The sequence below is a fragment of the Melopsittacus undulatus genome, chromosome 7 (assembly GCF_012275295.1).
Source record: "Melopsittacus undulatus isolate bMelUnd1 chromosome 7, bMelUnd1.mat.Z, whole genome shotgun sequence".
Classification (NCBI taxonomy): Eukaryota; Metazoa; Chordata; class Aves; order Psittaciformes; family Psittaculidae; genus Melopsittacus; species Melopsittacus undulatus.
In genome coordinates, this window is record NC_047533.1 from 5,568,275 (window position 1) to 5,636,594 (window position 68,320).

General features: G+C 43.2%; 1 protein-coding gene across 1 annotated transcript; it reads right to left on the reverse strand.

Moving 5' to 3' along the window:
• Positions 1-43,918: 43,918 nt before the first annotated feature.
• Positions 43,919-60,090, reverse strand: SUCLG1 (succinate-CoA ligase GDP/ADP-forming subunit alpha). Its single transcript, XM_034064818.1, has 9 exons — positions 59,960-60,090; positions 51,388-51,491; positions 50,403-50,519; positions 49,281-49,493; positions 49,135-49,192; positions 47,784-47,867; positions 46,986-47,137; positions 45,909-46,097; positions 43,919-44,978 (listed from the first exon to the last, which is right to left on the reverse strand). The coding sequence occupies exons 1-9, from the start codon at positions 60,009-60,011 to the stop codon at positions 44,952-44,954; spliced, it is 996 nt and encodes a 331-aa protein (XP_033920709.1). The 5' UTR covers positions 60,012-60,090; the 3' UTR covers positions 43,919-44,951.
• Positions 60,091-68,320: the final 8,230 nt, after the last annotated feature.

Here is a 68,320-nt window from a genome sequence, read left to right on the forward strand (position 1 = left end):
CACTGGCTAAGAGCAGTCATGGGCTTGTCCTGTGGAGATGTTTCCTCTATGAGGATGGTGCAGTCTGTATAGAGCTTGGTGCAAGAGTTTAATATAAAGTTTACCTTTTTGGCTCCTTTGCTTCTGAACAAGAGCTCCCCTGTTTTCTTTCCTTTCCTCTTTGTAGGGTGAGCTTTGTTTTCATAGAATCATAGAATGGTTTGGGTTGGAAAGGACCTTAAGAATATCCAGGTGCAACCCCTGCTATAAGTAGTTTTTCACAAATACAATTGCTCTGCCTTTTCCTTCCCACTTACCACATCCTTTTGTCAAAGAACTGGTATCCCTCCCATCTCAGGAGGTCATGCCTCCCAGGATTGCTGGCCTGAATAGGCTGCTGCTATGCTAGGAACAGGAAACTTATAATACTGCCCTTTGCTTTGTCTCATGAGGTCATGTGTAACCCATTCCTCTCCTTCCCTTTCTGACCCTTACAATTCATCTCTAACTAGCTCAAAGAAGAGCTGTTCTAATCCAGTTCCAGGGAAGAGTATGCTCTCAAAACTTTTAAATAAATAAATAAATAAATGAAACCAGAAATAGGTTCAAAAGCACCACTGCTATGTTGGGAGAACTGCCAAAATGATGTGAAGGATACATAAAAGATAGCACATCTAACAAAATCCTCTGGTGCTCCAGCAAGCAGTTCAAAGAAAAGGCATCAGTGTCCAGTTACCTGCCCATGGAGTGTAGTGGTTGAGTACTGTACACCAGAGAGCAGGGAAACATCAGCTTTTTGGCCACACAGGTTCTAATTGGGATGGGATCACTGTGGTAAGCAACACATTCATGTGTTTTACCCTGCTCCCCTGTGGTCGCTATGGGACCACTAACAGCACCTATGGGACCAAGTACAGTGGCTGGTCCCCTCAGAGCCATATGCCTAGGGAAGCAGGTAGCAGCTAATTTATCCCATATTTACTCCAGCACCTTCCCAAGTTCAAGACATTTTTTACCTGTTTCTGCTCTGCATCAGAACACTGCTGCCCTTAACTTTGTTGCCTAAAAGATATATTAAACCTCTTCCTTTTTCAAACCAAGTTATAGATTAATAGTACTCTCAATCAGTGCTGTTTGTCTGGGCTATCTCCCTTCTCATTGTTCTCTCCTCATACTCCATTGCTCAAAGCACTTTCATACTGGCTTTTTTCTCATTTGAATCTCTCATCTCTCTTCTACACTGCAATATGGAACCAAGCATGGACAGAGAAGCAGAGCAAAACCTAGCATGAGTTCAAAGGAAGCTTTGCATTTGACAATTTAACTGCTATTTCACATCTAATAGGACTATCCCTGTTGCCAGCTTGCATCCTAAGGCAGACTGCATCTCTTAGGTGAACTACTATTTTTCCCTGTCCTTTCTCTAGCAAAATCTATATTCCAGGATTTAACAAGTTATAAGTTTATAGGCAATGATTGAAACAATGCACTTCTCTGCCTTTCTCTCTTCAGCATCACCATCGCTTCCTGAACACAAGCTGCGTCATAGGGGCCAGCGACCTCAGCTCTGTGCAGACCTGAACCCTCTGCTGACATTTCATAATTGGGTCTTATCGGAAACAGAGATTAAAAAGCATGTGGCCGACTTAAGCAGGTTATTCATTTTATGTACGTCTATGTGACTCATTGACGTGCTTGGAGTCAGATGTGCATAAAGCTTGGTGAACTGGTGCCATTAACCTCCAGGTTTTTCTCTGACTCTCCCAATTTCCCTTGCCACAGATGTGACACGTTTGTCATTCTCACCTTCATTTTATCTCCCATCACCAAACTTCTGTAAAGGAAGGTCAGTGACATTTTGTAGTGCTCCCAAATGTTAACATCTCAGACCTCATCAACCTCGCATGAAGATGCTCTTCTAATGAGAAACAGGTTATCTGCCCCCTGTCTTTGAGTGAATCTAAGAGCCAACATAAACAATTTCTATTGACTGCTATAAAAATGAGCAGAGGCCAAAATCTTTCACATTTCTGCCTTTGTCCTCCCTCGGAATTACTGATTGAATGTCCCCAATTTTGAGTGAAAGCTGAAATATGGATTTGCTTTTCATCATCACCACTTGCAGAGCTGCATCAGTCATTAAGCTGTCCTAAAGATCTGTTACCCAGGAACTAGATGCCGGGTATATATCCCATCCTGAGGTGAGTTGTGGCAAGGCATAAATTGATCATGTGGGTCATGCCTTTGAAATCCAAGTGAAAGAACATCAATTGTCATCAGCACCAGGAATATAAATAGAAAACACTGAATCAATTCTGGCCTAAAAGTGTTGTGGAATGAAAAGATATTAGGGAAAAAAGCCAAAAGAACAAGAAAACCCGCAAGTTAGTTTGATCAGAGACAAATAATAGTATTTTTTAATGCAGGACATAAAATGGACATAAAGTTCTTCAGCCAAACAGTCCTTTCCCCATTCATTTTAGACACTTACATGCTTGAACTACAACCCCAAATGCATTAGGCTCCATAATAACCTATGTTTTTGCTGCTATTTTCTCAATTGAAAAGTCATTCCAGAACTACAACCTTCCACAGGTTAACTTTCTTCAAACATCCAGGTGAAATGTAGCCATGGTCCTCTTAAAGCTATTTGTACTTCTGTCAGCTTTGACATCTTCTGTTAAAGTTCCTTTTGTAGTTATAAAGTCTCTTTTATGTCTATATATTCTCATTCACCTTACATTACAGTTTTCTAAGCTAAATAAGCAAAGCTATTACCTTTCCCTTTTTTAGTAAGGTATATTCTCCATCTTCTATTTCAATTTAAGTTCATCCTTCTTAAATATTTTTATATATGAATAATACATGTTATCATTCTAAATGAGATCCTACAGCACCATATAATTCCCAGTTTCTGCTGGAAACATCTTCTTTGATATACCCTCATATGCCCTTTTCTTTTCACACTCCTATCTTGAGACCTCTCTTAAGACCAACAACTACAACCAAGCCTTCCTCCTTCTCTATCGTTTCCAAGTCTACAGCTGGAAATCATCTTATGCATTCCTGAGTGAATGATATTGCATTCTGTAGCACTGAATTTCATTCAGCTGCTCTTGCTGCACTCTTTGCTGTCACCCAGGTCCTCCCTCATGTTATGTTTTCCTCTTCCTTGCCCAAAGTTATGAGCAAGTTTCACCCCCATTGTCTTAATTTTTATTGCTATGGACAGTATTTGAAAGATAAATATCCTTGATCATAGAATCCTGGAAGGGTTTGCCATGACTGGCAATTCACAGCAAGTCAGATTAGATGATCTAATCACCACTTTTGGCCTCAAACTCTATGAAACCATATGAAAATGATGAAAAAGGAACTTGCCTGTATGATCATGAACAAAAAGAAATGCTTCTCATTGAGTTGCAGGTAATGATTTTCACATGGTCTCTCACTCTTGGCTTTGCAGATGTCAGGAGCTTATAAACATGAGGAAGTTTTGATCTTTGATTCCAGCTTTTATCTGTGGAGGTGGGAGGGAAGGAAGCATTAAGTGCAAGATTGCCAGAAGAGGGTTTCTTGAATCAGCAGCTTTGAGCTCTTGCACTGTGATTGTAATTGGTTTAAAGTCACAGCTTAACAGGGGAAGAACACCACATCGTGACCAAGCTGCCACCAAAACTTGGCATAAAGTTAGGAGAAATGTTGCCTCCAAGTTCTCTAGCATCAATCTCCTCAATGGGGGAAAACCAATATAAGAAACCCCTTGGTTTAATAACAACTGTGCAGCAGAGGAGGTTGTAATATCTGCTACAATTAACAAATGTGCTATCTCAACAGCACATGTAAAAATAAATGAAATGGTAACATAATTGCTCCAGCTTTTTCATTATTTCAATTAATTTTGCTTTCATGTGCACTGATGCTATTGTCATGCTGCAGCATTGTGCTTTGAACGTGTGCCTGCCCTACTCCAGGAGGTCTGCTGGGGTAATGTCTCTGGCATAGTAGTTGAAACTCTCTAAATTAATTGCTCCTTTCATCCTTTAATTAGAACTATGCTAATTTCCTTCAACATCATTATTATATAAAGAGCCATGCCTTCAGCTCCAGATTGCTCAAGTATGTTGTTGTGGGAGATGGAAATCATAAGAGCACCAGTATCAGGAAGGTATCACAGGTAGCAATGACACAGCTAGACTCTATCATTTTCTAGGCCTTTAAGCAATGAGATTTTCTGATATTTCCACAAATTTCTGAAGAATTCTTCCCATTTTCATGGGAGCCTAGACCAGAAGTTAATAAACCTCAGTAGTGAAAAGCTTTCCTCAGTTGACCTATGCCACTGCCTAAAATCAAATCAAAGCCGCATGCAGGACATGACATCGAATCTTCTTTTAAATAGTTCATTTCTGATTCTTCATACTAATAGTTTTAAACTGAATTAAACTGAAAAGTTTAATAGATTTTCAAAACTCAGGCTGATTTCTGCCCAGGGATGTCACTGTTAGGTGGCCATGCAGGTTTTTTGTCAATACATGGTTTATTTCTCTTTGTCTTGCAGTTGAAATGGTTAAGAACAAACACACTTTTACTGTTGGAATGTGGAAGGTCAAACATAGAGGAGGATATTCGCTTCAGGAAGTAAAGCTGCCTATTTAGAAGCTAAAGATCAAACATGCTTTAAGGCAAATTATTTTTTGAGACAAAATACAATCTATTCTTTATTTATTTTTGGTTTTATTTACAGTTGCCATGAGAACATTTTAATAACCTCTGTAGAGTGTAGAATGATGCAGGTAATTGCTTTAAGTTATTTTAGTGCTATTAAAGATAACAAACCTCTTGTGTGAAATACTTTGCCAAGCAATGATCAGCAGAAAAGGGGTGAAGATAGGTTGAGTGCAAATCTGAGTTCCTTTTATAGGAGAGATGAAGTGAGAATATAATTACATTATCTATAAAATAAAAGGTGTGCTGGTATTCAAACATCTACCATCTCAATCCTGCCTTGACTCATACACAAACCACATCAGAACTTCAACTAACCCCTTTTCTACCATTCAGCAGACTACATGTGAGCTCTGAACCCACCTCCAGGTCCCACTGATAGCATTTAAATTGCAGTGCTATTTATCACAGCACATTTATAATATCTGAAACTGAATTCCTTCCAAATTACATGGAAGACACTGAGGAATAAGTAAGTATTCATCTTGCGCACCTTGCTTTTGTTTCTTTCCCTGACCTTCATGATTATGGCTAGAAAATAATTTCCTTCTTTGTGGCTTTACTTCATGAAAAAGGTGTTAGAAAAGTTACTTTTAGAGAAGTTTGGGACTTTGGAAGACAATAAGCCCCACAAAAGTTTGAAGGACCCAAGTGAGTCCTAATACAACTTGATTCTATGATTCTCTAAGACACTTTCTCTTGCTAATGAGTAATGAGAATCCTTACTCCCTGAATAAGCAAAAAGAACTTGCATTTTCTGTCTCTTTCAGGCTTCTTAAGGGGTGCAAAAGACACAGACCCAGAATAAACTTACTAATTTTTAACCAGCTAAAAGCTAGTCATGTTAACCAGGCATGTAATCCAGAGGACAATCTACACCATAATAAAACATATGAAATAGGTTGTTCTACAGAGGTGCTGATCTCCCCCCATCATTGAGAAGGATGCAGCTTGCTCTCAAGAATACATTTCCATCAAGATGTTAAACTGTATGGTAGAAGATGTTATTGCAGACTGATGAACTCCTTCAGGGCTGCAGAGCACTGCCCAAACCCCTTGCTACTTCATGCCTTTATGGCATACACAGATCCTTGTTATCTGTGCCTGAGGCAGGTCAACCCCCAAAAAGTGGCTTTGATTTCCCACCAGCAAACCCTAGGTTTAAACAGACCTAAGATCTGGCTTTGGCTTTAAAACCTGATGGAAATTGGAGGGATCTTCTAGTGCTACCCTGCTCCAAGGAATACATGAAAAAGCTGGGTAATGGGTGCTGAAGTAGCTTGGAAAAGGAAAAGAGAAAGAAAAAGCAGCTTAGGCAGAAAACACATCACATCGCTGTGTCTTAAACCTCTGCTACCATCAGGGCCATGCTTTAGGTGGGTAGTACTGGCCCAGCTAGTCTACAGTACTCTTCTATTGCTAAACTAAAAGGATGGGAAAAGCTTCTTTCACTGTTTTTTTCATTGTGAGCCATTTCTCTGTGGTAAACCAGACCAAAACAGCATTTCAAAGCCTGCTGCCCACATAGGAATTTCCTTCTTCTCTTTGTCTTTTTTCCCCCTATTTATTTTTTCACCCCTCTGGACAATGTTTCAAGATAGGAACAGCTCTCTTCCAAACAGCCTGAAGTCAAAAAACCCACAAACCTCTCTTTTTCCTATTCTCCTCAAATAGAAACATTGATTTTTTTAACCATTAGCTCCTGTGAGCTGACTGTTAATGAGCCTGGATGATACAAGTAATGATGATGAATGCTTTCCAGGTGCACTTCTGGATAGCCAAGCACTATTTCTTTCCATAGGCTGCCTGTAACAGCTCCTACCTACACAGAGCCACCATCTGGCACATATCCATCCATTCCTATGCTATGCTTCCACTGAAGCCCAGTGTATGGGTAACCAGTTTACAGAATTAATGCCTAAACCCATCATCCCTGCCCATAGCAGGGAGTTGGAACTAGATGATTTTAAGGTCCTTTCCAACTCAAACTGTTCTATGGTTCTATGATTTATGAAATTCCCCTTCCTCATTAATTTAATTAATTCATTAAATTTAATTAATTAATTTAATAATTTAAATTAATTATTATTAATTTTAATTCATTTATTAATAACAGGGAGAACTGTATCACTGTAGATTTTCCTCCTGGTTTGCTCTTGTTGAACTTAACCTAAATACCTCTTGGGGGTTTCCTTGGTTACTTCGGTTTTGTTTGGGTTTGTCAGCTAAAAACCTTCATTCCTGAATATTTGCCACATGTGGGTGTTTCCTGTTCCCAACTTAGGCAGCCCCTGGGAATGTCACAGAGACATTTGTGTTGAATAAGGGGAGGGGGAAAAAAGGATAATTCAGTGGATAAAATTGCAAAATTTCATTTCTCCAGCAAAATTCTCATCCCTAAACCAGAGCTGAATAAGGTAAGCGATGACCCAACAATTCCTTACTTTAAATGCCAAAGTAAGCAGTCAGCGAAGAATTACTAAGTGTTCTTCCTGCTCTTGTTCATGTCTAAAACAGTGTTGCTGCAGAACAAGGCACTAGTAGATCAAGCTAAGTATCCTTATAAAGCATTGCTCAGTCTCATTTGAGAATTAATAAGGCTGGGCTGCAAAGCATTACCCTTGACAGCAATAAATGACAAGTAACTTGACCACACTCTGTTGGATGGGTACTTCCATGTGCAGACATGCTTTCCAATAGAACAGCTTCTCTTAGAAGCATTTAGGGCAAGCTGCTCCTGTCACAAGTGTTTTCCAGGGAGAGATCTGAGGAAGCTCTGAGACATAAGACATAAATAGTCTCCAAAAGTAAGGCAAAGGACTTGTTAGAGAAATCTGATCCTGAACAGAGAAGCGACAGTGTCTGTGACAAGGACTAACAGAGATGTGCCTCAACTTTCTGTGTATGCTCTCCCTAAAGAGATCAAAAAGACTTTTCAACCCCAGAAGGCTATGTTTTAATAGAATATAAGCTAGAAATGGTAACTTTTGTAACAGAGAAAGCCTAAAGAGACTAGATTAATCAGTATCAAAACACATAGAATCATAGAATAGTTTGGGTTGGAAAGGACCTTAAGATCGTCCAGTTCCAACCCCTCTGCCATGGGCAGGGACACCTCACACTAAACCATATCACCCAAGGCTTTGTCCAGCCTTGAACACTGCCAGGGATGAAGCATTCACAACCGCCCTGGGCAACCCATTCCAGTGCCTCACCACCCTCACAGTAAAGAATTTCTTCCTTATATCCAATCTAAACTTCCTCTGTTTAAGTTTTAACCCATTCCCCCTTGTCCTATCACTACAGTCCCTAATGAAGAGTCCCTCCCCAGCATCCTTATAGACCCCCTTCAGATACTGGAAGGCTGCTATGAGGTCTCCATACTTTTTCCATGCCTACAATGTTTTTGCCCAGTGAGTCCTTGCTGGAAGTACTGGGGCTACAGGCAGATGACAAAGCTCTTTCTGAGGTCTAGAGAACTTCCAGATTTATGCCATCCATAATGTAGCTTACAAAGGAGCAACTCCAAGGCCATATTGAGATTCCTCCTGCCTCTGTAAGTTTACCTAGGTACTAAAAATGGCAGCAGTAAGACAGAGAATGCATCGAGCCCATCCTACCCAAATAGCTAATGTTTCTAAGTTACAATTTTCCTTTTTTCTGTTATTTTTTCTAATTTTTATTTAGAAAAGAATAACCAAGGTGAGTGCTGCAGCATTATAAACAGTAGATAATAACTCTCAGTTTATAGCCACGTGAAAGCACTGGTAATTGTCCTCTACTTGCTCTGGAAATAAGACATGGAAACAATAAGGTCTGGATGTAAGACTGTAAGTACCAACAATATTTCTTCTCTATCCACTGAGATTTTAGTTTGGACCTTACAGTTATCATTGACTTATGTGCCACTGGAGCAGACATTCTGGTGTCATTTGCAGGGACATGTAGCTGGATAAGCCTTTTATGAGCAATTACACAATGGTGTCATTTACAGCATTAGCCTGGCATGCTTAGCATGTATTAGGATACACACAGCAGTAAGGGACAGCACAGAGAGAAGGAAATCAGAAACCATACATAACTCCCTATAAACTTAGCAGCTGAGAAGCTGGGCATGCAAGCCACATGAGATCCACTCTGACAGCTGTGGAGGGCTATCCTCACCTTAGAAGCTGGTTTTAATGCCCGTAGGCAAATTAACACTGGGCACATTTCCTTTGGAAGGCATTTATGAAACTACATTAAGTTCATTGACACTTAAGTTCTTCAGCTCTATCCATTAAAACCTTGCACCAAAAGCCATAATGATGATGGCTATCATTATTTGTCATCACAGTAGCAGCATTTTCAAGCACCCAGGAGCCCAGTCAATTGTACTGCATGTTTAGTCCTAACTTGTGTCAATCCAAGTCTCAGATCAAAAGCCATTTCTGAGATTTTTAGGTTGTGTGGATCAAGAGCAGAAAAGATCCATGGGCTGCATTAGAGTTTCCCTTGTGCAGGGAAGCTGTGAAGGGCAGTTTTAAACTTACAGCCCATGGATTGACTGGAGACATCTCCCAGAGCTTACTCTGTCCGTCAAGTAAAAGACTCCATTTCTCTTAGCAGACTCCATCTGAAGAGCACCTGAAGCCTACAGGAGTTCTTGCAGTGATTTCTACTGCATATGCCAGCAGTGCCCCAGATCCAGTCTCCAGGATATGAAGAAGAGGAAAGACCCATCCAACTTAGGAACTGACCAGCCCATCTCCTCTGCTGCACCAGGGCTCAGGTGATGTGCTACACCATGAGCACGGAGCTGGGCAGTTTAAACTCCCTCTGCTAGAAAGCATACACTGAGCTGTTGGCATGGTCTGTAAGATAGAAAACAAAGATGGAGCAGACACAGCAATCCATGGCTCTTTCACCATTCCCCTAGATCAGGGCTTAGGCACTAGGGTAGAAAGCCATTTGCCCTGCCGCTATGGTCCATGCACTGGGGTCTTGCCCACTTGGTGATGCAGCAATACTCTTCAATAGCACGGAGCTCCAGGAGCTTGGAAGGCAAAACAATGCAAGTTTAAAACCCCTAAAGCTGAAGAGAAAATTACTACAAACTGATATACTGCTTCTTACATACTTAGGACAAGGGGGAATGGTTTTAACCTGAAAGAGGGTAGATTTCGATTGGCTATTAGGACAAAAAATATTCTTTGCTATGAGGGTGGTGAGACACTGGAACAGGTTTCCCAGGGAAGCTGTGGACACTTCATTCTCCATCTCAAACTGCTGCACAGTCATAGCTTGCTATTTGATATGAGATTTCATCATGCTTCTACTGTACACTTTTTAGTGGGAATGGCTTCAGAAGTGGCTGAAGGGTTGTCTACAGATCCCCCAGTTTTATGCATACAAAGTTTAAAGCCAAACATTTCCTTGCATGTTACTGCATTTCCATGATGCTCTCCACGCATAGATGAGGAAAGTGACTCAGAGCTGTGAAACCATTTGCCCAAGGCTATAATGGAGTATTACAAGAGCTGGGTTTCTAGTCCTGTACTTAGATGGGTAGTTCACAAACAACAGTTGTTGAGCACTGAGTACCTCCCTCCCCACTACCAAAAAGAGAAGTTGAGGTTGACACAAACGCATGCTTATTGTGTGGCTGGAAGTGCAAATGCAACAGCATCTGGTTTAGTTGCTTTGAAAACTATTACAAAAATTATAAGTATTAATGAAATTCCCTTGCCATGCATGAAAACAATAACCTGTGTTCTTTTTGTTACAGACCTGAGAGATCTATAAAATGAAATATTTCATTAAAACGATAAATATCATTCTCTTCAAACATTGTAAGATAAAATAGATGAGAATTTAAAGTAATTCTTTATTAGTTGTGATGAAGACTCTGTCCTTGAGTTGTAAATCCAGGGCATTTCTCTTCTAGAAAGCCATTAGCAACATGCAGGCCCTGCTGGTTGGTTGAGAGATTTATATGATGTCCCGCAGATGGAATACTTCCTTACATACCCCACTGTTACCACATTAATCTCCATGGAGGCCACTTACAGCACAGAACATCTTGGAGGTTCTTCTGGTCTCTCATGCCACTCTACTGCAATCACTGAGAGCTGTGGGTGCAAGTCAGTTTGATTTGTTCTACCTCTTCCCATACTGCCAAGCTCAGGAGCCCATGGATGGCCTTGCATACACAAGGATAAAATCATGTGGCCGGTACCATCAAGAGGGGTGGCACCAGGAAGAGCTGAGTCTAAGTACCCTGTAGCTTGTGTCATACTACCTTTAATTACCTAAAGCCTAGACACCATGGCAAAGATGCTCACCCAAATGTTTCATGGCCGATAAAACAGACTGGCATTTCCACAATGAACTCCCTTTGTTCACATTCCATCAAATACAGGCATCTTTAGAAGATACTTTCTGTTGTTCTTGGGAGATACTGATCTCCCCTTACTAACTAGAAGGAAAGCTGAGACTGAATGCATAGCTATTACATAGCTGAAATCAGATGACCTGTACCCTACTCCAAGATTCAATTTGGTTAGAACAGCATTCCTCTCCGAGCTTAAGGTAGGCATCCATGTATTTCCAGGCAGAGGTAAAGCTGTAGTAAAGCCACTGTACAGAGGAATAAAGTTATGATTACCCTTCTACAAGAGGAAGAGACTGAAATAGGAGAAGTGGCAGAAAATTGTTCTGAGGCTGAGATGTGGATGGAGAATCCTTCCTCCAAGACGAGGCTTGTCCTTCCTGGCAAACAGAGAGCTGAAGGGATCTGATTCCTCTTGGTTTGTACTGAGACACAGAGAAAAGTACTCTGAAGCTGAAGGAAAACACTGACAAAAAGGGAAAAAAATGTAAAATTGGCCATTAATATATTTAAACTGGAAATTAGAAACAAGTTCCATTAAACCAAGTCCCAGCTGGAGCTTGAAGAAGAGAGAAAAACCAAGTCTTTCAGATAGACCTTCACACTGAGAGGAGGGCACGAGGTGTTTTTTATTACAGACAACTTGACCCACATGACCCCTTTCTAACCTTATGCTGCTGTGTTCTCCAATACTATCCTTGCTTTCATACCATTACAAGTGGAAATCGAGGGCACTCAGCACTGACAGGTCCCAGATCTCAGTGCAGCAGAGAGCTCCAAGGCTCAGACTTGCTTTTCTCTATTGCTCAAAGCACTGGCTCAACAGAACGAGAGAAGAGCCAGCTGGGCACAGCATCCCCTGGCCCTGTTCATTTCTTCAGACATCATTTCTCAGAAAACATGTTTCCATTCCTCCCAGGAAAGTCTTGGATTATCCATTTTATCTTTTCACCTGCTCGTGCAAACACATTTTAGCTGATAATGACTCAGGCTGCAGTGGCTCCCATTGGAAGGATTACAATGACAGCAAAAGAGGCTGATGAAAACTGTGACAATTCCCTCTTCCCCCGGCTGATTTGGAGCACTGAACGTTAGCATTAAAACGTACAAATGGCTCCGCATGCAATTTTAATATGATTATCATAGGAGAAAAAGAAAGACCATCTGTGGAAGCTGGAAGATCTTAATGGGAGATTTAATTGACTTCATTTATCTAAGGGGAGATACACGTGTCTCAGGACCTCCAAACCGGTTAGGTAGAAGCCTTTGCTGTGCTAGAATTAATGGTTTGCTCAATGGAGGGTGCAGCATACCTGAGAGATTGTAGCTGTCATACCCCACTGTGAACAGGGAAAAGCAAAGTTATAAATCACCTTTATCACCAAGATGATGATTAAGGACAGAAAGTAACATTTTAGCACAAGAAATGGATGAATGACTGATGCAAGACCCAAAGGCCTCAGACCATAAAACAAATAACTGTGATTACGCAGATCAAAAGTCTTTAACTTATCCAGGGCCATAAGGACCAAATTAAACCCCCAAAACCATTTAGGAAATGGCTTTCATAACATTTCTTGTTATGAGCATCTTGGCGGGTGTTCAGGAAGTTCATTAGGAGATGGGAGCAACAAATCCAATTTATTGAGTCAAAAAGATCAAGTTGCTTTGAGTTTAGTATAGCAGAGGGAAAGTCAGCAGCAGAGAGGACCATGGTTTTAACTAAGGACAATCTATCCAGGCACAGCTGGTTGCCCAGAAAGGATTCCAGTCCTTGTATGCCCTGTCCTACATGGCATATTCCACTTTGAAATAGTATTTTCTTCAGAAACCTATGTTCCTTCTGGTTACCAAAGACTAAGGAAATAAGAGAATGATTACAGCATAAGATTATATATAAGAAATATAAGATGTTCCCATATTTACAGTGTGGCTACGGAGCAGATAGACTCCCTTTTTACAAGGAATCACATGCAAACATGAGGGGTAATGGGCACAAGTTACACCTAGGGAAATTTCAATTGGACACAAGGAAAATGTTTTACAATGACAACAACCAGCCTTTGGAATAATCTCCCCAGGGAAGTTGTGGACTCCCCAGTGTTGGACGCTCTCAAGCTTCAGCTGGACACGGTGCGTGGCCTAGGTCATGCTTTGCCTAGAAAGGTTGGACCAGATGAGCCTTGAGGTCCCTTCCAACCTGGGATTCCATGATTCTCTATGACTTTCTTTTTTCCCCAGAGAGATAAAACCCAAATCATTTTAACTGATAAAGATCTTGGTCTCCTTCCATCTCGCACATTTATCTCACAGCTCCCCACCAGGATACACACCAGTAGCTCTTGTCAGCAATAAGGTAACTCAGGGCACCCAAGCAATGTCAACATGAACTGGTACAAAGCACAGCCCTAGTCTTTATCCACTGCTTCCAGTTGCCTTCTAAGATGCTTCTTTCCACTGACACAGCTCCATAGGAAATGCACCCACTTGTAGAGTAGGTGGAAATAGCAAAAGGCCTTTCTTCAGTCCAAGAGAAGTCCAGAGTCTCCTTCAGACACCAGAAAAGGGCTGCAAAAGCCACTTTTGGTACAAGAGACATAAACTTCACCCTTTTAGCTGTAGTTGAAATCACTGTAGAGCAAACATTGAAAAGCACGGCTGCTTCTCTACCCATACATGGGGTTTTAGCTGCCCATAGATGGAGTTTGCTTGCTTTCTGCAGAAATACATGATTCTGATAATTGGAAGTGCAATTACCTACAAGCAACTTCAGTAGGAGACTGGTGAGGGGTCAGCACAAGGTGAAAGCGAAGTGGGGTCAAAACCAGCTTGTTCATTGACCTCATTCGTGCAAAAGGAGATGCAGGGAAGGCATTCTAACTAAAAGATAGTTTAAAGGGCCATGTTGCAGTGCAATGTTTAGTATGATACATTATCAAAGGGAGCAAGCAGGTGATGAAGGGTCTCCCCAGCATCCTTAAGAAGTCCTCTGTGCTCTTGCCTGTATGATTACAATTCATTTAGTGTTTGTTATACAAGGACTTCCTTGCAAGAAAGCAAAAGTCGAATTCTCACCTTTAAGACTATCTGTAAATATTAATGTGCAAATATACATGCATTATCTCAAACAGCACAGCTGTTCTCTAACAGCTTCCCTCAGCACCAGTTACCAACCTTCACTGAGTTATAGGAAAGGCAGAGACATTTTCTAATCACTGATGAGCTGCTTAGAGTTCTCCTTTCCAAAGCCATTGAGATGACAAGGTGAGATGGTCTCTGCTGGGACTGCTACTATTTATCCTGAGCCATGAAAGGTATAGAGGTGAAACAGCAGCACAAAGGAGGCTTATACACCTCTAATTCTTCAACCACTCTTGAGAAAAAGCAGCTTGGGAAGGTACAGATTTGCCCTGTAGTGCCAGAGGAAGCAATATCAGCATATACATAAAGAGGGAAGAGGAGGGTGCATTGATAGACCCTGGAAAACCTTCATCTGATAGAAAATCCTTTGCCTGGACGTGAAATTTCAAGCACAGCATCGCACCTTAGTGCAGCACAGAAGTTGTGAGCATTTAATCACAGGCAAACGTTCTTCTGCACCCAGATATAGCTATTAAATCATCTTTAAACAATGCAGCAGCTACTGCTTGCACACAGCGAGCCCTGACACACGGGCTGCAGCAAGGAGGGGCTAAGCCTGCTTGCAATTTAAATGCTTGCTATCAATCTGGTTTTCCCGAAAACACGCGGAAATAGCTCCTGTTACACCGATGGAAGCGTTTTCTGTGTAATACACTACCCTCTGCTGCTCATTCGTGCTAATTACAATGCAGTGTCTACTCCCGTGCTTCTGAGCTCTATAGGAGTGATCCGGTGTTTGGTGCTAATAGAATATTAGAATAGTTTGGGTTGGAAAGGACCTTAAGATCATCCAGTTCCAACCCCCTGCCATGGGCAGGGATGGCTCACACTGAACCATGACACCCAAGGCTCCGTTCAGCCTGGCCTTGAACACTGCCAGCGATGGAGCATTCACAACCTCCCTGGGCAACCCATTCCAGTACCTCACTACCCTCACAGTAAAGAACTTCTTTATATCCAATCTAAACTTCCCCTGTTTAAGTTTTAACCCGTTACCCCTTGTCCTGTCACTACAGTCCCTAATAAAGAGTCCCTCCTCAGCATCCCTGTAGGCCCCCTTCAGATACTGGAAGGCTGCTCTGAGGTCAAATCCTGGCTTTAAACTCAACGGGTGTGATTTATTAATTACTGCAAACTAAAGGAATGGCAGCTTATCTGTTTGTAATAACTGGATTTATTTAAAAAGCACATTTGGATCCTATCTGAACTTTCAGGGGTTTATTTTTTCCCTACATCTACATTGAACCAGAATTTGTTCTGCACAGAAATTCAGGCCAAAGACTTTCTGCAGCAGAGGTTTACTGATGGAGCCACAAACAGCAACACTTGCAAAATTGTGTTTTCAAAGTGGTTGTTCAGTCAGTCCACCACTTTTGCTGCAGAACAGCAACTGAAGCTCATTGTATCGACTACTATAAAGCCCCCAGCATCTTTATTCCACTAAATAGCAAGGCGATGACAGTTTCAAGACCACTAGAAATTGGCAGATCACACCCTCATAGATTTACTTGATTTGTCCAAGAGGCAGCATACGGATTCACTTATCCCAGGTCTCTTCCTACATCCTTTCTGTGCCCTGAAGAGTTTGGGCAGGATGGAAGCGCTGCTGCCTGTACCCCTGTACCAGGGTGAGGGCAAAGAAAAGGGAGAAGTAGGATCATTGCTCATCTCCTCTCTGTTAGGGCCTGCAGAGCAGCCCACATTGGCCTCTTCTCACCTAAAAATGATCCAATCAGAGCAGCTAGTAAGCAAATGGATACTTCTGTGGAAATTAATTACTGGAATTGGTTTTCCATCTTCCTTAATGCTGCCACAAAACCAAATGGCACCGAATCCTCCTGCCTCTCAGGAACCATCCACAAGATTTTGGCAGGGAGGGGAAGGAATAAAAGTAAACCCTAAAGCTGAGTCTAGCCCCCCAGCCTACCTGCAAGGCTCAGACTGATAATACAGAGGATGAAATCAGTGTAACAACATCTTTTGGTTGCTAAGTTCCTCCATAGTCCTTGCTCCAAGCTACACCAGTATGGATCATACAAAGAGGCTAAGGGAACTTGGTCAGTTCTGTATATTGAACAGTCCTTTAGTGAGTGTTTTTGGAGCTTTAGACCCATAAAACCTTAATGAACTTCTTTCTTACTACTTTACTTCCCACCACAGACCCAGAAACAATCCCCAGCAAGGCATTTTACTGGCATCTCTACTGGAAGAAGGAAGATAGCTCTTGTCAGACTGAACAGCTATACCAAAAGGTGACATATACTTGTGCTCCTCTAACAATCCTCTGACCCAGGAGAAGGAATTGAAGGAGGGGGGATTTCAGCTCAGTATGTTCAGAGTTACCATCTCTCCAATTTCAATCCCTCTTGGCTATTGCAGCCACCTTTAGTTAGATCTGTTCTTGCAAACCTTCAGTGACATGTGATTATGCTTAGAGCAACATCCCCTTGAAAGCAAATGTGCTTTAAATGCAGCAGAAACTCATTCTGTTTGCAAAGCCAGGTACATTCATAAGTATTTGTTGATTCAGGATCATGCCTACAAGAATGAAAGCAACTGAGCAACTACTCTGTGTGACCCTGCTCAGAACTAGTAAGGTATTCCCTTCTAAATTTCTTGTGTTGGCTGCAATCAAACTCCATTCCATAGAACTGTTTCATCCCAGTTTCTGCATAGCAGCCCAACACCTTGTTTATAAGGAGAATAGAAGCTGCAAAGTCCCTGGTGAACTGAGTTTCTGGTATGTATTACTTGTAGGAATTGATTTCTTTTTAGTGTAATATTGATGGGTTTATGAAGATGTTTTTGTTGCAAGAGGTAGGAAAGATTGCAAGTTGGCATCTCATTGGTTATAGCGTCATTCTTTTACATGACTGTCTCCTATAAGACAAAATTGCTTAGCACATGTAATGTAGCGGGCAAAAATACATTCAATTATTCAGTAGGTGTCAAATATAATACACTGATAAGAAATTATGAGCTACTGAAGCAGGAGGAGTTATCAAATGCATCTTCACTCTCAACCTTCACCGGAGGTACCCAAACTCCTATGAGGAACAACATCATTTAGAGGAAACACAAGCTGAGGAAGCCTACAGAAAAGCACTGGAAAGGACCTCCCCAGGGCACCTAACCCATCCCCTCGGGATAATCTGGATCACACAATTTCTTCCTAACATGCTCCCAAAAGTTTTTAGGCCCCAGACATAGTAGAGACTCCCTGAAGGGGGCCTACAAGGATGCTGGAGAGGGACTCTTCATCAGGGACTGTAGTGATAGCACAAGGGGTGATGGGTTCAAACTGAAACAGGGAAGTTCAGGTTAGATCTAAGGCAGAAGTTCTTTACTGTGAGGGTGGTGAGGCACTGGAATGGGTTGCCCAGGGAAGCTGTGAATGCTCCATCCCTGGCAGTGTTCAAGGCCAGGTTGGACAGAGCCTTGGGTGATATGGTTTAGTGTGAGGTGTCCCTGCCCATGGCAGGGGGGTTGGAACTGGATGATCTTAAGGTCCTTTCCAATCCTAAACATCCTATGACTCTATGAGACCATGGCTTATGTGCAATGAACATGAAGTGAAAGCTGATCCAGCCCTCACAAAGGAGGCCTACAATATTTGTCATGGCAAGGACCACCAGCATTTAGCCCACATCCGAAATGGCTTCTGAAAAGGCTTAAGATACAGCAAGATAAGGTGGAGGCTCTCTGGTGCATTGGAACACTTGGGCAGTATGCACCTATGTGGATTTGCCCAGGGATATTCAAAAAGTCCTCTCACTGCTGCTTTTCTTCCCTTTTGGACACTGGAAATAAGTTCTCATCTCTAACCAGATGCTTCTTATGCCTCCTTGGGTACCACTCCTAATTAATTTCTAATCTGAAATTTCATGCCAAGACACATGCACACACCTACAGCAAACATTGTTTCCTTAAGAAATTGGGATAAATATTCCATTAACAAACCCAAAGCATCAAACTCTACCTTGAAACTTCAGTTATTTATTAGCTTCATCTTTGCAGGTGCTAAAGATAATAAATTCTTAACATTGAAGCCTTTGTCAGACATTGAAAAGCAGCCAAGCTCCTAAGTCTGAGATAAAGGAAATAATCTGCTTCCCTGCCAAAACCTGGATAAAGTTACCAAGCAATCTAAGTTTCAAGGCAAGCCATTTTCATGTGTGGTGTTCATTTATTTGCCTTTGTTAGATACGGTTTTTTCCCCCTTCCTTTTGGTCCTTAACTTTTAACAGTACAAGGCTGCCATGGAGGAGAACGATGTGTTGTGAGAAGGAATTGGAAGGAGGCTCAGACAATATAAAAGCACTTGTTTTAGAGGCAGAGGTGTTGAATTAGGTCAACTCTGCTAGACCAAAACAGGTGCATGACCAAATCCATAGATCAAATGCATGAGCAGGACTGAGATGACTCCACAGAGCAAGCCATCAACCCACCCAACCCAGGGACAAGCCACAGCATTCTTCAGGCTGCTCAGGTTCACTAGTGATGTGCTACTGATTGCATCTTGTGGTTGCAGTGCCTGGAATAAATTCAGATTTAGTTGTACCAGCTCTGCCACATGGAGCCACCCAAGCCACATTAGAAAAGCCATCCATAAAGGGAAAAAAAAAGCTCAAGCTCTCAGCAGACTGCCCTGCAAAGGGCCAGTGAATAAGTCTACTATAGCAATGGTAGTCCCTCTAATAACCTCCTGTTTAAGGAAAAATTCTTGCAACCATTTACCCTTGTCAAAGTCCTGGAAGGCTGACGACCCTTCCCCAGCCTTCCTACTCCCCATGAAGCTCTTTAACTCAGACCCAGAGTGCAATTACTCAAGTCCCTTCTTAAGTCCCTGCCATCAGGCTGTGAGCCATTACTGAATGATTCTGCTATTCAGCCATCCAAACAGACTGCAGAGGAGAAGCCACTTGTGTCTTCTTGGTGCTAAATCCACCACAACAAAGTTCTTTGGAGCAAAGCACATTTTGGAAGGATCAAAAGGTAAATAATTGGCCACTTGCACTTCAGCTCCCAGGATTTTGTTCTGACTCATGACTGGATTCCAATTACAGGATTAATTCCAGGAGCATATGCCCATGTATTCCTCTCTTCCTTCCACCACAGCTCATGAGTCCTCCTGGATCTCAAAACTTGGATGATTATTTCCTTCCCATCACAACAGAGCATGTCTCAGGACTGCGGGATGAGAGCTATGCAAAGAGCAGGGCTAAAAGGAACAAGGATGGAAACACTAAGGGGAGAGCCAGGCACTTCAAGGCCACCAAGACTTACCACAGAGGATGAAGACTTACAAGACTGACAGGAAAAACCCTTTGAAGATGTATGGCCAGGAATATGAGGGATAGACCAGAAGGAAAAGACAAGTTCAGTTCTGTATGAGGGTAGTTCTTTTGGCCACAACAGCAATAGATCACTTGCGGTTTATTGGACACTGATTCATCATCAAGTACTGTGATTTCCTACAAACTCCCATTCCTACTCAAGCCCACATCCTTGTCTTATCTTCAGCTGTCTCCTCTTGTTCTTTCTTCCTTCAGTTCCCACTCACAATCCCATAAACCACATGCTGACAGGCTGCAGCTTGGCCAGGCACTGGGCAAAACACAGCTGCTAGAGCAACCCAGGAGCTAAGCCCACTTCATCCTTTGAAAGAACAACTGGGAAAGGAGCAAAGGCACCAGCACTGCCAAGGTCATGCACAGAGAAGAAAACCTAATGTGTCCCAGACACATGATGAGCTAAAGGAACAAAGGGCTGCTGAACCCTGTTGCAGGGCAGGGGAGGACTCCAAACAGAGCTCAGATGCTCCATCTGTTCTGGTTTCAGATGTTATCACTCCATAGCTCTTTATTTCTCACTTGGAGCACTGTGTGCAGTTCTGGTGTCCTCAACATAAAAAGGACATGGAACTGCTGGAACAAGTCCAGAGGAGGCCACAAGGATGATCAGGGGACTGGAGCACCTCCTGTATGAAGACAGGCTGAGAAAGTTGGGGCTGTTCAGCCTGGAGAAGAGAAGGCTGCGTGGAGACCTCATAGCAGCCTCCCAGTATCTGAAGGGGGCCTACAGAGATGCTGGTGAGGGGACTGTAGTGATAGGACAAGGGGTAACGGGTTCAAATTTAAACAGGGGAAGTTCAGATTGGATATAAGGAAGAAATTCTTTACTGTTAGGGTGCTGAGGCACTGGAATGGGTTGCCCTGGGAGGTTGCAAATGCTCCATCCCTGGCAGTGTTCAAGACCAGGTTGGACAAAGCCTTGGGTGACATGGTTTAGTGTGAGGTGTCCCTGCCCATGGCAGAGGGGATGGAACTGGATGCTCTTAAGGTGCTTTCCAACCCTAAATATTCTATGATTCCTCTGCCAAAAGGATGGGGTAGACAGAGGCAATAACACTTTGGGTCATGTGCTTTAAGACACAGGTCCCTTTCTGAACCCTTGCAGTTCAGTTCTGTGCCTAACCCACCCAATCCATCATCAGACCAACTGACTATTGGAATGTCTGACCCATTTTGTAGATCAGCTGCTATCCATAGACATTTGTCACCTTGAGCTTCTCTTTTCCCAGAGAATTCATTCTAGCTGGGGTGGGATTTCCCAGAAACTCGGTATTCTTCCAGCTGTGCAGCCTGTGATCATGTCATTGTGCTGCAGTATTAGCATATGTTGATGTAACAGTTCTAATTAATATTAAATGTTTGGGTGTCATGCATTTACAGAGCTCAGGATCACGATGACAGACTCATTTAACCACAGAACTATCAGGTAGTAAGTATATTCTTCATAATTAAAAGCCTTTTCTCAATCTAAACACCTGTTTCTAATCCTTTGTGTCTACATCCCAAACAGTCCTATGAAAAATCAGCAGTACAGCACTAGGCAACTACTTCTATTGGTCCTATAAAAGGAGCTCCCTGTTTCAAAGGCTACCTTGGATAAATAAGCCGGAACACGTCATGTAAGGCAAACACATGTCAAGCAGCTGGTCTGCAAGATCTGGTGTCACAGAAAAGACACTGCAATGAGAGTTTAAGTCACTCCTTAGAGTGGTTATTCACTCTTCAATATCCCTTTAGAGCATGAAGCCATGGGTACACCACTGACCAGCATCATGAAGCTTTCTAAGGTTCCATTGACATCTAGCTCACAGATCTTGATTCAGGTTCTGCTGCTCTGCACATTTACATAGTTGTGTACATCTGCAGCCAAACTATATTTGGCTGCAAAAAATAACTTCCTGTTGTTGTTAAAGGACTAACTGCAACATCTTTATCCACACTGATTAACCTTTCCCTGTTCTTCCATCCTTTACTGCATTGCTCCAATGGCAGCTTCAGGAGATGACTTAAACTTCAAGGGACTGCCATAATCTTGCTTACAGGGATCAGAGTTGATGCCTCAAATATTTGCTCCAGCAGTAGCTACAAGTCCCAATGACTGGATGTCATGGTTTGAGCATGTTTTGAGGGTGTTTTCTGTTCAAGGTTTTTTCCAGCCAGGTGGAGGAGGGGAGTCCGGGAGAAAGGAGAGACAGGACACCTGACCCAGGCTAGCCAAAGAGGTATTCCATACCATAGCACGTGATGCCCAGGATGCATACTGGGAAAGAGAAGGCTGGAGGGGTAGAGCTCTGGGAAAAATGGAGGAGGGAGCACGCGGTGCTCAGCCGGGCAGGGTGGAGTTATGGGTTGGTGGCTGGTGGGGTGTTGTATTCTTTTCACTTGCTGTTTGCTGTATCATTATTATTTGTAGTAGTAAATGGCAGTAGGGGTTTTGTGTTATGCCTTAGCAATTAAACCGTTCTTATCTCAATCCGTGGGGGCTACATTCTTTGGATTCTCCTTCCTAACTCTCCGGGAGTTGGGGGACTTGGTTTAAACCACGACACTGGAAAAAGGGAAATATAATCCCCATTTTCAAGAAGGAGAAAATGGATGACCCAGGGAATTACAGACCAGTCAGTCTCACCTCTGTGCCTGGCAAAATCTGGCAGCAGATTCTCTTGGAAGGCATGCTAGGGCACATGAAAAAAAACAAGGTGCTTGGTGACAGCCAGCATGGCTTCACTAAGGGGAAATCCTGCCTGACCAATTTGGTGGCCTTCTATGACACTGCTACAGAACTGATGGACAGGGGTAGAGCAGTTGATGTCATCTACCTGGACTTGTGCAAAGCGTTTGACACTGTCCTACATGACATCCTTGTCTCTAAATTGGAGAGACATCAGTTTGATAGGTGGATCACTCGGTGGATAAAGAACTGGCTGGATGGCTACAGGCAAAGAGTTGTGGTCAACGGCTCAATGTCCAGCTGGAAACCAGTGACAAGTTGTCTTCAACAGGGAAATTGCCAATCTCCTTCTAGCCAAAGCCTTGGACAAGTCTGCAAGAGCTGTCTGTAGTCCAGAGTATTCCACATAGACCACAGAGTTGAAGCTTTCTGCTTTCATACAACAGTGTTTGCCAGGACTTTCCACTTGTGGTCAGCAGCTACCACAGAAGCCCTAGTTCACATTCTATAATACACATTGCTAGGATGAAATGTATGGATACCATACATATTTCTGTTGCCACATTAGTAGGCAACATACACGTATACTGCCCATAGGTTATTCAACACTCAAAGTAAAAGAAAGGCTTGGTGTGGGATAGAGATATTGAGAAAGGTCTTCCTGAATCCCACCAAACTCCAGGAAGTTACGTGAAGTGACTACAAAGCCTGCAGATTACTAAAGCCCCTGCTCCTGCCCAGCACTGCTGCAGAGATGGATCTTCTTGCTCTCTCTGCAGCTATCACCACTGCACTAAATACAGATTAGGTCATTAAGCCTGTCTCAAGGCCAATGAAAGATTCTCCCTAATGTACATTTCCCAGCCCTTTGTCCAGGCTGTTTTTAATAACTTCTTCCCTATTAAACCTGGCTGCATGCCCCACAAGATGACAGGGTAACATGTTTCTGCCAAGGGAAGCTGCTGTTTGCAAATTAGGGGCTTTTTTTCCCCTATTTCAACTTTTATAACATTTTCCAGGGTCTGGAGACACTGAAGTGCAGTGAGCAGCCAAAGCAAAGGAAGGGGGAAAAAACAGAGCCATTCTTCTAACCATATATCAGTCCCCCACATCTGTCTAGGGAGTGCAATTACCAATAGTTGATCATCAGGCAACAACCCAACACTGCACACAGTCTCCCCTACCCTAAAAGACTATCAGGACAGATGAAGCCCAACAACATGGATCAAATGAACTCAGCAAACATTATAGGGATGGTCCATGGACTAAGAAATGATATCCATCTTTTGTTTAAATACATACATATATATATGAAAAAAGCTCTCTAACTCTGATTTAGGCACCATTAAGATCAGATTCCACAGCAGGAGACACTGTGTGTAGCATGGGATTTGTTGCCTGCTTATGACACCGCTGAAATCATCTGGTTTCAAAGTTCATTCTTTGTTGGGATGACGAGCAAAGGGAAGTCAGGATCAGTCAATGGTGACCTGAGAACATTTCTGGGAGACTCCCACTGCTGGTTTTGCCATGACTTTATTCTCTGCTGATGATCATAGAATCATAGAATAGTTTGGGTTGGACCTTAAGATCATCCAGTTCCAACCCCCCTGCCATGGACAGGGACATCTCACACTAAACCATAACACCCAAGGCTTCATCCAACCACCATATATATCCTTTTCAAAGCCCAGCGTGACAGAGACAGGCATTTAGCAGCTATAGAAGTGTTCTATAGCAGACAACAGAAAATAAATTGAGTTCATCTGCCATTTTTACCCAAAATTAAATCCCCTGAGCAACCAGGGGATGATGTGCTCACCTGGAAGGACTGTTGGGGTTTAAGCCCAGCTGATAACTCAGAACCATGCAGCCACTGCCTCACTTCCTGCTTTCCCTACCCACTCTGGGCAGGATGGGAAGGAGAATCATAGAATATTTAGGATTGGAAAAGACCTTAAGATCATCCAGTTCCAACCCCCCTGCCATGGGCAAGGACACCTCACACTAAACCATGTCACCCAAGGCTTCATCCAACCTGGCCTTGAACACTGCCAGGGATGGAGCATTCACAACCTCCCTGGGCAACTCATTCCAGTGCCTCACCACCCTAACAGGAAAGAATTTCTTCCTTAGATCCAATCTAAACCTCTGCTGTTTAAGTTTGAACCCATTACCCTTTGTCCCATCACTACAGTCCCTAATGAAGAGTCCCTCACCAGCATCCCTGTAGGCCCCCTTCAGAATCAAAAGACTTAAATCCCACACGTTGATACAAGCACAACTGAAATATAAAACTACTAATAATAGTATTAACAACTACAACAAGGGAAATAAGGGGAGAGAATATAAAACTGAAAAAAGACAAAAAAAAAGCCCATTTACCCCATGTAGCATCGGTTACATGATGTGTAGAGGAGACCTTGCCTTTAAACATCCAGCCCAGCAAGGGCAATTGGGGTGCCAGGAGGAGCTGTGCTTCAGTGCCAATCACTTCTGAAGCAGCTCAGACCCTTCATAAGCTGCCAGTATCTCTTATTCATTTGGAGTATAGCCCTGGATCTTCTGTATCCTTGACTCCAAAAGGCAAGGAGTCAACCTCAGTTCTCCCCTGGTCCTTTCTTCTAGAGACTCCAGGTATGACCATTCTCCCTGGCTGTGGTGCACCAGCTACTAAGGAGAAAAATAACTGTCACAGCTAAACCCAGCACAGACAACTCTTAGTTGGCTCATAAGACAACCTTATGTGACTTGATATTGTTAGAAACCAACATGCAAGATTAAGTGACATTATAACTTAATGGTTTTGTGCCATTAATTGACTAGTTATGCTAAATCAACAGAATATGGCAGCCTAAATTTACTGCAGAGGGACAGCAATAAATGGTTAATGCACACATACTGTTTTACCTGGTTTAGAGGTAAAAGGGTTAAGAACAATGCTCTGGAGCTGTACCCCAAGGCTGCATTACAATGGCTATCTATCATCTTCCACCCAGGCTGCCAGGCTTTTGAATATATTGAGAAAGACTTAGATTTTAGCAATAAAAATAGGTAGCTCACATGGTGCCTGTTTTGTTGCTGTGCAAGCACAACTCCCCTAAAACAATGTCATCTGTTTCACTTTAAGGGATGAGCCTTTCAAAACTATCAGCTCAGCAAACATGGGATTAACTTCATGGAAAAAATGGAACCTACTTGCTTCTGAAAAAGCAGCTTCATGCATTTGATAGCTTATTCCTATTTATACAAAATTCATTCATATTAAAGTAATTAGCACTAATAGGCAGGCAATGTTTCACAAGCAGCATGTGTTATATTTGCAGCTACCTTCCCTCTTAGTTCTTGGTAAAAACACCTCCCACAGGTCCCTGTGTCTTCAGAAACAGTCTTCCATGTATGTTACAGTATTAAGAAAGAGAAGAGGTAGCAAAGTCAGATACCACATTATCTCACCAACATCATGTGCCTTGAAAGGGTTAATGATATCAAATCTAGCTTAAAGGAAGATCATAGTGATTTGTTTTGATTTATTTAAAAATCAGATAAATTACACAGGAAAAGAGAAAAATATCTTTTCACAACTACATCTCTCTGCCTTTTGAGAGATTTTCCAGCTCCTCTTTGTGTAGATCCATGGGCTTTTTATGCACCTGGATGTCAGAAAATGACATGGTTTTGTGCTTGCCCAATAGTTGCAATGGAAACCTTGCTTTGGGGTTGTGAGGGTCTTACTGTGTTAATTCTTCTGCAATAGCAGAGAGAAATTCATCTTTGAAATCAGCTTTATAGGGAAGATTCTGCAGCTTCACTGCAGCGTTTGGAGTGCTACTAAGTAACACACCAGTTTTGGCTGGAAAACAGGGGGTTTTGTCAAGCATAATTTCTATTCTACAATGAAATCTCATTTTTGGAGTAAGATTTAAATCTTTTTTCAGCAGGAAATTTCCAAATAAAGCAAATATTTGAACCTATTTTGCTTTTCAAAGAACAAAATGTAGAGTGAAAGCAGGAGTGGAGCAGAAACAAAGCAGGTTTTTACTTTAAAGTAAAAACTGCATTGTGTTTGTATTTTCCTCAGAGGGTTAAAAAGTAAATACCTATATAATAAAATTAATTAAAGCATCAGTAGGATTCCTGACATGTTTCTTAAAAAGAAAAATTAAATATAGTTGTGCATCTTGAGCTGCATTTATAGATTTTTTCTTGTTACAGTCATTTATTTTGAGAGAGAGGAGGGTTATTTGTATGGTTATGGCTTCTTACCAGGATTATGGTTTCTCATAAGATGGTATTGCTCCATCATACAGGGCTCTGAGTTACTTCAAGAGATTTTGATATAACTTTGAATTTCATAGCAGGGGCAGGAGAGATGCGAATAGAAAGCTTCAGCAGGCTCATTCTTCCCCTTTCAGCCCTCAGCTCCTGTTCTCACATGTTTATAGCTGCTTCCAAGGATGATAACTTCTTTGAAAGGGATGCAGTTTGAGCATTTTTATATACCCCAGGTGTATTGCATCTATATAACTCTTATTACCATATAACTCTTCCTAACTATAAACTCCTTTAGGGAACATAATATTGTTTGTATTAACTCAGGAGCTAGGAGCCGGTAGGCAGGATCTGGGCACCTTGTGCAGGGCATTGCACATATCCTGGAATAAAGGATGTGGACAAAACAGGCCCAAGAGCCCTTTTATTTCTCTTAATGGCCAAATAGATTATAAAATCATTTCTCCATAGGAAAAGCTCTGGAGATAAGAAGTGTTTTTCAGGATTCAGCAGGAGTGAACTTAATTTCAGTAAGCATTATCCAACTTTGCTATTGTGCACCTAATGCCTTCTCACTCTTGGATTTGAAGGAAATCACGTAACATCATTACCGACAATGGAAAACCAACTGAGAGACTGAAACCTTGTTACACAGATGAATATTTATAGCTGCATTGTGAGCATCTATTTTCTTGGATTACACTAGAAGATACAATAACAACGTTGATGGAAATTACTTTTAATTTAATACCTGCATATTTTCTGTAGTGATTTCATTCATCTGGACTTGCTGGCATTTTATGTGGATGGTAAACTCTGTTCTGCCATTATTCTTACTACAGTTAATAATCATCATTGTTATTGTAATTACTTGCCAATCTCCTCCTAACAAAAAAATCTCTTCTAAAAGCAATCAGAAGATACCAGAACAATAGAAAGATATACAGGGCATTTAGGAAGCATTTAAGTGGTCACACTGCCAAGTCTTGAGATAATGACTTATTACAGCCAAAATAAGTCTTTGACATACTTAATGGCATTCTACTCAGCACTGAAGTGATGAGATTACATTCAGGTTAGAAACTTGTGTCTCTTTCAAAGACACATGGAGAGGGCCTGTCTCAATTGCCTTGAATACCTCTTCAGATTGCCATAGATGGGAAGAGAGGACTTGGGTGCAATGAGACAGAAGCTGATTTCATGGGCACCCAACAGATTTTGGTTGGTCCATCCAGCTCTCAGTCTGTTTAATACAAAGCAGCTTCTGTACCCCAGAGGTACAGAAGATGAAGCGGCATACACAGATCATTGTCCAGATCATTAACAAAGACATTAAACAACCAGCCCCAATACAGAGCTCTGGGGAACACCACTTGCGACTGGCCACCAACTGGATTTAACTCCATTCACCACCACTCTTTGAGTTTGGCCATCACCTAGCAAACAGTACACCTGCCCAAAACATAAGCAGCCATCTTATGCAGGAGAACAATGTGGGAAGCATTATCAGAGACTTCACTGAAGTCTAAGCAAACAACACCCACAGTCTAACCTTCATCAACTAAGCAGGTCACCTTGCCATAGAAGTTGATCAGATTGGTTAAGCAGAACCTGGCTTTCATAAGCCCGTGCTGACTGGGTCTGGTCACTTGGCTGTCACAGCCATAGGCCCTACTTGAGCTCCTGTTGGTAACCTAATGTCTGGACCATCATACACCATCCTGACCCATCTTGCCCTCAGCTGTGCAGGGCTACCCATGCTCTCTCCTACACCAAAGCTGCAAGTATTTAAAGGACATTAAGTTAGTAAATTTGCTCCTTTTCAGCAACACCTTCCTCACAGCCTGCCTTATTTTCCCCTATAAGCTGTAATTCAGCCTTCAGTGTTAGTGCATGTTGATACCAAAGCCTGTTGACTAATTAGTTTCTAGAGATTTTGACCTAACTCTTTAGTTGGACAAGGTCAGTTTCTTTAATCCCTGTGCTCAGCACAAGTAAATAACATGGCACCAAATGTTAACAGGGGTCAAGCCATCTCCTGTATTTGTCCCTGTTCTTAATCACTACACAAACACAACTGATATCAGCTAGAAATAATCTCTTTAAAAACATTATGGCAAGAGGTGGCTTTGAAGAGGTCTGGGGTCCACAGACAGTCCCAAAATTAGGTAAAGCCAATAGGGTGTCCAAATACTCTCCTCTTAACAAAAGGAGCAATTAAAACCTTTCTTTCCCTAATGGCCTTATGGAAATGGGGTTGTTTTAACCTTATCCATCTCACTTATCCATCAAGGAACTGCAGCAGCACTGGGGATCACACACTTGGCGCAGATGGTCTCACTGTCAAGAAAACCAGGGCTTGAAAGTAGGCAACATGGGTCACAAGGAAGTGATTTTGAGCTTAATACACGAAGAAGCAGAAGGTATCGTATTTGATCAGCTTCCAGGACATCAGGCTGGGCAACCAAATTAGGATAGCAGAGGTTAGGGGCAGGACCTGGGTCCCCAAAAGGCTGCAGCAAGTTCATAATGGAACAGCCATGTTTCAATGTGTTTTCACATACAAGAATACCACTGGTCACCACTTCAGCATATAAGAGAGATGTCACTATACCAGTGTCTCTCTTCTGCTGTTTCAGACAACAACCAGACCCACCATCCTCACCATCTTGCTTGGCTCTGAGATCACTGTGGAAATGCCCCCTTGTTTCTCCCTGTCTCACCACCTATGACATTCCTCACTTGCTTTTCTCTCCCCTCACCTGGCATGTGCTTTAGAACCATATCTTAGACATGTTCGTGGGGAGACTGAATTACCCCTGCCTTCACAAGAGCACACAGACACACTGCAGTATTTACAGCCCCATAGCTCAAGGCACCATACCAATGGGTTGGAAGTGACAGTCCCTTTCCTGAGCTGGGTATAGATGGAGCAGACAAAGGCAGACCCAGGTTATTTATTATAGTTACTCAGCTGCAGAACAAAAGGAAAGGAAAGAAGTGCCAGTCCCAAGCTTGGTGCTCTGCCCAGACGATTTTGCCATCCTGTCTTTTAATGCATTCAACTTTCCCTTTAGATAGCATTTTGTTGAAAGGAACTTTATGGTCCATAACATCAATGGTACTAAAATACAGCCATTAGTAACAGTCAGCAGCCAAGTTTCCACCGAGTTCAAGCATTTAAGTCACAATTAGCAGACACAACATTTCAGGATCTCAGTTTAGTCAAAACATCAAAAAGCTGAACCAAGTTTGATCTATGGCATTGGCAGAGATGCAACCAGCCCATTATTGTCCAGCTGTATTCATCATAATCTATCTAGTCTTCATCAAACACTTCTATGTTTGCCAGGCTATGAAAGAAAGGGCTATCAGCAACCCTTGAATGTGAAGTGATGATAGCTCAAACCTAGTTGGCCTAACAACTTTTATTGTCCCGTTTCTCACATGGATAGCCAGTAAAGTTCCTGAGAATAAGTGCTTTAAGGCCCAAAAGATCAAGTTCTGCAGTATCAGGCTCCAATAGTGCCAGACCGGCTGCACACTCAGCACCCAAACACACTGCCAAAGCCATAGCAACCAGCTCCACAGCAAAGGAGGTCTCATGCACAGCTTACAAGCAAAACAGCACTCAGCTGCTTACACCAACAGAGCAAACAGCCACCAAACACAAAAAGAAAGAGGAAAAAATACCTTTAATTGTCAGGGACCTTGTTCTCTTCACCTCTGTCCTTGCAAGACCAGCACAGCACTTCACAAAGGAGCTGTAGAAATGGTATGGGTGACATAAAACAGGAGCTGAGTGCTCAGACTCTTAAATCTGACCACCAGCAAATCAAAGCTCTTTCCAGATCAGCTTCAGGTGCAGCTGGAAGACTAGCACAGGTGAAGCAGATGAGGCTAAAATTGCCTATTGAGATGCATGTTCCTGCAACTGTGCCTGTCTCCATTAACACACGTAAGGGGGTCCTCACTTCTGAGCTACCTGCTCCTCCTGAGTCCTCCTAATTGCACCTTGCAGCTGGCTAAGGCATGAAACTCCCCTCCCAATCACCTCTATGAAACTCCCCTCCCATTCACCTCTCTGGCTTTATTCAGCATCACCACCAACTCCATATGCATTTTAAGTCATCAAATAGGATTAAAAGCAATCCAGCACATATTAGATTCATAGAATCAGCTGGATTGCAGAAAACCGTTAAGGTCGTCAAGTCCAACCATTACCCCAGCACTACCAACTCCACCACTAACCCATGTCACTGAGGGCATCACCTACACAGTGTGTGAACACTTCCAGGGGTGGTGATTCCACCTGAAGGGTGCCTGAAGGGTACTGCTGGAATTACTGATGTTGTACACTTGGTATGGCACCCACAGAACAAGAACTATAAATGGACTATTATCACAAGAAAGCATCTAATCACAAGAAGCCCTTCCTATTCTACCTTGACAAAAAGAAAAACTAAATGGGTGAAAGGAGAGAAACAGAAATGTAAATCAAAGAAAAAAACATCAGAAAAACCCCAAACCAAATACTAGGACTGGTTTGTTGCTTGGCTGTCACTGATAAACAATAGGGTAGAAGCAGAAGAGGAAAAATTAACCCCAAAGCATTCAGGAGGATGTGCCCAGTGAGACTCAAGTTTTGCTTGTGAATAAGCTACATGTAAAGGCACACAGCTGCAAGGTACAGAGCAGATCCTGTGAAGCAAATTTATTCCCTTCATCTTCCCACCATCATGGGTCTCCACAAGCCTACTGAGCCTGTCCATGAGGGCTAAGCAAGGTCATGGCCAAGAGGCAAAGCCAAGACTGTTGGGTCTCTTTTCCCCTTAGTCCACTGGGATTAAGCCCAAAGAGGCAGCACATCACTGCTCTGTGCTTGGTTGCCCCTTTGGGGCTGGCTAGATAACCACCATTGTCATCCTCCATCTTCCTACACCCACCCCCTGAAATGGAAAAGAGATCATAGAATGATAGAATCACAGAATGGTTTGGGTTGGAAAGGACCTTAAGATCACCCAGTTCCAACCCCCTGCCACTGGCAGGGATGCCTCATACTAGACCATGGAACCCATCCAGTTTGGCCTTGAACACTGCCAAGGATAGACCCAGGGATGGAGATATTGAAGCCAAGCCATTTATCCTGGTGTATGGCACAGTGCTCCAGACTTTTCCTTCTCATATGAGCCTGCACTGACCCTCTTCCATGCTGGGCAAGAAGATGTCTTCAGCCTGAACCCACACTGCTTAATATCCATCAACACCCTCTGCCTCTGAGCTGTGCCATTCCCTGCTGGGCATGAACCATCTGGACTGTGACATCTTCACGGTGTTGATATGCATGTCTCTGAGCTCCCAAAGCAATGGATGCCCCATCCAAGTCTCTACATGTGACCATACTGACCTCCTTTCCCTACTTGTCTATGTTTAAAAGTCTTATAAACAGATTGCACATAGACTGTTTCTGGCTTGGCAAATGCATGCTCTTCTCCACAGTGGACTTCTTTAACTGATGGTGCTTAAGATGATTTATAGGTTTCCAAGAGCCAAAGTCAAATCACATCACTGGGTTATTTTTGTATTATTATTCATGAAGCCCATTCAAAGCTCCATTCAACTGGCATCTGAAAGCAGTTGGTGAAAAGCTGGAACCCCTACTGTAATAAATGAGTCATTTCTCAGTGGAGAACAAAAAACTTACCATGTCAGCAAGAAGACTGCACATGGTGCAGATGAGAGAAAGATAAACGGGATTAAGGAAATGGAAACACAAGGAAATCTTAAGGGAAACAGAGAGAGCAAAATACATAGGTGGAAAGAGCCTCAGATGAAGATGTTCTTCAAGGACAGAACAAGGATCCAGGTAGGAACAATGCAAGGTTAAGGAAAAAAGAGTCAGAAATATCTTTATTTTCCCCCTCTACTGTCCATAACAAGCTTTTGATCTTTAAGGACAAAAATTACTCTTGCATTGGGCAATGTCAGCCTTTCCTAAGCCACCTAGCACTCCTGCCTGGTGCTTGGTTAGGAAAGTAGAAAGTGGCCTTACCTTTGTGTGAGCTAAATCTGAGCTAAGCTACATCAGTGTCTAAGCAGTCATGGGAGTAAATGTTCTACAGGGGTTACCAAATCAGAGCCAGGCAATCATCTGTCTAATACACAACCCTAACAGTATCAAGGATGAAGGCAGACAGCCTTCATAGCTGCAGTAATATGCAGTTGCTCACAGAAGGAATGATTGCTTTCCAGGACAGACCAAAGCTTGCTCACTTAGAAGCTGGAGCACAAAGGTTCATCTGCTTCTCAGTCTAATTTAGAATAACAAGGTGTTATAATCACCACCGGCTCCTCTTTATATTCTTGGGCTCACTAAAACCTTCCTTGTCTCAAAGAGGTCTCCATTGTGTCCAGCTTCACTGCTGGCTCCTATCCCTCTAGTTGTCCCCAGCCCATCCCTCCTGCTGTCCCCATCCCATGTGATGACTCTATCTTTGGAAACATGCTCTCTACTTATATTTTGAGGACAGAGGAACCACTGATATCTTCTTGTTCTTAGAAGTATCAGTTCTTTTAAGTCATTGTGCATTTCTCAAGGCAATCTCCTGGCTCCACTTTTCCCAGGTACTTCTGTATCTGTCCAGAGGTGCTTGCTTTCATCACTTTAACATGTATTTCATTAGGAGGGTCCTTGCTTCAGACCAGGAAAGCCTGAGGGACAGACACACCTTTTACAGCATCAACTTGTATTCATTTCTTTCAACAGAGGCTTTTTCATAGGGTTGATTATTCTCTGAGCTCTTCTTATTGCTACCTTTTGCTTTCTCCAACAAGGTGCTCAGAGTTACACTGGCCTCAGCTATGGGTCTCAATGACACAAATGACACAATGCCATCATATTTGCAAATCTGTTCTTAATACAGTAATGGGGCCTGGAGCAACCTGGTTTAGTGTGAGGTGTCCCTGCCCATGGCAGGGGCTTGGAACTGGATGAACTTTAAGGTCCCTTCCAACCCAAACTATTCTATGATTCCATGATAATCTATCATCTTCTTTGTTTCAGGACACTTTGCTGACTGCCAAGCAGGACTCCTTTATACAGAGCTGCCAAAAATGATGATGGAGGGTTTTTCCTTGCATGGTGGCTGCTGCTGTGAAGCCCATCACCCCATACAGGTAGCAGGAATAGCTCTCTCTGGATAGTGAGCCCAGCAAACCAGCACCCAACTCTGCAAACACAGCATTTTTGGATGTAACACCTCAGCTCTTTTCCAATGATCATGGCTATAATCCTTCACAATCACCCCAGAGTGCCACTTCTCCCATTGAAATGATTAATGTTGTGTAGGGACTGCCAGGATCATGTCAAAGGAGGGGGTAAAAAGGAGGGATAAAAGAAAAAGAGAAGTAACTGAAAGGAAACAGATTACTATGGAACTTCTGCACTGTCTCCTTTTTCTCCCTTTATCCCTTACTTTTCCTCTCTGGATCATAAATGTGGCCCCAAACATGCAGGCTGTTTACAGAAAATGATGAAATTGTTTGTAACATCAGAAGTGACGAATGGGCATGAATGTGGAGCATAGGAGTGAGGAAACCTTCAAGGCCACCAAGCTACGGGTCATGTTACATTCCACACCACTCTGGCTTGGCTTCTTGCCTCTCCTTTCTCATTTCTCACTGCAGAGTGAGCCAGAACATGAATGATTTCTTCATATTTCTAGTTTAGTATACCCATGTTCAGCCTCTAGCACTTGTCCCTGTGTCACTACCATCACTTCAGAGCTCTTTTCCTTCCTTTTCCAACCTTGGCAATGATAGAATCATAGAGTAGTTTGGGTTGGAAAGGACCTTAAGATCATCCAGTTCCAACTCCCTGCCATGGGCAGAGACACCTCACAATAAAACCATGTCACCAAAGGCTCTGTCCAACCTGGCCTTGAACACTGCCAGGGATGAAGCATTCACCAATTCTTTAGTCAGCCTGTTCCAGTACCTCACCACCCTCACAGTAAAGAATTTCCTCCTTATATCCAATCTAAACTTCGCCTGTTTAAGTTTCAACCCATCACTTCTTGTCCTATCACTACAGTCCCTAAGGAAGAATCCCTCCCCAGCATCCCTATAGCCCCCTTCAGATACTGGAAGCTGCTATGAGGTCTCCATGCAGCCTTCTCTTCTCCAGGCTGAACAGCCCCAACTTTCTCAGCCTGTCTTCATATGGGAGGTGCTCCAGTCCCTGATCATCCTCGTGGCCTCCTCTGGACTTGTTCCAACAGTTCCATGTCCTTTTTATGTTGAGGACACCAGAACTGCACACAATGCTCCAAGTGAGGTCTCACGAGAGCAGAGCAGAGGGGCAGGATCACCTTCTTTGACCTGCTGGTCACACTCCTTTTGATGCAGCCCCAGATAATCAAACATGGCCTCCAAACAAACTGCACCAATGCTCCATAGTCAAGATCAAGGCTCTTCCCACCTCCTTCCTTGTACCTGGAGCAGAATACACTGTGGATGTTGCTGTGTCAATGGTTCTGCATGTTCTGTGCTCTGCACCACCAGGCTGGCCATGCTTTGTGGACCAGCATCTTGAAAGCTTCTCCTTAGATGACAGCAATCAAACATCACATCCTCTCTAAAAAGCTTGGCTTTTAATACCTTATTTATATATTCCTGAGGTGTGAAGTTAACCAAATGAAGGAAAAGTCAAGAAATTCACTGACATATTTTTGCAAGTGCCATCCTCAGAGAGGATGCATCCAGGGAGAATAGGTCATTATGAGGCAGAAACATGACTTTCCTATTAACTGTGATGGGCAAGAGCTATAGGATTATTTTCTTTAACACAGCTTGAAGATGAGTGACTCTGCTTCTAGATGAGGCAATGAGCACTGAAAAGCGACCAGGCTCTATCAAAAGACCCAATTCAAGATTCCATATAGACAAAGAGTTTAAAATACCTGAACTCTACTGGGGGTGCTGCAGAATCAGGCTGCAAAGAGGAAACTGGGGGGCAGGATAATCATGGGGGTATAGAGCAGAGAAGAACAGCTAGGCTTCCAAATAGCAGCTTCCTGAAACAAACCCAGCCTGGGTTTGCTGCAGTGACCCCATATCTGACCCTGCTTTGAGCAGGACTCTGAGACAGACACTTCCTGACATCCCTTCCCAACCTGTATTATGCTCTGATCCCCCAGCCACTGGGGGATCACAGTGTTAGTAGACTTTGGTTAAAGCCCTCCAAGAACAGTTATCCATGGTACAAATCCAGACAACACAAAGCACACATTAGGGGTGAGCCCTGGGATGTTATATTGAAGTCTGCAGAACAGAAATGATTTAAGAGGTGTGGGGGTGTTGAAAGGCAGAAAAGAACCATCGTGGCCATGGAGAGTGACCTCCTGAACACATGGGCCAAAGCATTTAACCAATGATCTGTAGCAAACACTTCCTTACAATGATTGCTTTGTTCATAGATGCAGAAGCATTGCAAACACCTTCGGAAGTTGACATACCTTAAGATCTTAACCCCTTACAAGGATGCCAGTGTAGCAAAGAGGCACTGTAATCCATCTGCACACCTGGTGCTCGCTTATTAACCACAAAAGGATAAAGGAAGCCCCAATTACAAGTTAGGACCTCAGAGAAAAGCCTTTTCTTCTCCAGCTATCCCTGTTCTCTCCATAGGGTTCACAACCTGTGATTAAGGTTGGGTCTGGAGTTCACATCAAGCTGAAAGAGGCTATAAGAGTGACCCAGACTCCAATAACTTTTATATCTCTTTGTAAGGAAACATACACTTTATGTCACAGGCTCTGGAGGAACTTGAAAACACGTCTACCAATTCAATAGATATGCTAGCAAATATTCATATCACAAGATCACACTGGTCTAGTAGCACCAGCAACTCCTCAACAGTGGTAGGGCACAGAGATGCAGATGCTGGTCACTTTGGTCACATAGCTTGATAGACTCACTAGAGAAGGAAGTTGGTTAATGAATGTAGCCTGCTTTATGTCAAAATTCACATATACACATTTATTTTTCATTCAATAACAGTTAAAATGGAATTCAGCTCCGGAGACACCCACATTTTGGCATCCAGATACAGAAGTTAGCTGGTTGTCTAAGCGGAGGCTCCACGGAGATCTAAGGTTCAAGCTAGCAAGTGGCTAATGTCAGTTTAGATGTCCCAGGCTGCCATCCCTGTCTTCCATCTGCTCTCCTCTAGCCCATGAGTCTTCCATAGATGCTGTATCGTATTCACAAGCCCCATCTGGAAGTTTTGGCTAGTTGGCCATGTGGAAAGTTGAATCCCATTCCTACATTTGGCAAAAGCTGGATTTAGGACCTGAGCAAAACTGTTCTCTTCCCTTTCTGTGCTGTTTACAACTTCAGATTGCATCCCTGCCCATGGCAGGGGGGTTGGAACTGGATGATCTTAAGGTCCTTCCCAACCCAAACTATTCTATGATTCTATGTCTCTTCCCCTCCTGCACCACCTTACTGTCTCCTAAAACCCCACCTAAGGAATCACCTGCTACTTTATGCTTCCAAAGAGCTTTCAGGCTCTTTAGTAGGTGGGGGGAAAAATCAATCACTAGATAAGTCATTAATAACCAGGATACCAACATCCTTATTCCTGACGAGCAGGATTTAACCTGTCCCATCTGTTAAGTAGTGGTTCAAATCTAGGTCTGCTTCTGTAATATTTTGCATATGAGGCTTCACCAGGCCAAAGGAAAGAGAGCAGGAATGGTCTGATGCAAACAGTAGCTAAACCAGAGGTCATCAATGGCTCAAATGAGTTATCAGACTTAGCAACCCTTGAGGGATCTGCTGCTGGGTAGGATAATTAGCATTTATTAGCTGTTCTTTAGAGCTGCATCTATGGAGAGCATCGTTTTCTAATCCTGAGGCTGGATTTATTTCTCTACTCAGAAAATGATACACATAAAGCAAACAAGTGAACAGGATAAAAACATTCACAAATGGAATGCCAACAAGCTGCTAATCTCACCCTCTCTTTGATCACCTGGTTCACTTAGCTAAGTCAAACAATGCTGTCTTTGGAAAGAGTCCAGTCTTTGCTGTGTCTCCACAACCCCCAGCTCCCAGGGTACATGGTGTTGGGTATTTCTGCATCCATATAGGAAGAGGGTGTTTTATAGGCCTGAAAAGAGACAGAGAATTGGGTGTGCTTATGGGCAGATGGCCACTCATCATCTTTTCCATCCTTGGATAGATTGATGTTGGGGAATTAATGGATGAGGAGAAAACCTTTTACACTTGCAATGCTTTGCACAGAAGGATGTGTGCAGGATATTGCTTTCCCCTGTTACAGCATGGGCACAGAAGCAGGTTAGAAAGTGCAGCTCTCCATGTCCTCCTCTGGACCATGCTGAACTCCTCCCATCACATAACCCCACAGACCTGAGATAGCTTTGCATTGACAGAAGAGGTTTGGTCAGGAAAGTAACTTTTCTCTTTCTCCTATGTTCAGATCCTCTCTGGGAATTCTATCCAGGTTGTTTAATGGCTTCAGAGACTGGAAACTGCTGCAAGGGGCAGAAGGATCCTCACATCCTCAGCTCTTTAACCCTCCAAAAATTGTTTCCTTCCTTATGCCCTTGCAGAAAGGAACTCTCCAACAGAATGTTAAGGCTCTGTCTATCTCCAGAGCACTCAGCGTAGTCTCCCTGATTACAGTTTATAGAATCCTAGAATCACAGAATGGTTTGAGTTGGAAAGGACCTTAAGAACATCCAGTTCCAACCCCCTGCCATGGGCAGGGACACCTCACACTAAACCATATCACCCAAGGCTCTGTCCAACCTGGCCTTGAACACTGCCAGGGATGGAGCATTCACAACCTCCCTGGGCAACCCATTCCAGTGCCTCACCACCCTCACAGTAAAGAATTTCTTCCTTATATCAAATCTAAACCTCCCCCTGTTTAAGTTTTAACCCATTACCCCTTGTCCTATTGCTACGGTCCCTAATGAAGAGAATTAGCTGACAAGGCATGCTGCAAGAACTTGAGAGATGGCAGCATCACTTCTGGTTTAAACTTAAGGCTGACTTCCTCTATTCCAAACCATTGTCCAGCTTCTGCATGACTGATTTCAGGTGATCCTGTATGGACCCAAGAGAAATGAACCAAATCCCAGTTCATCACAGCCATCCTCTGAAAAAAATATATATAGTTTCAAGCTGTAGATACCAGCACACAGACTCTAACAGCATAAAACCAATCTATCCAGAAGATGCTCTCCCCCTCCTGACAACATTATTCACACATTAAATCAGACCTGACAACGCAATCTTTTCAGCTGAGCTGTTCTCATTCTTCTGTTTTTTCATCACGATGAAATAATTCCCCTTTTTAACAACCTCCAAATGTTTGTTCTGATGCATTATTGACACGACACTGCAGGTTTCCAAGGGGACGATAGGTTTGGCTTCTTAAAAAGCACCAAATAGGGAGGATGTTAATAAATCGGCAAAGTATTAAGGATTTGTTTTGCAAAAGGAAATGTTTTTAACTATACAAACTCTTACCACAACCAATGATCCTATTCCCACCACAACAAGGCAGGTGGGGGCTGATTTACAACAGCAACCCCCCCTAACTATCTGACCAGATTTAATACCCTTGGCATCCCATGGCACAATGATGTATATTTGTATGGCAATCTAGAACACAATTTGCAAGGAGTAACAGCTCCTTCTTCAGCCATCAGCCATGAAGCTGTCAGGATAGGGTCTTCAGCTCTGCCCATGGGACAGTGATGTAGTGAGGAGGATTGCACATCCCCATGGGCTGGGGACAGAATGGGAGCATCCCAAATATATGGATATATGGCACAGCTACAGGTTGGGCAGAGAAGAGATTCAGAGCAGCCCTGCAGAGAAGGACTTGGGGGTGTTGGTCAATGAGAAAATGAACATGAGCCGGCGTCAGTGTGTGGTCACAGCCCAGAAAGCAAATGTATCCTGGGCTGCATCAAAAGGAGCGTGACCAACAGGTCGAAGGAGGTGATCCTGCCCCTCTACTCTGCTCTCCTGAGACCTCATTTGGAGCATTGTGTGCAGTTCTGGTGTCCTCAACATCAAAAGGACATGGAACTGTTGGAACAAGTCCAGAGGAGGCCACGAGGATGATCAGGGACTGGAGCACCTCCCATATGAAGACAGGCTGAGAAAGTTGGGGCTGTTCAGCCTGGAGAAGAGAAGGCAGCATGGAGACCTCAGAGCAGCCTTCCAGTATCTGAAGGGGGCCTATAGGGATGCTGGAAAGGGACTATTCATTAGGGACTGTAGTGATAGGACAAGGGGCAACGGGTTGAAACTTAAACAGCAGAGGTTTAGATTGGATATAAGGAAGAAATTCTTTCCTGTTAGGGTGGTGAGGCACTGGAATGGGTTGCCCAGGAAGGTTGTGAATGCTCCATCCCTGGCAGTGTTCAAGGCTGGGTTGGACAAAGCCTTGGGTGCCATGGTTTAGAGTGAGGTGTCCCTGCCCATGGCAGGGGGGTTGGAACTGGATGATCTTAAGGTCCTTTCCAACCCTAATTATTCTATGATTCTATGATATGAGCATTAGGGTCATAGTCCCTAATGAAGAGTCCCTTTCCTGCATCCCTGTAGGCCCCCTTCAGATACTGGAAGGCTGCTCTGAGGTCTCCACGCAGCCTTCTCTTCTCCAGGCTGAACAGCTCCAACTTTCTCAGCCTGTTTTCATACAGGAGATGCTCCAGTCCCCTGATCATCCTCGTGGCCTCCTCTGGACTTGTTCCAACAGTTCCATGTCCTTTTTATGCTGAGGATACCAGAACTGCACACAATGCTCCAGGTGAGGTCTCACAAGAGCAGAGTAGAGGGGCAGGATCACCTCCTTCGACCTGATGGTCACACTCCTTTTGATGCAGCCCAGGATATGGTTGCTTTCTGGTCTGCGAGCAAATCAAGAGAAGTCAGAATTGCTAAGTCATTGAAGAAACAGCCATTTCTTGTCCATTTCTAAATGAAGACAGGCATTGCTTTAAGGCAGGTCCCATTTGACTGCCAAAGCCATATAGTTCAGACATTACTCATGCTAGCTTGGAAAACAAGACATTTCAACATCAAGGACACACTGAGAACACAGGGAGGAAAATCAGGCACGTTCTTCACCACCTCTCTCCAAGTCGCATAAAAGCGTATGATCATAAACCAGTATCACATCCAGAAAGAGTAAAGTAACAGTGGTTTGTTTCCATCTTCTATTTCTCCAGCACATTTTCAGCCTTATGGGTTCAGAGCAGGAACCAAACCCGTGTTTTAGTGTCAAAACCTGCCACCTAGAGAGCAAAACCGCGCATAGAATGAACGAGGTTCGCAGGCTGCTGGGTTTGTTGGGGTATTTTTAACGTTACCTCGTCAAGTTACAGATGTGCTGAGAACCATAAATCCGGTGCGCTGTCTTTTACAGCCACAAAACAGGTTTTAAGGGACCCTTAATTACATATCTGCACAGTGCAGACATCGTTACAGGCTATTGCACCTACTCCCAGCACAAACACACTGCCGTGTGTGGGTTAGTGATTACAGGACAGGAAAACATCCCTTCTCCCAGGTCTATCAATTTATGTGGTTGGTGTAAACAGAGAGCGAGCTCTTCCTTCTCTTTTGAGATCACACAGCTGCTGCATAAGGTAAGTCTGGTTTTAATGAGGAGGTTTGGGTGCTTCGAGCGGCAGTGAACTATCTGGGTCTGAGGCTGCAGAAGTACAGTTTAACCCCTCACTAACTAATGGTTTAGTGTGAGGCATCCCTGCCCATGGCAGGGGGTTGGAACTGGAGTTTTAAGGTCCCTGCCAACCGAAACCATTCTGTGATGATATACAAAGCCAGAGGCTGCTTCAGCACTCCCAGCCCTGTAGAGAGGCTCCAGGAGGGGCAGTCCCCTAAATCCACAGCAGCACAACTGCTCTTGTTGCTGCCTTCAGAAGTTACCAGCAGGCTCTGTATCATCAGATCTGCACGCTGCTGCTCTAGGAAAAGTTTTATTCTAACCCTGACCAGGGTCACACAGCCAGGACGGAAGGGAAAAGGTGATGGTAAACTGAGTAAATGATTAATGAAGGTGATGCTGAATTCCACAGTCTCTACACTATTAAGAGCTTACAAAAAGTAGCACATCCAAAAAATGGAACCAGTGGAAGAACTGTGATGGACTTCAGAAACTATGACAATGATTGAAGACTCCACCATTAATCATCTCCATAATCCTGTACAAGAACATCTTGACACTGGAATGAAGAGATGAGCATCATTCAGCAGCTTCTCCTTCCCTCTTCGCCTCCAGCGCAACAGGGAGACCTTGTCTGATCAGATGAGTTGGCACCCATATTTTCTGTTGTTTCCACTGTTGGAAACTAGATGATCTTGGGGTCCTTTCCAAACCAACCCTAACTATTCTATGATTCTAAGTTCACAATGGACATGAGATCCCTACTCAGATCTCATGTCAGAGCATAGAATCGTAGAATGGTTTGGGTTGGAAAGGACCTTAAAATCACCCATTTTCAGCCCCCCTACAAAGGGCAGGGATTCACCATTTTAAGTACAAAGGTACGTAGAATAACTTACCACTGTCTTCCCCTAATATATTCCATGACAAAACATTCATCCTGCAAAACAGCATCAACACGGAAGAAAAAAAAAGGTATGAATACATTCTAATTACACAAAAGGCGCAGTATTCATGAGGTGTGACAGGCCTTCCTAGTCAGACTCAAAGGAGTTACTAGTATCACCAAACTCAAGGAGCACCCACTAGTAACAGTAGTAGGTATGGTTTGAAGACAAATATTGCTCAGGAACAGGAAAAGAACATGAAGTGGACTTACAGCCTCTTCTTTTTGTCCAATAGCATCAGTGTATCAATGAATTCTCCCCAGCCAAAATGAACATCTAGAATGTATCCCTCAGAAGTGCACTGATGCACAGACACCATTGATTGCCAAGTCTAGATCAAGATAAAAAGGACTGTTCCATAAAACTCAATTCCTTTTCTAGTGTGAGATGCCCCTGCCCATGGTAGGGGATTGGAACTGGATGATCTTAAGGTCCTTTCCAACCCAAACCATTCTATGATTCTATGAGAACTCAAACAGTAACACTGGCAATGTTTCTCCTGCACATAAAAAAGACTTAGGAGGTGAAGCAGCAGCAGGTTGAACGCTCAACACAAACTTAACTTTTGCTTTCAAAACCATAAAGGAATGAACAATTTTCCAGATTGGATTACTCAAAATATTTATTCACAAGTACATATGGTATTAAACAGCTGTGAATGTTTTCCAACAGACACTGTCAGTAGCAACACAAGAGGCTCGGATGAGAGCTGCCAAGTGCACAGTTCTAGGCAGCAAAGAGGAAACTGTGAAAACTAAGCCTTTCTATCAGAGGTGGTCAGGTTTCTTCTCCATCCTTAGGGAATGCTCAGTTCCAGGTTAGTACAGATTGCTTCCCCAGGCACAAATGGAACCAAGCAGCAGCCATAGTGCAGCATCAGATGGCCACTGCAAGCACTAGAATCAAAGTCACATTTGCAAACCCACCGCCAGATTTGAAAGGCAATGGTCATTAGGGTTTATGGCTGTCATGTAAGATAGCTGGTGCTTCTGCAAGAGGTTCTGTGGAGCAATCCCTAAGCAGGAAACTTCCTACACCCCACTTGTTCTGGAAACTCATCTGTTACAACACTGGTGGCGATGCTAACATTCATTCAGGCAGTTCAACAAGAAGCAACACCCGCCTCAAAAGAAGTGCTTTAAAGATGCCCAGCACTATACAGAATCACAGAGTGGTTCAGGCTGTAAGGGATCTTAAAGCTCATTTAGTTCCATGGGAAGGGACACCTTCCACTAGGTCAGGTTGATCCAAGCCCCATCCAACCTGGCCTACAATGAGTCATAGAATAGTTAGGGTTGGAAAGGACCTTAAGATCATCAAGTTCCAACCCCCTGCCATGGGCAGGGACACCCCACACTAAACCATGGCACCCAAGGCTTTGTCCAACCTCGCCTTGAACACTGCCAGGGATGAAGCATTCACAGCTTCCCTGGGCAACCCATTCCAGTGCCTCACCACCCTCACAGTAAAGAACTTCCTCCTTAAATCTGATCCAATACAGCATCTGGTCTCTGTGTCCTAAGGCCTGTATCATCTGCCTGATACCTGGCTGTAGATGAAGTGCAATAGATATGTCCTTCTATGCATTTTGTCAGGGCTTAGCTCTAGGAATGGTAAATGACAGTATTAATGTACCTGCCTACTGCTTGCATTAGGAAGAGAAATTCCACAGGCATTAGAGTAAGAAAACTAAGACCAGTTTTAAACAAACAATGACACAGGTTTTCATAACAGCACCTTTATGGAACACAAGGTTAGCTTTAGACAAGTGCCAGGTTACATGAACTTTCAGTCCTCTATATAAAGAAAGCAATCCCAGCTTTAGTCCATCTTGATAAAACGTGGAACACTCATTTATAGACACAGTGCTTGGGTTATTTCCACAGTAAAAAAAAGGGCTTTCCATTACAGTGCTGGGAGTGGTTAACAAGAAAGTTACCTTATCACATTTGCTTCCAGAGAATAGTAATTCTCTTCCATAATGTCCCAATGTTATTAGGATTTCAGAACACACAAGCAATGCAATCCTAGTTAAAGAGGAACTGTAAGTAATGTAATCTAAAGACCAAATCCTTTTCATCATTACAGACAACTGTAAATATATATTTGCAAGGGAAATGAGATTCATTTTGGGGAATAAAAATTCCATCTCTCCACACAATAAACAGAATTCCTTGCCAGTAGAGGACTACACTGTGCATGGCTTATCAGCCTTGAAAGTCTGGACTACAGGCATATCCAGCTACATGGATCAACAAGCAACCCCTTCAGATCCAGCAGCTTTGGTTTAATGGACGGAAACTTTGGCCTAGTGTTCAAACAAACACAATTACCTACCAGCAACAAACAGGTAAGACTGGATTTCGTAAAAATAAAGCCAAGTGTGATACTTGCATAAAGTCAGTGCCTTGATCCTTAAAAGCATTGCTAGAGGTGACTTTACCTTAAAAACGGGCAGTGCTTAGGTTACAAAAGAGTATTTATGCTGATGGAAGAACTGGCTCTGCTTCAGGAATTCAACAGATGAATCAGATTTAGTAGTAGATTTATTAATTTGCTGGGATTTACAACGAGGTGATAATGTCTGAAACCAAGGAGACACCAAAATAGGTTTAGCCAGGAGGTTTATGGCTTCCAAGTCAAATTCATAGACCAGTGTCAGTCCTTTGGGCAACTGAAGATTAGCAGACAAAAGGTAAGCGGAAGCCAGGTGCTGCACTGATGTCTTGGAGACGGTATTCCAAAGTGTCTTCTCTTACAGCAATTTCCTTTTCTCAAACTCCTGCAAACAGCACACAGACATAACCAGTGGTGGGGGGGAAGAAAACACTTCTATCACTATTCATTTTAAACTACTTTGTATTTATCTTAGCAAATCTGATTTTAAGCATTAAACACTAAAATATAAAATGCATACTGGGGAAAAGAGTAAGCATTCTCCCACTTCACATTAACAAACTAGCTACGAAAAACCAGTAGTGTTAGTCTACAGTTAGTGACTGCACTGCTGCCAAAGAACCATTTGTTCCCAGGCATAGCACAACAGGCTTGAGAAACACTAATTCTGTGTAAGAACTGCAATAGCATCCTAACAGTAAAGGACTCAAGCCAGGGACGCATCTAACTCAGGATTTTCATTGTAGTAAAGGAAAAACAACAGAAGTGAAGAATCCCACTGCAGCCTGTGAGGATGATGTGCTATACAGTTGGCACAGGGGAAAAGAAGTACCTAGCACAGCTGAATTATACATCTCTAGGTGTGAAGCAATGCCTTTTTCTTATATGCATGAAGATAAAAGCAAGTAATCCTATTTCACACATAACTTTTTCAGCTCTATGTATTCAGCCATAGTTCTGACTTAGTACCTAAAATAGAGACCTCCATGCTAAGGCTCTCTGACCTCAAATACCCTGCTTTCAAAGAGTGTTTTCATATGTTAAATTAATTCAGGTTATTTACACTCAGAAAACAGAATTCAACAAGTTGCAACACTTTAAAGCAAAATGGAATCTCTATTTTGCTGCTGACTTGTCTATAAAGGCAACACTAAGTGGGTATATTATCTAAGTAATAACTGCAGCTTGTTCAGTCAATAAAGTCCTTATGTTTAAGTTCAGAGCTGCAGAATATCTAGGTAAGAGATGCACTCCCAACTTGTATTCCCCCAAAAGCAGCTGGATGAGCATATATACCAATTCCCAAGCAACGAACCTTGTAGATGGTGCTACCTAGCTGAGCAGGAGACATGCTGACAACAACACCAGCACTCTGAAGAGCTGCTATCTTCTCTTTAGCTCCACCCTTTCCTCCAGCAATGATTGCTCCAGCATGACCCATCCGTCTGCCTGGAGGAGCAGTCAGACCAGCTATGAATGACACTACAGGCTTGGCATTTGGACCCTGTGAATAAAGCAAAGATCCTGTTACATGGGGGAGCAATTCCAGATGGCAGGTTTATGTATGTATTTTCAATATAAACTAGGCAGGCAAAGGTATGAAACAGGCAGAAACCTCAGACAACACAGAACCAAGAGTCCAAGGAGTATGAAATGCTTTCTCTCCTTATCATAAACCAGAAGTAAGCCACAAGGATGATCAGGAGTCTGGAGCACCTCCTGTATGAAGACAGGTTGAGAAAGTTGGGGCTGTTCAGCCTGCAGAAGAGAAGCTGCATGGAGACCTCAGAGAAGCTTTCCAGTATCTGAAGGGGAGTTATAGGGATGCTGGGGAGGGACTCTTCATTAGGGACTGTAGTGATAGGATAAGGGGTGATGGGTTCAAATTTAAACAGGGGAAGTTTAGGTTAGATATAAGAAAGAAGTTCTTTACTGTAAGGGTGGTGAGGTGATGGAATGGGTTGCCCAGGGAAGCTGTGAATGCTCCATCCCTGGCAGTGTTCAAGGGCAGGTTGGACAGAACCTTAGGTAGCATGGTTTAGTGTGAGGTGTCCCTGCCCATAGCAGGGAGGTTGGAACTGGATGATCTTAAGGTGCTTTCCAACCCCAAGTATTCTGTTCTATGATTCTCTTTCTTATAGAGCCATGTATATTATAAGAAACAGAATGTTCCTACTAATGTCATTACAGGACTGAAAATCTAAAGATGACATTGCTCTCCAGATAGATTTCATCTGGATAAAGCTCCTATTTCCAACCCTTTTTCTTTAATAGAAGTATGACTTTGATTTCTTTGCAAGTAGAAAGGAGAGACTGAAGTGAGTTTTCTCTGACACGGCAAAGACACTGGCTAACTATCAAGGTCTCTGGAAGTAAGTTGTTTAAGACTTACAGAGTTATTTTCTCTCAAAAATGCTGCTGCATCTTCTTCAGCATTTCCTCCAATTTCTCCAATCAATATGATCCCCTCAGTATGAGGATCCTTCAGGAAGACATCAAGGCAGTCAATAAAATTAGTTCCATTGAAGGGATCACCTCCAATCCCTGAAAAAGAATTAAAACCATTAAAAAAAAAAAGATGACTGACTGAAGATAATGATGCTGCATTTACAATAAAAGCTTCAAAGTAAGTTTCAGTATGAACAGTATTCCCAAAGGCACATAAAAGGGGCAGCTCTGAGGGCTTTTCCCAAGTCAGAATATGCCAAATTCCTGCTCCAAATATCTACCCATACAATTTTCAAAAAGCTTTGGTATCTGAGTAATCACCTTTCAAACCATATGCAAAATATGATGCCTTATACAGAAGTTCTGTATAAGACACAGCAGGACCAACAGCCCAGCTCTAGAATCTTGCTGTAAGAAAAGTGAATTTACTTAACATATCCAATTAAATGCCTCAGAATGACCTACCCCTTTATAATACCAAACCTCCTTGAAAACCTGTTTCCAAACTGACATCGTGTTTGTTGGCAGTTCTTTGTTCAAATCTCTTGTTTTAGGCTTCTATTAATCTGATGCAGAAATGGTAACAGAGAAGGGTTATACTCTTCACAGCACACAGGCACCTCAGTTCTCAAGATAAGCGCCATTCAGCAATTTCTATGCTTGCAAAAAAGACATTACTTTGGATTTCTTCTTGTAAAGAAGAAGCAGATCAGTGTAGGTGCAAGAGGCTGAGGAAACCTACCAACACAAAAGGACTGCCCCAATCCAACTTGCGTTGTCTGATGAACAGCTTCGTATGTCAGGGTTCCAGATCTTGACACAATACCTTGAGGAAAGAAAAGGTGATAAACTTAACACTAACATAGTTAAGTGCATGATTAGAGGTCTTATATTAATGAAAATCACTTTAATAAACTGAACATGAGATGCCAGGTTTTCCAGAACATGAAAAATCTATATCAGATTCTGTCTATATTATTACTTGGTTGGCATTTTGGACAGTTAATTGTCAACAGACTAAACCTGCAAAGTAGAAGAATATACATCTGTATGCAAGTAGCTGATGCACTGAACTTGAAACAGCTCAACAGTTAACAAAAGAATCCTATATTAATCCCATCTCCAGTATGGCCAGGCACATGAGATCCTTCAGAACAGAAATACACTGCACAATGAAAGTCACCACTATTAAGGTGCATGTTGCTGCAGCTCACTGCTCTACAGTACACATTCAGCATCTCCATTACAGTATTACAAGAGACCACAACCCCAGATTTAAATTCAGGATGGAAGGTAGTACACAGCCTAGACCAGGGGCAAAAATATCTGCATGGGGTTTTGGTCCTTTTTCCAAGTAAAGATTTCTGTTAATACTACAAAAGGGAAAATAAAAAAGGTCATCATCTTCCATCTACTTTAAGCCATCTAAGAAGGAATATAATAAGTATATTGCATAAACAGAAGAAAAAGTATACCACTAGACTAGTAACTCTGGTTTTATCAAAGGCTTATACTGCTGGACAGCTCAGATGTCTATTAGCAAAGGGTTTTTAACTTGCTACGTTTGCAAAGAGCTTCCTGTTTACTATCAAGATCAGATTGCCTCAGAGAAGCTACAGATAAAGGTCCAAAGACTATATTTATAGCTTGCATCCCAAAATTAACAAATGATTCCTGGACACCTCCAGTAATAGAAAGCTGGGGAGCACATCACCAAAGGTCATAGGCTGGGAGGATGGGAAAGTTACATATTTATTCCCTAACCCTCGGATCACCATGAAAACATTTCCAGCATTGGTGGGAGCACCTGGATTTAGGATTTCATGTTTAGGATTTCACTTGATGTGCTTCACATTCAGACTGTAGTATCCTGTGACTACAAAGCATTTCTTAAGAGCTTGCTATGGCTGACTGACTGATATTTAGGCTTTCAGGATTGATAATGGCAACGTTCACTCACAAACTGAAGGGCAGACAAGCTGTTACACAGTGTGTTAACTATTTTCAGGGCTGGATGTAACTAGCCTCATGAGTAAGAACACCAGAGCACCATATTTTAGCTTTAGATGATGCATAAATATTCAAAAACTCACCAATTCTTCCCTTCTTGTGAATGTGACCAGGCATGATACCAATTTTACATTCTCCAGGCTAAGGAAAGAGTGGGAGAAGTCAGATGGAACACTCAAACCATCACTAAGAATGGTTCAGCCTTGGAGCAAATCCAGAAGTCACTTACATTGATGACTCCAGGGCAGTTGGGACCCACTAGTCGAGTCTTACCCTGCCGAAGCAGTCTGTGTTTAACCCGAACCATATCCTGCTGGGGAATACCTTCAGTAATGCAAACAACTAAGGGCATTTCTGCATCGATTGCTTCATTGATCGCAGCAGCAGCAAACGGAGGAGGTACATATATAACAGTGGCAGAAGCACCGGTTTGTTCTTTGGCCTACAATGGACATAATAAAAAAGGTATTGAGTATTTAGTGGGGCCGAAGAGAACATGTGGTAACTAGTTATTTAAAATACATCTATTTACAGGCATAAATTAAGTAAATTGTTCTGGGTTAACTTACTATAATCCAGGCAAGTGTTAAATCCAGTGAAAATGGGATATACACTGTGCAACTAAGGAACTGAGAACCACTGGCTGGATAGGATCTGCCCCTTGAACGCCATCATAGAATCACAGACTCATAGAATGGTTTGGGATGGAAGGGACCTTAAAGCTCACCCAGTTCCAACCCCTGCCATGGGCAGGGACACCTTCCACTGGAGCAGCTTGCTCCAAGCCCCTGTGTCCAACCTGGCCTTGAGCACTGCCAGGGATGGGGCAGCCACAGCTTCTCTGAGCACCCTGTGCCAGAGCTTCACCACCCTCCCAGGGAAGAACTTCTGCCTAACACCTAATCTAAACCTAGCCTCTTTCAGTATAAAGCCATTTCTCCTTGTGCTACCCCCACATGTTGTAAAAAGTCACTCTTCAGATTTCTTGTTGGCTCCTTTAGGTACTGGAAGCTGCTCCAAAGTCTCCCTGGAGCCTTTAGTAATAGAGGCTGAAGAAGCCCAGCTCTCTTAGCCTGTCTTCAGAGCCTTAGGTAACAGTTAGCTAAAAATTCATCATACACACCAAAATCAATGACGAACTAGTCGCATGCATCAAGTAAGTGTATCAGCCTCACAGTGGAAGCCAAACTCATGGCTGACCACACTGAATGCTCCAGCTCTTACAAGGCTTCTACTTCACTCCATGCACAGTGACATCCATGGCCTAAATGTCTCTTCAGTGTAAGCAATGACATAAGGAGCCCCTCAGCAGCATTAAACTGTTTTCCCTCCAGTCACTGCTGCAAATTACCTCCTTGACAGAGTTAAACACAGGCAGACCCAGATGAGTTTTCCCCCCTTTCCCTGGAGAAATTCCTCCAACTAGATTGGTGCCATAGTCCAATGCCTGCTGGCTGTGAAAGGTGCCCTGTGAGAGAGAAAATAAGTAAAGTTAAAAGGCATGTAATAGCACACAAAATGAACCAAAAGCAGTTGATATTACTTTTAATTCTGAAGGCAATTTATGGCACTTAAATTTACAACAAGAAGGGAAGCTTTCACTCCATATACACCAACACCTGTTTTAAAGAGCGCATCATGTTTTAGATTCAATCAGAATATGCTATGCTTTTCCTTTTAAATCAGAGCACTGTGGTTTCACACTAAAGTATATTTTGTTGTGTGTTCCTAATACACCTGCAGACTTAACAGCCACATTTTATTTCCCTTATCAAGCCTGGCAGATGACAAACACCATAATGAAACAGAAGAAATTTGCACTCTCATCCATGACTAGCTGATAGTTGTAGTAAAAGCAGCCTTCTCCCCTTGCAAAGGTGTAAAAAAAAGGGATGTGAGAAAACTATTAAAAATATTGAAGTAAAAACAGAAACAACTCATAGGCATTGACATTCAACAGCATTTGTGAAAGAGGCACTTCTAAAATGATAAGTTTTTGTAGGTTCCTTCAAAACTCCTTTTACAAAGAAACCCTTTCAGGTGGATACAATAAAAAGGCTGAAGAGAAAAACAAGAAGCAAGAGTAATAGAGGTGACTCAAAACCAAGTTTTAAGCTTGGACACAAGTGAAGAATGCCTAGTATGATTGAACATGAGGGTCTATTTGGACCAGAGAAAGGAAACCACACTGCTGAAGGAACCTTTCTGATCATGATGTTCAGCTTCCCATCAACATAGTCAAAGCCAGCATAAAATCCATTTTATGTTATTAGATTTTTTAGCCAACTAACTTTCTGAACTCAAAGGGTAACAGAAAAAATCCTTTATATACATACCTGTTTGCCTGTAAAACCCTGACAGATAACCTTTGTATTTTTGTTAACATACAGGTTTTTCCTTGATGCTGTGTAGGAGCAGTGTCGCACGCCATTCTGTTGCACTAGAGAGAAAAAAAAAGAGAGTGCAAACCATTAATCTACTGCTTTGCTAGTCAAAATCATCCTACAAAGTAAGTGAATATACATTAATGCTTATATCAAAAGATTAATTGATCCAGAAGCTCATATTCTGTAAAGCACCTCTTAAAGCTGCATTCAGTGCTTGTCATTAAACACCTGCAGTTCACCCTATCAGTGTGATATAACAGTTTGCTAGGAATCATAGAATGGTTCCAGTTGCAAGGGACCTTTAAAGCTCATCCAGCTCCAACCCCTGCCACAGGCAGGGACCCCTTCCACTAGAGCAGCTTGCTCCAAGCCCCTGTGTCCAACCTGGCCTTGAGCACTGCCAGGGATGGGGCAGCCACAGCTTCTCTGGGCACCCTGTGCCAGCACCTCAGCACCCTCATGGTGATGAATTTCTTTCCTAATCAGGCTAGGTATTTCTCATATTGAGTACTTTGTATCAGAATTCTTCACAACAAACAACAGACAGAAACTTCTTAACCATTATTTTCATTTGCAAATGACCATTCTCTGTCCTCTAAGAAATTCTGCACAAAGTGACAACGCAGAACTAAAATCCCTATATCCCAGAGGCTGTTACAACATCAGTACTGTGTTATACCTCCCACGAGTGTGGCACAGTCTATACTAGACAGTGAGAGGATACTGAAGAGGCTGAAGATCTCTCAGCCCAGGTGAAACCTAATGCCAAGCAAGACATACAGCAAGGAGACTGTTTTCCAATGGATGTCTAGCCACAGGAGCCTGGGCATCACTTGGGCTTGTGAGGAAAGAGCTCACCAGAATGCGTCTATAGAATGATTTTCAATGTAATTCTTACAACTCTGATACTGAAATACAAAACATAACAACACAAGTACAGAAAAAAGAGCATAACGCATGCTGGTATCAGAGAGACAAGGAGAATGACTGCATCTCTGCTGAAGGGAAAGATGTGTTGACATCAAGTGATTAAAAAAGTAATGCAGAGAATGTCACCAAAGCTTGAGATGAGGAGGAAAAAGAGGTCTTCTGGTATAAAAAGGATGCACACATTGCCTGTATTCATGGCCATATGCTTTTTCAAATACCAGAGTTTTGAGGGGATCAGAACTGATTTACTCCCTGCAAGTGTTTTAGATAAAAACTGTTTTGTGCTTAGAGTGAATATAGGAGGGTCCAATCCTAACACAGAAACTGATACCACAGCACTACTTTATACCTCTTCAGCTCCTTTAGAACATTACCCCTTCACATTTAAGGAAGTAAAAAGTGAAGTTGAAACAAAAATATTCTGAATCCTGCTCCCTGGACTGTTCCGCATACTTAAAAGGATGGATTTTTTCTATTTATAAGCTTTTTGTAATAACATAATTTCAATGGGGTATTAAAAAAGTGCAGAACATTTAAGATCCATGTATACATGTTTCTACCACAGAGCTACACAGCACTCTCCTGCAAGTACTCTTGCAAGTAAATTTTAGTTATATGCTGCTTTTATGCTTTAATTCTATTCCAAAAGAGTGAGAAGGAAAATAAAACCATGCCAGAAGAAGCCTACAGACATCAGTGCTATTGCTGAACCTGAAGTCCTTCCTCTGTTCTTAGAGAACACTGACAGCACAGAGCTTCAACTCCAACCATGTCCTGCTGTTCTTTGAGGAGCTGTAGCAGCACCTCATCTTCAGGCCATCATAAAAGGAAACTCAGCTAGATTTGAAAGAGAAATGTATGGACAAGAATGCAGAAAACTTGTAACACAAGCAGTGAAAGGGTATGCAGTGTTTTAACCCAAATCACATCTTCATCCAAGAAGAAAACATAGAATCATAGAATAGTTAGGGTTGGAAAGAACCTTAAGATCACCCAGTTCCAACCCCCCTGCCATGGGCAGGGACACCTCACACTAAACCATGTCACCCAAGGCTCTGTCCAACCTGGCCTTGAACACTGCCAGGGATAGAGCATTCACAACCTCCCTGGGCAACCCATTCCAGTGCCTCACCACCCTAACAGGAAAGAATTTCTTCCTTATATCCAATCTAAACCTCCACTGTTTAAGTTTCAACCCATTACCCCTTGTCCTGTCACTACAGTCCCTAATGAAGAGCCCCTCACCAGCATCCCTGTAGGCACCCTTCAGATACTGGAAAAAAGCACTAATGGATGAATCATGCCTGAAGGTAAAATAATGAATAGGGTGATGAGGCTGGCTGTGCAATGGTAGAGAAAACTCTTGCTACAGCTACACAAGACAGCACAGCATGGTCTTTGTACTTGGCCAACACCTCAGCCTTCCTAGGCAGGGCTGCAGTACCCTGTGTTGCAACACCAAGCCATTCAAATGCACAACTGGCAAACAGCAGCCTGCCTCTAGCAAAGACACAAAAGAAGCAGAGAAACATCTGGGCTGCTGGTTAGGAGAGCAGGGCACCAGTCTACCTGATCCCAGCCATCCAGGCAATCTCTCCTGGGCATTGGATGTGACCAAGTGAAACCCAACCCTAAGGAAAGCAGATGATGATCCCCTTTGTAGAGATGGAGATGGGACGTGAAATCCGACCCTAAGGAAAGCAGAGGACTATCACCTTGAGCAGCTGCTACAGCAATGACCTACCAACAGCAATGTTCTGCAGGACACCCAATGGGCTTGTGCATGTGCATGTTTTGAAAGCCCTCTGATGTGCCTGCAAAGGTAAAGAATAAACAGGCAACACTAATTCAGATCTGTATTTTACATGTAGTGTCTGTGCTACACCTTTCTCTTTACCATAAAAGCAATTCTACAGGCCCAATTCAGCTGTCCATTCCACATCTATTTTCAGATATTTGTAACCTTGCACAAATATGTTTCTGAAAGCTCAAGTTTGTCAATTCTCAGTTTTGAAAAGACTACAGAAATACATTTTTCAAGGATAAGAAGCTCTTGAGCATTTTCCATGCTATCAAAGTACCAAAAAGAAGGGGGGGAAAAAGGCACTGATAACTGAAAGACAGATTAAATTCTACAGAGCTTTGTATGGATTTACTCTTGAAAATTTTATGTACCTCTTACATTACTGAAGAGTCCTGGTTCAGAGAAAATAGAGCTGGTTCAAAAAAGATATGCTATAGGCTTGAACTTTTTACCTGCTTGAGAGAGGCAGTTTAGCATGGACACGCATCTAGGAAGCAATACATTTAAGATACATACGTATGCATATCACCTTGCATTTTCTGGGCTGGATGACTGAATTTTGGGGTTTTCTTAAACTGACATGACACAGCTCTCTGTTTCTGCTCATAGCTCTGTCTGAAGCAGAAAGGTTTGCCCAGTTATCAGCACAGCATGGGCATCGGTCAAGAAGTTCTGCTCTCCGTGGCACAAATGGCAAGTCCTGGGTATAAACAGCTGGCTATTTAAATATTAAGAGGGATACAAGATGAGAAACAAACAGGTGGGAAATGGCATGCCTAAGTTCACAGCAGATAAGAGTCAGAAATAGAACCCAAGTTTCAGTTTCCAGCCAGGACCTTCATTCACCATCTCATCCCGCTTTACAACGTCCAACACCCATTCACACAATTGCTTTTACTAGGCTAAATCTGGGTGCCCAAGTTTAAAAGCATGCTGCTACAACAAGACAGGAGGGGAAAAAGGAAAAACACAAAAAAAGAAGGAAAAAAGTTGTGTTCTGCAGCCATGAACCAGTAAAAGCCAAACTCACTGCTGATGCTATTTTAATGCACACGTCTAAATTACAGGCCACGTTACGAAGGTGCAGGCTCCAGATGAAGTCCTAGAGCATAAAGACAAGTCTTACTAACCCCAAATCAGAGTGAAAATGCTTTATTTTGTCAAATCAGAGTTCTGATATAACATTGCTGTGTCCAACAAAGGCCTGTTACAGACTTTTAGTAGAGTATTAAATACGAAACTGGATAATCTTTCCCAGGCAATCCTTTCACTTCTGCCCCATTCCTGTTCTGTTTTGCATGCTTTTTGGTTTTAAAGTTCTACAAAGAATAAGATGCATTTATCTTGGCTTTCTAGTACTTTAGCTTCTACACAGCTACAAGGAAATGCACTGTGGCACAAACCTATTTTCATCTATGGTACAGGACAACCAAGTAGATATGAAAAGTGCTCAAATACCAAAACCCTGTTGTCCCAAGATAGACTTGAAAAGGAAGAGCTAAATTTAGCAAAGGGGTATGAGACTGTATATCAAACATAAGTTGTTTTACAGCAAAGAAACCTTGGAAGAAACTAAGGGACAGAGAGGCTGATGGTAGTTGCTCTGGCATTTCCAGGGAACAAGGCCCCAGCACAGCCCAGAGCTCACTACAATACAGGAGGAAAATGCAGCTACGTTTGCTTCTAAGAGAACCCCCACAATCTGTAGCTTTGAGAAGGGCTTTAACTTGTGCATTACAATTAAGAAGCCTGAAAAACACCCTATTATTTATAATGAAGTCCAAACATGCATTTACATGTTACTAAGAAATCTGACCCATCTACAAGCCATTATAAAGCACTCATTGAATGCAAATACTGTTTACACGGAGCTTTCCGGCAACCCTTGAGCAGCAGCACTTCCCAAGCACAAATCTCATTTAAAACATACAACCCAAGCTATATTTTACAGAATAGTTCAGGTTGAAAAGGACCTTTAAAGGTCATCTAGTCCAACCCCCAGCTTATTTGGGTTGTGCAAGCCACATGACAGTATAGATATTCAACGCTATACTTCTTCCTCACTGAAACTACCTGTCATTTTCAGGACTTCTTCCATGATTTCCTAGAGCTATGGACAGGAACCCAACAAAGTGCCTCACTGTTACCCACATTTACATCAGCTCACCCCAAAAAACGAGTAGAGGTTGGAAGCTGAGCTAGCATTTGAGGGTGCTCAATATAAAAGCCAGGGGAAACAGCAAAGATTCCTTTCTAAGAGGACCTGAGTGAATACCTATGTTGCTACTTTTCAAAGTAACAAGTGAAATCCTTCCTCTATTACTCCCTGAAATAACCAGGGAACTTGCAGATCAAAGGAAATATTTCTCATTTCTGTTACCTATGTCAGGAAAGAGGAAAGCCTTAGAAATCATATAGGCTCCAATACAAATGGGGAAACTGGAGGCTCTGGGGAAACCCAGGGAAGGATAGAGGTCTAAAAACCTCTACTTAAAATGCCAAGAAGTCTTTTTTCCACACATAGATTTCCCCCTTCCCTTATTTTCCATCAGTTACAGACCTTCTGTTTATTTCTGAGAAATCTTGTCAATATTTTGTACATACTCAATTTGCATTATTCTGACCATCTCCTTTCTTATTCCTCTGCCTACGAAATCACAGCCTGAAGAGGAGAGAACAGAAACAGTTCTGGACAGCTTCTGACATTACAGAAGAGTAGAGACACTTAAAAGTTTGGCAAAGACCAAAGTGCTGCAGGAAATGTCAGAGTTTAATGACAAGAAGCGTGATATTAACAAGAACATTCCACCAGGAGTTTCCCATCCTAGCTCTTTATTAGGTTTTAGTTGTCATTATCAGGCCGTATGTTCACACACACAGTTATGTCTGAATAATTCTTTCCCCTCCCCAAACCATGATACAGAATTCAGCCTTAAACATACCACTTACTTTAGGAGAAGCTGATCCTTATTCACAAAGAAGTTTTCTTGCTATTGAGTGATTGCGCAGAATATTTTACTCCTTGGATTAAGAGGATTATGTGCTCAGAGGATTTCCAGGTATCACTCATCTTTCTCTTGCCAAATTCCTGTTAATCATGGAAACCCCTATCTATGAACATGTTAGGAATTGAGGAATTTAATTAATCAAGCTGGAAAGGACAGATGCAATGGCTATGCTACACCCACCACATTGAAACAAAACTGGGAATAATAGGAGATGACATTCAGAGAAAAACAGCCCTATCAACACTCCTCTCTTTCCTAATCAAAAATCCCCACTCCTTGCACCTTTGCTCTGGAGACAGGATGAGAGCTGGTCTTGTTCAGCCAGAAGAGAAGGTTCTGAGGATAGAACTCACTACAGTCTTCCAGTGCCTAAAAGGGATATACAAGAAAGCTGGGGAGTGGCTTTTTACAAGGGTGTTTAGTGGCAGAACAAGGAAGGGGGAATGGCTTTAAACTGACAGAGGGAAGAGTCAGATTAGATATTAGGAAGCAATCTTTTACCATGTGAGGGTGCTGAGGCGCTGGCACAGGGTGCCCAGAGAAGCTGTGGCTGCCCCATCCCTGGCAGTGTTCAAGGCCAGGTTGGACACAGGGGCTTGGAGCACCCTGCTCTAGTGAAAGGTGTCTCTGTCTGTTGCAGGGGGGTTGGAACTGGATTAGCTTTAAGGTTCATTCTGCCTCAAACCATCCTATGATTCTATTGCAATGGTCATCACCGGCTACAGGGTCCACAGAAGACACAATGGCATGTTAAAGAACAGCTTTCTTCCAGATCTCTGAAGCTGAAACGAAGTGAAGCACCTCAGTGAAACTGTAGGTCCTTGAGGAAATAAATATGGTCTTTACAGCACAAATCAGCTATTTCTTGTAACCAGCAGACTGCTTTTCCCCATACCTACCCCACTAAGAACACGTGCAGCTAAAGGGCTGTGAGCTTCCCTCTTTCTACACTGCTGACACAGAAACAACCAATGAATCCTTCAGGTTGGATTGTTATTTCTGCAGCAATTCTTTGCCAGGGTTATTCACATTATTTACTGTAATCTTTTAATCTGCAAGCTCTTCGAAGCTTTCTAACATGCTCAGAACATAACATCCCTAATCCTGACTCTTCCAATCACAGCTAAGGTGCCCATAAACACTCTTCAAAGTGTGGTATAGACCAGCACAGGTCTTACTTGACTCCATCCATATACAATCAGTGCTCTGAACTGACCTTTGAGCAAGCACTGACATACTTCATCCTATGTTTTCACAATTTCCTGAACTGAACCTTAGGGATACGCATCCTGCATGTTTCCTTCAGCATCAACAAAACCAGATATTGCATCTCTTACAACAGAACACGCTAGAAACTCATGCTTTTAAATCACCAAGAGAAGCAGATGTTAAGTATCTGCTACTGAAAACATGTGTACAGAGTACAAATTTAAGGTTTCAGCAGCCTTTTCTCTCTTTGTAAAGAGTATTAAACTAACAAAGGCTACCAATGAAGGACTATTTCATCTTGCAGAAGTTGCTTTAAGACATGAACTGCTGCAAACAGAACACTTCTTGAACCACTTACACTACCACTTCTCCTTTACACCCCCAAATCACTTTAAGCATTTCCAAGAGTAGCTTTGCTTGAGTACAATTAAGCTAGACTGTAATGCTACATTCCCATCTGTTCCCCTCCATCAGAACCAATTCTTATCAGACTCAGGGGAGCCAATTCAAAGAGCAGAAATTAACAGTACAGTAAGAAAATACAGCTTTGCTCTCATGAAGGACAAGAGGTAGGAATGGATACCTCAAGAGATGGTAGGTGTGCCACAGGAACAACTCAGCTTACAGTGGTGTGGGATCACATTACTAGACCCTAACCTGTAAGTTGCCATCACACCCAGACAAAACACAATGTGTGCAGCGAAATGAGGTCGTTTAAGTTTGCCCACGCATTCTTAGCTGCAAGAACCACGATTAATGCACCAGTCCATCAGTTTAGATCCCAAGAAAGGGCTCTTGTTTGTGCCTGGCCATACCCATACTGGTTTCAGTACAAGATGCAGCTTTAACTGCGCAAAAAAGCACACTGAAAAGGGAAAACAAATAAAAAGGCATTTTATTTCTTATTGTGATGTTTAGAATGGCACATGTAAAAACTTCCAAGCAGAAACAGGAGTCTCAGACTGCCCCTGTTCACAATTAAAGGCAAAGAACCTTACTCTTGACAACAAAACCAACTTTCCCAATGTGTACTGCAATCATAGCGCAATACAGTGACCTCAAGAGGTCTCTAATCAAAACCACAGCTCCAAGTGTCTAGAACCAACTCCATGAGCTTCCTCTGGCCCTCGTCGAGGGCTTAGTAGTTCCGGAGAGAAAACAACTCTTCCGGGTCCCCATCCCTGCGGTGACCACAGGAACTCTTCCTAACCCTTAAACCCACCTTTCCTCCCCCTTGCCCCTACAGGAGCCTACCCCCTCCATCCCTCCGCCCCGACGAGCGGCGGCCGGCTCCGGATAACAGCCCCCACAGCCCCACCACCTCGCCGGTCACCGCGGGGCCAAGGCGGAGGGCTCCCCTCCCCGGGTGACCTTGCCCCGCCGTAGGCCCGGCCCCTTCCCACGGCCTCCAGGCCCCGGCCATGCACTCCCCCACACACCCCTCATACCCCGCGGCCTACAGCGGAGGGACAGCCCGGGGATGGCGGGGGGCAGCAGGCCGCGGCGGAGCGCGGTTGCCAGGCAGCGGGCAGGGCCCGGCAGCGGCCGCTGCCCGGTGCTCGGTACTCACGGCGGAGGAAGCGGCCCAGCAGGCGGGCGGCGGCGCGGCTGCAGTGAGACATCGTCCCCTTCGGCAATGACACCGGCCCGGCGGCGGGCGGCCCTGCGCGGCGCCTGAGCACTGCCCACCCCCGCCCCGGCGTGGCGAGGGGCAGCCCTCGGCGCGGATTGGCTCGTTGTAGAGGCCCCTCTGGTGGTAGAGCCAATCGGAAGTGAGGCGGTGGGGAGGGAGGGGGGTGCGCGGTGCATTGTGGGTGTTGTAGTCCGAGCCGTGAGGTGGTGGCCGGGGTGGTGGAAGGAGGTGACATGGTGACGGCCGGCCCGGGTGGGTTAAATGCGGCCAACAAGTGCTTTTGATGGCTGTGCTGTGCCTGCCCGTTGAAAGCCGCCCTTATATGTGGGTAGATTGGCAGTAAAGGTGAGGAGAAGCGTTCCAAAGGGGTTGCGGCTGAGGAGGCTTCCTGTAGGTGTCACAAATAGTCAGGTTTTGGTGTCTTCTAATTGAGTAAGTGATATATAAACCCACATACAAGTTAATTGAGCGATCCAAGTGAAGTGTTGCCTCAAAGAGGGTACATATAGGCCAAAAATATGGAAGAAATGCTTCCCTGCGAGGGTGCTGAGGCGCTGGCGCAGGGTGCCCAGAGAAGCTGTGGCTGCCCCATACCTCAGTGTTCAAGGCCAGGTTGGACACAGGGGCTTGGAGTGATTGGAGCCGGATGAGCTTTAATGCCCCTTCTAACCCAAACCATTCTATGATCTATGCTGATGGACCTCTTTGATAGTGATTTGCTTGAAGCACTGTAGAAAGACAGCAAAAACCCTGTCCTGACTCTGCTAAGCAAGTGCTGCAAGACATGAGGATACAGCAGTGGTGCTGGGAAGAGCCATGCAGGGGTAATGGGCAGCCTCATAAGAGAAAGCCCTGAGCACCCACTGCTGCATTGGGGTTGAATGGTTTGAGGTTAAATTACATTTTAAAAATTAAAACTGCTCATTCAGCATGCTTACAGCCCAGAAAGCCAACCGTATCCTGGGCTGCATCAAAAGGAGCGTGACCAGCAGGTCAAAGGAGGTGATCCTGCCCCTCTACTCTGCTCTTGGGAGACCTCACCTGGAGCATTGTGTGCAGTTCTGGTGTCCTCAACATAAAAAGGACATGGAACTGTTGGAACAAGTCCAGAGGAGGCCACGAGGATGATCAGGGACTGAAGCACCTCCCGTATGAAGACAGGCTGAGAAAGTTGGGGCTGTTCAGCCTGGAGAAGAGAAGGATGCATGGAGACCTCATAGCAGCCTTCCAGTATCTGAAGAGGGGCTGTAGGGATGCTGGTGAGGGACTATTCATTAGGGACTGTAGTGACAGGACAAGGGGTAACGGGTTGAAACTTAAACAGGGGAAGCTTAGATTGGATATAAGGAAGAAATTCTTTACTGTGAGGGTGCTGAGGCACTGGAATGGGTTGTACAGGGAGGTTGTGAATGCTCCATCCCTGGCAGTGTTCAAGACCAGGTTGGATGAAGCCTTGGGTGATATGGTTTAGTGTGAGGTGTCCCTGCCCATGGCAGGGGGGTTGGAACTAGATGATCTTAAGGTCCTTTCCAACCCTAACTATTCTATGATTCTATGGACAGTTTACTTACCCAGGGCAGGAAAAGGAGTGTATTTGAATAAATCAAACAGCACAGTTCTGAAACCATATATAGTGTTTTCTCCCTACACAAGTTCTTAAGAGCAGCGTTTTCTGTCTGCTAAACTTCAGGGAACACATTCTGGAGGAGAATGTGGTTAATGAACCACAAGACAAACATTCACAAGAAGAGCATATGTCAGGGACAATGATTACAAGAGAGGCCTCTCCAGAGCAAACAGAGGGTATGTGTGTACCTGGGACTTGCAAGAAAGGTGGAAAAATCGGGGAAAGCTGTTAAATCAACTCATTTATTGAAAAATAAAGTTATTTCACCCATGAGTAGATTGACCTCAGATCGGTGTCACAAGAAACCACTCAATGAGGCTTGCCACAAAAGGTTTTAATATGCTTTAACTTCAACATATGAACTTCAGACACAGGTCAGTTCATCAACTGTGTAAACAACGTGTATCTGTGAGCATAGAGGGGGCAGGGGGGCAGGAATAGTCAAAAGCATTCCTTTAGGACAAAACTGAACATGCAAAGTCATACTCTGATTTCATCCTGATTTTGCCTTATGGCATAAAACAGAGTCCAGGATGAAGCAGTAATAAATAAATGAAGCATCCAAATGTTCAGCTTCTTTTGAGGTATAGATAAGTAAAGAGGGACAAATACACTGATTTGATAAGGAAAACACTACTTAAGGATTTATACCTGGATCCAGTTCCAAATCATTTTTTCCTTGCCTTGAGGCAGTCACTAAGACACTTGTGGGGATTAGAGAATTGGACACCATTCTATTATTCTGTATACAAGAAGGTTTTGTTTTTAGCAGTTTCTCAGCAAAACTCTGTTTTTAGCAGGGGAAGAGAAAGAAGCTGATGTAGAAAATAACACACAACAGGAATGAGTGAGACTGGGTAACAGAAAACCAAAAGGAACAATAAGAACTCCGACTGTTTCTAAGTGACCCCTCTCACCTCGGTTCATAGGTGGCAGTGACAGGCAGGAATGGGGAGATCTGGAGCTTTTGACCCCAGCTAAATCACACAGTGGATTATTCCTCTTCTTTTTATATTGAGCTGTATAGTGTCAGAAGTCTATCTGCTGGGTATCACATGCACTTCAAATAACAGGCATGAGTTCATACATGACAAAAGACGGACGTCTGCATTCTTTAGTGGTTTTAGTAGGATCATGTAAGATGAGGGTTTGGGTTGTTGCTTTGTTTGAGTATGTTGGGGATTCTTAAATCTCAGGAGCAGAAACATCTCTTCAGTTATTTGCATTGAAAACCTGAATGCATATTGAGGCTTTTTCATCTTAATATTGATGCAAGTCATTATCACTCAAACAGTGAAAGTTTCAGGTTATGTACTACATGTAATTGGCCAAACATCCATGGAATTGAGAAAAAATAAACCTCTCTTCAGTTGTTTTAAGATTTTGGAAGGTGTCCAACCTTTGGGGGTTGGAACTGGATGATCGTTAAGGTCCCTCCCAACCCAAACTATTCTGTGATTGTATGATTTAATGCAGTGGTTTGGTTCCTGTCAGAGAACACTCTGTGTCACCAACCTTAACTGATATAATCAACTGCCTAGAAAGAAAACATTCAGCCCAGGAAGAAACAATATAGCAATTAGCAACACTCAGCAATAACAGGCTGCCTTCCAAAGTTCAGAGTAGACTCTGTTCTAGTGGGGTGGCCAAAAGATTAAGAAAGATTTGGGTATTTAATCTAAGAACAATAATTTCCAACCACTGCAGAAAGCCCAAAGGCCAGATCAGGGGTAGGGTCCTTCCCTAGTGCATTTTTAAGCAAGCAACTTAATTTTAAGAACAAGACACATCCTGCAGCTGAGCAGTCATGCACCCAGGGACAAACTGAGCTCTAGGGAGATCATTTAGCTTGCTTTCTTACTCGTAGTTGGGTTTTAATCCAATTTGAAAGCAGTTCTTCCTGATATTAAACACAGGCCTTTCAGTTTAGTATCCCCCCACAGAGGACATGACCTTCTGCTAGTAACAAGCCAAAAGGAGTATCACATTGTTGTAAGCTCCAGCCACATCATGAGACAAACCCACTCTGAATGCTAACATTTTTCTTTATTTAGATGAAAGAGAGATTCAGTGCATGCACAAAATGCAACTTCTGATGGCACGTCCTTAAAACTAATGGTAAAACCTTGTTGTAGATAGTGGCTGGGCAGCACAAGGACCTGAGTGTGGTGCTCAGCTGGCTGTACGCTTCCTCAGCACTGAAATCTCTCCATCTGGTTTCTTCTCTATAAATCATTGCTTCATTATCAGCCAAAAAGTATAATGTAGATAAATCATCAGCCCCAGAAATGTCTGGATTTACTAGTGCTAAGAGTAGCAAAAACCACTTCAGTCATGCAAGGTTTTCAGGGTGTCCTGTTTACACCCCAGAGTCCAGGTTTGATAAGCAGAATAAAACCTGACTGTGCTCTAGGCGCTGGAACTTGGAAACAGCAAGATGAAGCAGACACCTCACCAACACAGTGTCTCCCCATGAGGCCTTTATGGATACAACAAGGATCCTCCGGACATACCCACCATGGACTGCTTTTATGGTTCTAAACTCTTGTTGCATCCATTGAAGATTGTCCAGCACTGTGAGGGCTCCAATAGAAGAATTCAACTCTTTCCTTGCAGCAGACACCTATAGACAGCATGGGAACTGCTCCTTGTGTCTGCTGACTGCATGAACAAGGTTTCCATTGTCTCAAGGAGAGCTGGGATAGCACAGATGGGGTCATCTTCCTTTAAATACCTTTTCCCCCTTTGCTGTGTGATCTGAAGCAAGTCCAAATCCAGCTCTGCCATATATCAGGAGCTTATCAGAGCTTACTCATTGCATTCAATAGATTTTGGCAGAAATGCTTCAGCAATTGCAGGTCTTAAGGAAAAGCTTGACATGTGATGGGGTTTTGTAGCAGCTCAGTGAGCTGCCATACACGTCCCACTGCTTTCTCCCTCCCGGAGACAGGGCAGCCCAGCACAACGATCTGGTTTATAGAAAACAAAGGAGTCAGACCTGGGGCTGCCCCATGGTGCTGGGAAATGTTCATGTCTATGAGACCTGCTTTTCTAGATGGTCAGGTTGTCCTGCTGCTCATAAGCAATGGAGCAGAGCTGAACATGGGAGGGGTTCAGTGCAAATTGTGCTCTCAACAGCTCTGCATGGGGTTCTCCTAGTGTTTGAGCAGGGTCCTGCAGAGCCTCGGCCATCCAGGAAGAAGTGGGAACAAAATGGGAGGTAGGTTCCTTGAAAAGCATATACCAGCAAAGCCTCTCCTCGTGTCCTTGCACAAACAACAACATAAAAAGTACCCAGCTTTGTAAAGTAGAGATTTTCCTTCGAGGCTTTCTCTTCTGCTGCAATCTGCTGTCTCAGCAGTGTCCCTGTGCAAAGCTCTGCACGACCAAGTTAATCTTCTACTGAAATTCTTTGCTTTGGGATTAGCTCTTAAAATTGAATGTCTACAGACTGTAGGCAAATGCCCAAACTAAATACACGGGGGCTAATCCTCGCTTCACATCCTTGCAGTTAAATCTGAGCACCAACACTGAAGGCCAACTGCAGCATTTGAGACCTTGTGATCTCCATGAAATAGATCCCTCTGGCTGTATACCCTTAAAAGCTGCAGACACATCTTCATCTGTGTATCACACACAAAAAACGCACACACAAAATCAGCTTTCACCGAATATACCTATTTTTTACATTCTTAACATTGTTTAGTGTACATTTTCCTATTCATTCCTAAAGGTGCCTTGGTAGTGCTAACACCCCAGAGAATTAATGACATTCAAATCTCTCTTTGAAAGTAATTTCTGCTGATCTTATATTATCATAGAATGGTTTGAGTTGGAAAGGGCCTTAAAGATAATCCAGTTCCAACCCCTATATTCTGTGTAACCTTTCCAGCTCTGTTGTGGTGGAGGAAAGTGAGGAATTGCTGAGCATCCCTACTCCTGCTTGGGGAGCACAGTCACAATATGACTAAAATGATGAGGGCTTTTTTTTCCTGCAGCCCCATCGTAGAGGGAAGAGCAGGTTGGTCATGAGTCTTCTCCTTTTGGTCACAGGGTGGTCATATATATATATATGTGTGTGTGTGTATATATGTGTGTGTGTGTATATATGTATATATGGTCATATTTATAGTACTCTTCTCTGCACTGAAATAGCCACAAGCACCACTAGATGTCACAATTGCTTCACTTTTGGACTTCTCTCCCAGGGCTGTTTCCAGGGCTTGGCTGGAAAAGGACTTTAATCAGGTTTAGCTGAAGAGCTAAAAACAAGGATCACACAGCTAAGTGAAACCAAGGTTTTGTCCCCAGGAAGCGCAAGATGCTTTAGGACAGACCCTTCCTGAGCAAGGGATTCTTCTGAAATCGCCTGGTTTCAGGCACAAAAAGACTGCAGCTTGTTCAGTCTCAAAGGAACCTAAAGACCTTCCTCTTTGAAGCTATAGCTGAAAATCAGGGAGGAGAAGAGGTTTGAAGAGGAACACACAAACTTTACTGAAGGCAGGAAAACAAAGTGACAACAAAGATGTTATTTCCTCCTTTATTCTGATTATTTCAGTGTTAGAAGTAACTTTCCTGCCCTTTTCTCTAGAGCTAGTGTATGGCATTTGTGTTGCTGTGGTTATTGATGCTTGTTGTTCCTGGACCCCACAAACAGCCACCTGCTGAAATAGTTAAGCTCCAAGGGGAAGGAATTGGGGTGTTGGTCGGTGAGAAGCTCCCCATGACCTGGCTTCAGTGTGCACTTGAGCCCAGAACCCCCCAACGTGCTGGGCTGCATCCCCAGAGCATGAGCAGCAGCTCAGGGAGGGGATCCTGCCCCTCTGCTGTGCTATGGGGAGAGCCCCCCTGCAGCCCTGATCCAGCTCTGGGGCAGCAGCACAAGAGGGACCTGGAGCTGCTGGAGCGAGGCCAGAGGAGGCCATGGAGATGCTGCGAGGGCTGGAGCAGCTCTGCTCTGGAGCCAGGCTGAGAGAGCTGGGCTGGGGCAGCCTGGACAAGAGAAGGCTCCTGAAGGGGAGACCTGAGAGCAGCTCCAGTGCCTAAAGGGGCTGCAGGAAACCTGGAGAGGGGCTTGGGACAAGGGCCTGTAGGGACAGGCCAAGGGGAATGGCTTGAACCTGCCCCAGGGGAGACTGAGCTGAGCTCTTAGGCAGAAGCTCTTCCCTGTGAGGGTGCTGAGGCGCTGGCACAGGGTGCCCAGAGAAGCTGTGGCTGCCCCATCCCTGGCAGTGCTCAAGGCCAGGTTGGACACAGGGGCTTGGAGCAGCTGCTCCAGTGGAAGGTGTCCCTGCCTGTGGCAGGGGTTGGGACTGGGTGAGCTTTATAGCCCTGTCCATCCCAAAGCATTCTGTGATTCTGTGATCCAGCCTAGTGTACACACCAGGCCTTTCAGGCTTGACCCATCTGGCTACTTGTGCACTGCATCTAAAGCAAGGATTAAACCAAGGAAAAACCTGATTTAACTGCACCCCTAGAATGGATATGAAATGGAAACATCCAGAAACTTTTTTGTCCCAAAGCTAAATTAATTTCTCTGTGCTTTCAGCTAAATTCATTTATATCCTGAGTGTCCTTTTCTAAAAGCAGAGCACTCATGAATCTCCATGTCCATCCTCAGAGCTCACTTTCATAGCAAGTAAGCCACAGCGTGGACTGACACGAAGAACCCTGCCTATTTTCTGCAGTAGATCTAAAAAAATCTCTCTGCATCCTCCATTTAATATTCCAAATTTGGGAAATCTTTGTATCCATCCTTTTCACTTTGAGCCACCTCTACTAAAATCTCATTGAAGGAATACAATACTTTGCTAGTGTTATCATGGCTCTCTGATAGAGACTGGGAGGTGAGAGGTGATACAGGTTGCATTTATCTGGGGGAGGCATTCCCAGGAGGTGATGGGTCCTGCTTAAAACAGATGTGGTGAACCCATTTGGCTCTTTCCATAGGACTCCACGTTTGCTCAAGCTAACTGCTCACATAGCTTCGGAGTGGGAATTTATGTGAGACAAATCCTATTACTGATGTGGTAAAGCTGGGAGTAAGTGCTCCTGGTGCTGCTGTAGCTGTTTGATCAGCAGAATGGGCGCCCAGAGAGATCAATAGACCAATAAATGTATTATAATAGACAATATTTGTCCATGCTTGGTCAGTCATCTGGCTAAATAGCAATAGTGAATCTGTAAATAATGACATCCCTCAAATACCTCGCTTAGTCCTCAAGCAGTAAATACAAGTGTTAGGGCATGGATTTCTCCCCTGAGTTTTTGGGAAAGGCAGCCATCAACCACAAAGCAACTGCATAATATGGACTCTCACACTGGTTGCATCTTGTATGTTTCTCTTAAATTAGTTAAACAAAGACTATGAAGGTATCATGTTTCTTTTCTCTCTCATTTACTGAATAGTCAGTATATTTAATCCTGAAATATTCAAGTTTTCTAAGTGATCACTGATTGAACAAAGCTGATTTGTTCTTTTGCCACCAAAATGTTCTCAATCTCAATTCAATGATTGAAACAAGCTACAAGAACCCACATTAAGCACTTAGTGACTGCCTCACTGTCATGAAGCTGAGTGTAAGAGCTATGTTAAGATACAAACCTCATATAGAACTGGCCAATGATCCCCCATGTGAAATGCTGCCTAGCTGGGAGCTTAAAAACATGTC

Bases quoted from the DNA above. Each gene is read 5' to 3' on its own strand.
- SUCLG1 (XM_034064818.1), bottom strand. From the start codon at position 60,011: ATGTCTCACTGCAGCCGCGCCGCCGCCCGCCTGCTGGGCCGCTTCCTC. The intron at 47,868-49,134 runs GTGAGTTTTTGA...TCTTTCCTCAAG, and splicing joins TCACAAGAAGGGAAGAATTG to GTATTGTGTCAAGATCTGGA. The intron at 44,979-45,908 runs GTTCGTTGCTTG...TGCTGTTTGCAG, and splicing joins TAGGTAGCACCATCTACAAG to GAGTTTGAGAAAAGGAAATT.